Source organism: Homo sapiens, chromosome 8 (assembly GCF_000001405.40).
Source record: "Homo sapiens chromosome 8, GRCh38.p14 Primary Assembly".
NCBI lineage: Eukaryota > Metazoa > Chordata > Mammalia > Primates > Hominidae > Homo > Homo sapiens.
This window is the reverse complement of record NC_000008.11, coordinates 44,742,330-44,814,418: the sequence shown is the minus strand read 5'-3', so window position 1 is coordinate 44,814,418 and position 72,089 is coordinate 44,742,330. Positions and strand designations below refer to the sequence as shown.

The 72,089-nt window shown below is 39.1% G+C and overlaps 1 annotated feature.

The window, feature by feature from the left end:
- Positions 1–72,089: part of a centromere (Linear centromere model derived predominantly from reads generated in PMID: 17803354. This region does not represent an actual centromere sequence, as long-range ordering of repeats and unmapped WGS contigs is not provided by the model. For details of model production, see http://arxiv.org/abs/1307.0035.) that runs on past both edges of the window.

Below are 72,089 nucleotides of genomic sequence, written 5' to 3'. Positions count from 1 at the left end.
ATCCCTAAGATGTTTCTTAGAATGCTTCTGGCTAGATTTGATTGGAAGATATTCCCGTTTCCAACGAAATCCTCAAAGCTTTCCAAATATCCACTTCCAGATTCTATAAAAAGAATGTTTCAGAACAGTTCTGTCAAAAGAAAGGTTCAACTCTGTTAGTGGAGAACACACATCACAATCAAGGTTCTGAGAATGCTTCTGTCTAAATTTTCTATGAAGACATTCCCGTTTCCAACGAAATCCTCACAGCTATCCAAATATCCACTTGCAGATTCTACAAAAAGTGTGGTTCAAAACTGCTGTATCAAAAGAATGGATCAACACTGTTAGTTGAGTACCCACATCACAAACGTGATTCTCAGAATGCTTCTGTCTAGTTTCTATAGGTAGATATTTCCTTTTTCAGCATAGGCCTGAAAGCGCTCCAAATGCCCGCTTCCAGACACTATAAAAAGAGGGTTTCAAACCTACTCTATGAAAGGGAATGTTCAACTCTGAGAGCTGGATGCAAACATCACAAAGAAGTTTCTGAGAATGCTGCTGTCTACTTTTTGTATATAATCCCGTTGCCAACGAAATCCTCAAATCTATCCAAATATCCACTTGCAGATTCCAAAAGAAGAGTGTCTCAAAACTGCTCTATCAATAGAAATGTTCAGCACAGTTAGTTGAGTAGATACAGCATAAACATGTTTCTGAGATTACTTCTATCTCGCATTCATGGGAAGATATTTCCTTTTTCCAGATAGGCTACAAAGCCCTCCAAATGTCCACTTCCAGATACTACAAATAGAGTGCTGCACAACTGCTCTATGTGAGGGGATGTTCAATTCTGTGACTTGAATGCAGACACCACAAAGAAGTTTCTGAGAATGCTGCTGTCTAATTTTTACATGTAAGCCCGTTTCCAACGAAATCCTCAAAGCTATCCAAATATCCGCATGCAGAATCTTCAAAAAGAGTGTTCCAGAAGTACTGCATGAAACGAAAGGTTCAAGTCCGTTTGTTGAGGACACACATCACAAATAAGTTTCTCAGAATGCTTCTGTCTTGTTTTCATTGGAAGATATTTCCTTTTTCACCATAGTTCAGAAAGCGCTCCAAATGTCCACTTCCAGATACTCCAAAAAGAGTGTTTCAAACCTGCTCTATGAATGGGAATGTTCCACTCTGTGACTTGAATGGAAATATGGCAAAGTATTTTCTGAGTATGCTGCTGTGTACGTTTTATATTGCATCCCGTTTCCAACGAAATCCTCAAAGCGATCCAAATATCCACTTGCAGATTCCAAAAAAAGAGTGTTTCAAACTGCTCTGTCAGTACAAAGGTTCAACACTTTTAGTTGATTAGATGCATCATAAACAAGTTCCTGAGATAGCTTCTATGTCGTTTTTATGGGAAGATATTTCCTTTTTCACCATAGGCCTGAAAGCACTCCAAATGTCCACTTCCAGATACTACAAAAAGAGTGTTTCCAACCTGCTCTATGAAACGGAAGGTTCAACTCTGTGACTTGATTGCAAACATCACGAAGGTGTTTCTGAGAATGCTTCTGTCTAGATTTTCTTTGAAGACATTACCGTTTCCAACGAAATCCTCAAAGCTAGCCAAATATCCACCTGCAGATTCTACAAAAAGAGTGTTTCAAGAGTGCTCTCTCCAAACCAAGGTTCAATTCTGACAGTTGAGTGCACACATCACAAACGTGATTCTGCGAATGCTTCTGTCTAGTTTTTGTCGGAAGATATTTCCTTTTTCAGCATAGGCCCCAAGGAGCTCAAAATGTCCACTGCCAGATAGTACGAGAAGATTGTTTCAAACCTGCTCTGTGAAAGGGAATGTTCAACTCTGTGACTTGAATGTAAACATCCCTAAGATGTTTCTTAGAATGCTTCTGGCTAGATTTGATTTGAAGATATTCCCGTTTACAATGAAATCCTCAAAGCTTTCCAAATATCCACTTCCAGATTCTATAAAAAGAATGTTTCAAAACAGTTCTGTCAAAAGAAAGGTTCAACCCTGTTAGTGGAGAACACACATCACAATCAAGGTTCTGAGAATGCTTCTGTCTAAATTTTCTATGAAGACATTCCCGTTTCCAACGAAATCCTCACAGCTATCCAAATATCCACTTGCAGATTCCACAAAAAGTGTGGTTCAAAACTGCTGTATCAAAAGAATGGATCAACACTGTTAGTTGAGTACCCACATCACAAACGTGATTCTCAGAATGCTTCTGTCTAGTTTCTGTAGGTAGATATTTCCTATTTTAAGCATAGGCCTGAAAGCGCTCCAAATGCCCGCTTCCAGACTCTATAAAAAGAGGGTTTCAAACCTACTCTATGAAAGGGAATGTTCAACTCTGAGAGCTGGATGCAAACATCACAAAGAAGTTTCTGAGAATGCTGCTGTCTACTTTTGATATATAATCCCGTTTCCAACGAAATCCTCAAATCTATCCAAATATCCACTTGCAGATTCCAAAAGAAGAGTGTCTCAAAACTGCTCTATCAATAGAAATGTTCAGCACAGTTAGTTGAGTAGATACAGCATAAACATGTTTCTGAGATTACTTCTATCTCGCATTCATGGGAAGATATTTCCTTTTTCCAGATAGGCTACAAAGCCCTCCAAATGTCCACTTCCAGATACTACAAATAGAGTGCTGCACAACTGCTCTATGTGAGGGGAAGTTCAATTCTGTGACTTGAATGCAGACACCACAAAGAAGTTTCTGAGAATGCTGCTGTCTAATTTTTACATGTAAGCCCGTTTCCAACGAAATCCTCAAAGCTATCCAAATATCCGCATGCAGAATCTTCAAAAAGAGTGTTCCAGAAGTACTGCATGAAACGAAAGGTTCAAGTCCGTTTGTTGAGGACACACATCACAAATAAGTTTCTCAGAATGCTTCTGTCTTGTTTTCATTGGAAGATATTTCCTTTTTCACCATAGTTCAGAAAGCGCTCCAAATGTCCACTTCCAGATACTCCAAAAAGAGTGTTTCCAACCTGCTCTATGAATGGGAATGTTCCACTCTGTGACTTGAATGGAAATATGGCAAAGTATTTTCTGAGTATGCTGCTGTGTACGTTTTATATTGCATCCCGTTTCCAACGAAATCCTCAAAGCGATCCAAATATCCACTTGCAGATTCCAAAAAAAGAGTGTTTCAAAGTGCTCTGTCAGTACAAAGGTTCAACACTGTTAGTTGATTAGATGCATCATAAACAAGTTCCTGAGATAGCTTCTATGTCGTTTTTATGGGAAGATATTTCCTTTTTCACCATAGGCCTGAAAGCGCTCCAAATGTCCACTTCCAGATACTACAATAAGAGTGTTTCCAACCTGCTCTATGAAACGGAAGGTTCAACTCTGTGACTTGATTGCAAACATCACGAAGGTGTTTCTGAGAATGCTTCTGTCTAGATTTTCTTTGAAGACATTCCCGTTTCCAACGAAATCCTCACAGCTATCCAAATATCCTCTTGCAGATTCTACAAAAAGTGTGGTTCAAAACTGCTGTATCAAAAGAATGGATCAACACTGTTAGTTGAGTACCCACATCACAAACGTGATTCTCAGAATGCTTCTGTCTAGTTTCTGTAGGTAGATATTTCCTATTTTAAGCATAGGCCTGAAAGCGCTCCAAATGCCCGCTTCCAGACACTATAAAAAGAGGGTTTCAAACCTACTCTATGAAAGGGAATGTTCAACTCTGAGAGCTGGATGCAAACATCACAAAGAAGTTTCTGAGAATGCTGCTGTCTACTTTTTATATATAATCCCGTTTCCAACGAAATCCTCAAATCTATCCAAATATCCACTTGCAGATTCCAAAAGAAGAGTGTCTCGAAACTGCTCTTTCAATAGAAATGTTCAGCACAGTTAGTTGAGTAGATACAGCATAAACATGTTTCTGAGATTACTTCTATCCCGCATTCATGGGAAGATATTTCCTTTTTCCAGATAGGCTACAAAGCCCTCCAAATGTCCACTTCCAGATACTACAAATAGAGTGCTGCACAACTGCTCTATGTGAGGGGAAGTTCAATTCTGTGACTTGAATGCAGACACCACAAAGAAGTTTCTGAGAATGCTGCTGTCTAATTTTTACATGTAAGCCCGTTTCCAACGAAATCCTCAAAGCTATCCAAATATCCGCATGCAGAATCTTCAAAAAGAGTGTTCCAGAAGTACTGCATGAAACGAAAGGTTCAAGTCCGTTTGTTGAGGACACACATCACAAATAAGTTTCTCAGAATGCTTCTGTCTTGTTTTCATTGGAAGATATTTCCTTTTTCACCATAGTTCAGAAAGCGCTCCAAATGTCCACTTCCAGATACTCCAAAAAGAGTGTTTCAAACCTGCTCTATGAATGGGAATGTTCCACTCTGTGACTTGAATGGAAATATGGCAAAGTATTTTCTGAGTATGCTGCTGTGTACGTTTTATATTGCATCCCGTTTCCAACGAAATCCTCAAAGCGATCCAAATATCCACTTGCAGATTCCAAAAAAAGAGTGTTTCAAACTGCTCTGTCAGTACAAAGGTTCAACACTGTTAGTTGATTAGATGCATCATAAACAAGTTCCTGAGATAGCTTCTATGTCGTTTTTATGGGAAGATATTTCCTTTTTCACCATAGGCCTGAAAGCGCTCCAAATGTCCACTTCCAGATACTACAATAAGAGTGTTTCCAACCTGCTCTATGAAACGGAAGGTTCAACTCTGTGACTTGATTGCAAACATCACGAAGGTGTTTCTGAGAATGCTTCTGTCTAGATTTTCTTTGAAGACATTCCCGTTTCCAACGAAATCCTCACAGCTATCCAAATATCCTCTTGCAGATTCTACAAAAAGTGTGGTTCAAAACTGCTGTATCAAAAGAATGGATCAACACTGTTAGTTGAGTACCCACATCACAAACGTGATTCTCAGAATGCTTCTGTCTAGTTTCTGTAGGTAGATATTTCCTATTTTAAGCATAGGCCTGAAAGCGCTCCAAATGCCCGCTTCCAGACACTATAAAAAGAGGGTTTCAAACCTACTCTATGAAAGGGAATGCTCAACTCTGAGAGCTGGATGCAAACATCACAAAGAAGTTTCTGAGAATGCTGCTGTCTACTTTTTATATATAATCCCATTTCCAACGAAATCCTCAAATCTATCCAAATATCCACTTGCAGATTCCAAAAGAAGAGTGTCTCAAAACTGCTCTATCAATAGAAATGTTCAGCACAGTTAGTTGAGTAGATAGAGCATAAACATGTTTCTGAGATTACTTCTATCTCGCATTCATGGGAAGATATTTCCTTTTTCCAGATAGGCTACAAAGCCCTCCAAATGTCCACTTCCAGATACTACAAATAGAGTGCTGCACAACTGCTCTATGTGAGGGGAAGTTCAATTCTGTGACTTGAATGCAGACACCACAAAGAAGTTTCTGAGAATGCTGCTGTCTAATTTTTACATGTAAGCCCGTTTCCAACGAAATCCTCAAAGCTATCCAAATATCCGCATGCAGAATCTTCAAAAAGAGTGTTCCAGAAGTACTGCATGAAACGAAAGGTTCAAGTCCGTTTGTTGAGGACACACATCACAAATAAGTTTCTCAGAATGCTTCTGTCTTGTTTTCATTGGAAGATATTTCCTTTTTCACCATAGTTCAGAAAGCGCTCCAAATGTCCACTTCCAGATACTCCAAAAAGAGTGTTTCCAACCTGCTCTATGAATGGGAATGTTCCACTCTGTGACTTGAATGGAAATATGGCAAAGTATTTTCTGAGTATGCTGCTGTGTACGTTTTATATTGCATCCCGTTTCCAACGAAATCCTCAAAGCGATCCAAATATCCACTTGCAGATTCCAAAAAAAGAGTGTTTCAAACTGCTCTGTCAGTACAAAGGTTCAACACTGTTAGTTGATTAGATGCATCATAAACAAGTTCCTGAGATAGCTTCTATGTCGTTTTTATGGGAAGATATTTCCTTTTTCACCATAGGCCTGAAAGCGCTCCAAATGTCCACTTCCAGATACTACAAAAAGAGTGTTTCCAACCTGCTCTATGAAACGGAAGGTTCAACTCTGTGACTTGATTGCAAACATCACGAAGGTGTTTCTGAGAATGCTTCTGTCTAGATTTTCTTTGAAGACATTACCGTTTCCAACGAAATCCTCAAAGCTAGCCAAATATCCACCTGCAGATTCTACAAAAAGAGTGTTTCAAAAGTGCTCTGTCCAAACCAAGGTTCAATTCTGACAGTTGAGTGCACACATCACAAACGTGATTCTGCGAATGCTTCTGTCTAGTTTTTGTCGGAAGATATTTCCTTTTTCAGCATAGGCCCCAAGGAGCTCAAAATGTCCACTGCCAGATAGTACGAGAAGATTGTTTCAAACCTGCTCTGTGAAAGGGAATGTTCAACTCTGTGACTTGAATGTAAACATCCCTAAGATGTTTCTTAGAATGCTTCTGGCTAGATTTTATTTGAAGATATTCCCGTTTCCAACGAAATCCTCAAAGCTTTCCAAATATCCACTTCCAGATTCTATAAAAAGAATGTTTCAGAACAGTTCTGTCAAAAGAAAGGTTCAACTCTGTTAGTGGAGAACACACATCACAATCAAGGTTCTGAGAATGCTTCTGTCTAAATTTTCTATGAAGACATTCCCGTTTCCAACGAAATCCTCACAGCTATCCAAATATCCACTTGCAGATTCTACAAAAAGTGTGGTTCAAAACTGCTGTATCAAAAGAATGGATCAACACTGTTAGTTGAGTACCCACATCACAAACGTGATTCTCAGAATGCTTCTGTCTAGTTTCTATAGGTAGATATTTCCTTTTTCAGCATAGGCCTGAAAGCGCTCCAAATGCCCGCTTCCAGACACTATAAAAAGAGGGTTTCAAACCTACTCTATGAAAGGGAATGTTCAACTCTGAGAGCTGGATGCAAACATCACAAAGAAGTTTCTGAGAATGCTGCTGTCTACTTTTGATATATAATCCCGTTTCCAACGAAAATCCTCAAATCTATCCAAATATCCACTTGCAGATTCCAAAAGAAGAGTGTCTCAAAACTGCTCTATCAATAGAAATGTTCAGCACAGTTAGTTGAGTAGATACAGCATAAACATGTTTCTGAGATTACTTCTATCTCGCATTCATGGGAATATATTTCCTTTTTCCAGATAGGCTACAAAGCCCTCCAAATGTCCACTTCCAGATACTACAAAAAGAGTGTTTCCAACCTGCTCTATGAAACGGAAGGTTCAACTCTGTGACTTGATTGCAAACATCATGAAGGTGTTTCTGAGAATGCTTCTGTCTAGATTTTCTTTGAAGACATTACCGTTTCCAACGAAATCCTCAAAGCTAGCCAAATATCCACCTGCAGATTCTACAAAAAGAGTGTTTCAAAAGTGCTCTGTCCAAACCAAGGTTCAATTCTGACAGTTGAGTGCACACATCACAAACGTGATTCTGCGAATGCTTCTGTCTAGTTTTTGTCGGAAGATATTTCCTTTTTCAGCATAGGCCCCAAGGAGCTCAAAATGTCCACTGCCAGATAGTACGAGAAGATTGTTTCAAACCTGCTCTGTGAAAGGGAATGTTCAACTCTGTGACTTGAATGTAAACATCCCTAAGATGTTTCTTATAATGCTCTGGCGTAGATTTGATTTGAAGATATTCCCGTTTCCAACGAAATCCTCAAAGCTTTCCAAATATCCACTTCCAGATTCTATAAAAAGAATGTTTCAGAACAGTTCTGTCAAAAGAAAGGTTCAACTCTGTTAGTGGAGAACACACATCACAATCAAGGTTCTGAGAATGCTTCTGTCTAAATTTTCTATGAAGACATTCCCGTTTCCAACGAAATCCTCACAGCTATCCAAATATCCACTTGCAGATTCTACAAAAAGTGTGGTTCAAAACTGCTGTATCAAAAGAATGGATCAACACTGTTAGTTGAGTACCCACATCACAAACGTGATTCTCAGAATGCTTCTGTCTAGTTTCTATAGGTAGATATTTCCTTTTTCAGCATAGGCCTGAAAGCGCTCCAAATGCCCGCTTCCAGACACTATAAAAAGAGGGTTTCAAACCTACTCTATGAAAGGGAATGTTCAACTCTGAGAGCTGGATGCAAACATCACAAAGAAGTTTCTGAGAATGCTGCTGTCTACTTTTTATATATAATCCCGTTTCCAACGAAATCCTCAAATCTATCCAAATATCCACTTGCAGATTCCAAAAGAAGAGTGTCTCAAAACTGCTCTATCAATAGAAATGTTCAGCACAGTTAGTTGAGTACATACAGCATAAACATGTTTCTGAGATTACTTCTATCTCGCATTCATGGGAAGATATTTCCTTTTTCCAGATAGGCTACAAAGCCCTCCAAATGTCCACTTCCAGATACTACAAATAGAGTGCTGCACAACTGCTCTATGTGAGGGGATGTTCAATTCTGTGACTTGAATGCAGACACCACAAAGAAGTTTCTGAGAATGCTGCTGTCTAATTTTTATATGTAAGCCCGTTTCCAAAGAAATCCTCAAAGCTATCCAAATATCCGCATGCAGAATCTTCAAAAAGAGTGTTCCAGAAGTACTGCATGAAACGAAAGTTTCAAGTCCGTTAGTGGAGGACACACATCACAAATAAGTTTCTCAGAATGCTTCTGTCTTGTTTTCATTGGAAGATATTTCCTTTTTCACCATAGTTCAGAAAGCGCTCCAAATGTCCACTTCCAGATACTACAAAAGGAGTGTTTCCAAACTGCTTTATGAATGGGAATGTTCCACTCTGTGACTTGAATGGAAATATGGCAAAGTATTTTCTGAGTATGCTGCTGTGTACGTTTTATATTGCATCCCGTTTCCAACGAAATCCTCAAAGCGATCCAAATATCCACTTGCAGATTCCAAAAAAAAGAGTGTTTCACACTGCTCTGTCAGTACAAAGGTTCAACACTGTTAGTTGATTGGATGCATCATAAACAAGTTCCTGAGATAGCTTCTATGTCGTTTTTATGGGAAGATATTTCCTTTTTCACCATAGGCCTGAAAGCGCTCCAAATGTCCACTTCCAGATACTACAAAAAGAGTGTTTCCAACCTGCTCTATGAAACGGAAGGTTCAACTCTGTGACTTGATTGCAAACATCACGAAGGTGTTTCTGAGAATGTTTCTGTCTAGATTTTCTTTGAAGACATTACCGTTTCCAACGAAATCCTCAAAGCTAGCCAAATATCCACCTGCAGATTCTACAAAAAGAGTGTTTCAAAAGTGCTCTGTCCAAACAAAGGTTCAATTCCGACAGTTGAGTGCACACATCACAAACGTGATTCTGCGAATGCTTCTGTCTAGTTTTTGTCGGAAGATATTTCCTTTTTCAGCATAGGCCCCAAGGAGCTCAAAATGTCCACTTCCAGATACTACGAGAAGATTGTTTCAAACCTGCTCTGTGAAAGGGAATGTTCAACTCTGTGACTTGAATGTAAACATCCCTAAGATGTTTCTTAGAATGCTTCTGGCTAGATTTGATTTGAAGATATTCCCGTTTCCAACGAAATCCTCAAAGCTTTCCAAATATCCACTTCCAGATTCTATACAAAGAATGTTTCAGAACAGTTCTGTCAAAAGAAAGGTTCATCCCTGTTAGTGGAGAACACACATCACAATCAAGGTTCTGAGAATGCTTCTGTCTAGATTTTCTTTGAAGACATTCCCGTTTCCAACGAAATCCTCACAGCTATCCAAATATCCTCTTGCAGATTCTACAAAAAGTGTGGTTCAAAACTGCTGTATCAAAAGAATGGATCAACACTGTTAGTTGAGTACCCACATCACAAACGAGATTCTCATAATGCTTCTGTCTAGTTTCTGTAGGTAGATATTTCCTATTTTAAGCATAGGTCTGAAAGCACTCCAAATGCCCGCTTCCAGACACTATAAAAAGAGGGTTTCAAACCTACTCTATGAAAGGGAATGTTCAACTCTGAGAGCTGGATGCAAACATCACAAAGAAGTTTCTGAGAATGCTGCTGTCTACTTTTTATATATAATCCCGTTTCCAACGAAATCCTCAAATCTCTCCAAATATCCACTTGCAGATTCCAAAAGAAGAGTGTCTCAAAACTGCTCTATCAATAGAAATGTTCAGCACAGTTAGTTGAGTAGATACAGCATAAACATGTTTCTGAGATTACTTCTATCTCGCATTCATGGGAAGATATTTCCTTTTTCCAGATAGGCTACAAAGCCCTCCAAATGTCCACTTCCAGATACTACAAAAAGAGTGTTTCCAACCTGCTCTATGAAACGGAAGGTTCAACTCTGTGACTTGATTGCAAACATCACGAAGGTGTTTCTGAGAATGCTTCTGTCTAGATTTTCTTTGAAGACATTACCGTTTCCAACGAAATCCTCAAAGCTAGCCAAATATCCACCTGCAGATTCTACAAAAAGAGTGTTTCAAAAGTGCTCTGTCCAAACCAAGGTTCAATTCTGACAGTTGAGTGCACACATCACAAACGTGATTCTGCGAATGCTTCTGTCTAGTTTTTGTCGGAAGATATTTCCTTTTTCAGCATAGGCCCCAAGGAGCTCAAAATGTCCACTGCCAGATAGTACGAGAAGATTGTTTCAAACCTGCTCTGTGAAAGGGAATGTTCAACTCTGTGACTTGAATGTAAACATCCCTAAGATGTTTCTTAGAATGCTTCTGGCTAGATTTGATTTGAAGATATTCCCGTTTCCAACGAAATCCTCAAAGCTTTCCAAATATCCACTTCCAGATTCTACAAAAAGAATGTTTCAGAACAGTTCTGTCAAAAGAAAGGTTCAACTCTGTTAGTGGAGAACACACATCACAATCAAAGTTCTGAAAATGCTTCTGTCTAAATTTTCTATGAAGACATTCCCGTTTCCAACGAAATCCTCACAGCTATCCAAATATCCACTTGCAGATTCTACAAAAAATGTGGTTCAAAACTGCTGTATCAAAAGAATGGATCAACACTGTTAGTTGAGTACCCACATCAAAAACGTCATTCTCAGAATGCTTCTGTCTAGTTTCTGTAGGTAGATATTTCCTATTTTAAGCATAGGCCTGAAGCGCTCCAAATGCCCGCTTCCAGACACTATAAAAAGAGGGTTTCAAACCTACTCTATGAAAGGGAATGTTCAACTCTGAGAGCTGGATGCAAACATCACAAAGAAGTTTCTGAGAATGCTGCTGTCTACTTTTTATATATAATCCCGTTTCCAATGAAATCCTCAAATCTATCCAAATATCCACTTGCAGATTCCAAAAGAAGAGTGTCTCAAAACTGCTCTATCAATAGAAATGTTCAGCACAGTTAGTTGAGTAGATACAGCATAAACATGTTTCTCAGATTACTTCTATCTCGCATTCATGGGAAGATATTTCCTTTTTCCAGATAGGCTACAAAGCCCTCCAAATGTCCACTTCCAGATACTACAAATAGAGTGCTGCACAACTGCTCTATGTGAGGGGAAGTTCAATTCTGTGACTTGAATGCAGACACCACAAAGAAGTTTCTGAGAATGCTGCTGTCTAATTTTTACATGTAAGCCCGTTTCCAACGAAATCCTCAAAGCTATCCAAATATCCGCATGCAGAATCTTCAAAAAGAGTGTTCCAGAAGTACTGCATGAAACGAAAGGTTCAAGTCCGTTTGTTGAGGACACACATCACAAATAAGTTTCTCAGAATGCTTCTGTCTTGTTTTCATTGGAAGATATTTCCTTTTTCACCATAGTTCAGAAAGCGCTCCAAATGTCCACTTCCAGATACTCCAAAAAGAGTGTTTCCAACCTGCTCTATGAATGGGAATGTTCCACTCTGTGACTTGAATGGAAATATGGCAAAGTATTTTCTGAGTATGCTGCTGTGTACGTTTTATATTGCATCCCGTTTCCAACGAAATCCTCATAGCGATCCAAATATCCACTTGCAGATTCCAAAAAAAGAGTGTTTCAAACTGCTCTGTCAGTGCAAAGGTTCAACACTGTTAGTTGATTAGATGCATCATAAACAAGTTCCTGAGATAGCTTCTATGTCGTTTTTATGGGAACATATTTCCTTTTTCACCATAGGCCTGAAAGCGCTCCAAATGTCCACTTCCAGATACTACAATAAGAGTGTTTCCAACCTGCTCTATGAAACGGAAGGTTCAACTCTGTGACTTGATTGCAAACATCACGAAGGTGTTTCTGAGAATGCTTCTGTCTAGATTTTCTTTGAAGACATTCCCGTTTCCAACGAAATCCTCACAGCTATCCAAATATCCTCTTGCAGATTCTACAAAAAGTGTGGTTCAAAACTGCTGTATCAAAAGAATGGATCAACTCTGTTAGTTGAGTACCCACATCACAAACGTGATTCTCAGAATGCTTCTGTCTAGTTTCTGTAGGTAGATATTTCCTATTTTAAGCATAGGCCTGAAAGCGCTCCAAATGCCCGCTTCCAGACACTATAAAAAGAGGGTTTCAAACCTACTCTATGAAAGGGAATGCTCAACTCTGAGAGCTGGATGCAAACATCACAAAGAAGTTTCTGAGAATGCTGCTGTCTACTTTTTATATATAATCCCGTTTCCAACGAAATCCTCAAATCTATCCAAATATCCACTTGCAGATTCCAAAAGAAGAGTGTCTCAAAACTGCTCTATCAATAGAAATGTTCAGCACAGTTAGTTGAGTAGATACAGCATAAACATGTTTCTGAGATTACTTCTATCTCGCATTCATGGGAAGATATTTCCTTTTTCCAGATAGGCTACAAAGCCCTCCAAATGTCCACTTCCAGATACTACAAAAAGAGTGTTTCCAACCTGCTCTATGAAACGGAAGGTTCAACTCTGTGACTTGATTGCAAACATCACGAAGGTGTTTCTGAGAATGCTTCTGTCTAGATTTTCTTTGAAGACATTACCGTTTCCAACGAAATCCTCAAAGCTAGCCAATATCCACCTGCAGATTCTACAAAAAGAGTGTTTCAAAAGTGCTCTGTGCAAACCAAGGTTCAATTCTGACAGTTGAGTGCACACATCACAAACGTGATTCTGCGAATGCTTCTGTCTAGTTTTTGTCGGAAGATATTTCCTTTTTCAGCATAGGCCCCAAGGAGCTCAAAATGTCCACTGCCAGATAGTACGAGAAGATTGTTTCAAACCTGCTCTGTGAAAGGGAATGTTCAACTCTGTGACTTGAATGTAAACATCCCTAAGATGTTTCTTAGAATGCTTCTGGCTAGATTTGATTTGAAGATATTCCCGTTTCCAACGAAATCCTCAAAGCTTTCCAAATATCCACTTCCAGATTCTATAAAAAGAATGTTTCAGAACAGTTCTGTCAAAAGAAAGGTTCAACTCTGTTAGTGGAGAACACACTTCACAATCAAGGTTCTGAGAATGCTTCTGTCTAAATTTTCTATGAAGACATTCCCGTTTCCAACGAAATCCTCAGAGCTATCCAAACATCCACTTGCAGATTCTACAAAAAGTGTGGTTCAAAACTGCTGTATCAAAAGAATGGATCAACACTGTTAGTTGAGTACCCACATCACAAACGTGATTCTCAGAATGCTTCTGTCTAGTTTCTATAGGTAGATATTTCCTTTTTCAGCATAGGCCTGAAAGCGCTCCAAATGCCCACTTCCAGACACTATAAAAAGAGGGTTTCAAACCTACTCTATGAAAGGGAATGTTCAACTCTGAGAGCTGGATGCAAACATCACAAAGAAGTTTCTGAGAATGCTGCTGTCTACTTTTGATATATAATCCCGTTTCCAACGAAATCCTCAAATCTATCCAAATATCCACTTGCAGATTCCAAAAGAAGAGTGTCTCAAAACTGCTCTATCAATAGAAATGTTCAGCACAGTTAGTTGAGTAGATACAGCATAAACATGTTTCTGAGATTACTTCTATCTCGCATTCATGGGAAGATATTTCCTTTTTCCAGATAGGCTACAAAGCCCTCCAAATGTCCACTTCCAGATACTACAAATAGAGTGCTGCACAACTGCTCTATGTGAGGGGATGTTCAATTCTGTGACTTGAATGCAGACACCACAAAGAAGTTTCTGAGAATGCTGCTGTCTAATTTTTACATGTAAGCCCGTTTCCAACGAAATCCTCAAAGCTATCCAAATATCCGCATGCAGAATCTTCAAAAAGAGTGTTCCAGAAGTACTGCATGAAACGAAAGGTTCAAGTCCGTTTGTTGAGGACACACATCACAAATAAGTTTCTCAGAATGCTTCTGTCTTGTTTTCATTGGAAGATATTTCCTTTTTCACCATAGTTCAGAAAGCGCTCCAAATGTCCACTTCCAGATACTCCAAAAAGAGTGTTTCCAACCTGCTCTATGAATGGGAATGTTCCACTCTGTGACTTGAATGGAAATATGGCAAAGTATTTTCTGAGTATGCTGCTGTGTACGTTTTATATTGCATCCCGTTTCCAACGAAATCCTCAAAGCGATCCAAATATCCACTTGCAGATTCCAAAAAAAGAGTGTTTCAAACTGCTCTGTCAGTACAAAGGTTCAACACTGTTAGTTGATTAGATGCCTCATAAACAAGTTCCTGAGATAGCTTCTATGTCGTTTTTATGGGAAGATATTTCCTTTTTCACCATAGGCCTGAAAGCGCTCCAAATGTCCACTTCCAGATACTACAATAAGAGTGTTTCCAACCTGCTCTATGAAACGGAAGGTTCAACTCTGTGACTTGATTGCAAACATCACGAAGGTGTTTCTGAGAATGTTTCTGTCTAGATTTTCTTTGAAGACATTCCCGTTTCCAACGAAATCCTCACAGCTATCCAAATATCCTCTTGCAGATTCTACAAAAAGTGTGGTTCAAAACTGCTGTATCAAAAGAATGGATCAACACTGTTAGTTGAGTACCCACATCACAAACGAGATTCTCAGAATGCTTCTGTCTAGTTTCTGTAGGTAGATATTTCCTATTTTAAGCATAGGCCTGAAAGCGCTCCAAATGCCCGCTTCCAGACACTATAAAAAGAGGGTTTCAAACCTACTCTATGAAAGGGAATGTTCAACTCTGAGAGCTGGATGCAAACATCACAAAGAAGTTTCTGAGAATGCTGCTGTCTACTTTTTATATATAATCCCGTTTCCAACGAAATCCTCAAATCTCTCCAAATATCCACTTGCAGATTCCAAAAGAAGAGTGTCTCAAAACTGCTCTATCAATAGAAATGTTCAGCACAGTTAGTTGAGTAGATACAGCATAAACATGTTTCTGAGATTACTTCTATCTCGCATTCATGGGAAGATATTTCCTTTTTCCACATAGGCTACAAAGCCCTCCAAATGTCCACTTCCAGATACTACAAAAAGAGTGTTTCCAACCTGCTCTATGAAACGGAAGGTTCAACTCTGTGACTTGATTGCAAACATCACGAAGGTGTTTCTGAGAATGCTTCTGTCTAGATTTTCTTTGAAGACATTACCGTTTCCAACGAAATCCTCAAAGCTAGCCAAATATCCACCTGCAGATTCTACAAAAAGAGTGTTTCAAAAGTGCTCTGTCCAAACCAAGGTTCAATTCTGACAGTTGAGTGCACACATCACAAACGTGATTCTGCGAATGCTTCTGTCTAGTTTTTGTCGGAAGATATTTCCTTTTTCAGCATAGGCCCCAAGGAGCTCAAAATGTCCACTGCCAGATAGTACGAGAAGATTGTTTCAAACCTGCTCTGTGAAAGGGAATGTTCAACTCTGTGACTTGAATGTAAACATCCCTAAGATGTTTCTTAGAATGCTTCTGGCTAGATTTGATTTGAAGATATTCCCGTTTCCAACGAAATCCTCAAAGCTTTCCAAATATCCACTTCCAGATTCTATAAAAAGAATGTTTCAGAACAGTTCTGTCAAAAGAAAGGTTCAACTCTGTTAGTGGAGAACACACATCACAATCAAGGTTCTGAGAATGCTTCTGTCTAAATTTTCTATGAAGACATTCCCGTTTCCAACGAAATCCTCACAGCTATCCAAATATCCACTTGCAGATTCTACAAAAAGTGTGGTTCAAAACTGCTGTATCAAAAGAATGGATCAACACTGTTAGTTGAGTACCCACATCACAAACGTGATTCTCAGAATGCTTCTGTCTAGTTTCTATAGGTAGATATTTCCTTTTTCAGCATAGGCCTGAAAGCGCTCCAAATGCCCGCTTCCAGACACTATAAAAAGAGGGTTTCAAACCTACTCTATGAAAGGGAATGTTCAACTCTGAGAGCTGGATGCAAACATCACAAAGAAGTTTCTGAGAATGCTGCTGTCTACTTTTTATATATAATCCCGTTTCCAACGAAATCCTCAAATCTATCCAAATATCCACTTGCAGATTCCAAAAGAAGAGTGTCTCAAAACTGCTCTATCAATAGAAATGTTCAGCACAGTTAGTTGAGTAGATACAGCATAAACATGTTTCTGAGATTACTTCTATCTCGCATTCATGGGAAGATATTTCCTTTTTCCAGATAGGCTACAAAGCCCTCCAAATGTCCACTTCCAGATACTACAAAAAGAGTGTTTCCAACCTGCTCTATGAAACGGAAGGTTCAACTCTGTGACTTGATTGCAAACATCACGAAGGTGTTTCTGAGAATGCTTCTGTCTAGATTTTCTTTGAAGACATTACCGTTTCCAACGAAATCCTCAAAGCTAGCCAAATATCCACCTGCAGATTCTACAAAAAGAGTGTTTCAAAAGTGCTCTGTCCAAACCAAGGTTCAATTCTGACAGTTGAGTGCACACATCACAAACGTGATTCTGCGAATGCTTCTGTCTAGTTTTTGTCGGAAGATATTTCCTTTTTCAGCATAGGCCCCAAGGAGCTCAAAATGTCCACTGCCAGATAGTACGAGAAGATTGTTTCAAACCTGCTCTGTGAAAGGGAATGTTCAACTCTGTGACTTGAATGTAAACATCCCTAAGATATTTCTTAGAATGCTTCTGGCTAGATTTGATTTGAAGATATTCCCGTTTCCAACGAAATCCTCAAAGCTTTCCAAATATCCACTTCCAGATTCTATAAAAAGAATGTTTCAGAACAGTTCTGTCAAAAGAAAGGTTCAACTCTGTTAGTGGAGAACACACATCACAATCAAGGTTCTGAGAATGCTTCTGTCTAAATTTTCTATGAAGCACATTCCCGTTTCCAACGAAATCCTCACAGCTATCCAAATATCCACTTGCAGATTCTACAAAAAGTGTGGTTCAAAACTGCTGTATCAAAAGAATGGATCAACACTGTTAGTTGAGTACCCACATCACAAACGTGATTCTCAGAATGCTTCTGTCTAGTTTCTATAGGTAGATATTTCCTTTTTCAGCATAGGCCTGAAAGCGCTCCAAATGCCCGCTTCCAGACACTATAAAAAGAGGGTTTCAAACCTACTCTATGAAAGGGAATGTTCAACTCTGAGAGCTGGATGCAAACATCACAAAGAAGTTTCTGAGAATGCTGCTGTCTACTTTTTATATATAATCCCGTTTCCAACGAAATCCTCAAATCTATCCAAATATCCACTTGCAGATTCCAAAAGAAGAGTGTCTGAAAACTGCTCTATCAATAGAAATGTTCAGCACAGTTAGTTGAGTAGATACAGCATAAACATGTTTCTGAGATTACTTCTATCTCGCATTCATGGGAAGATATTTCCTTTTTCCAGATAGGCTACAAAGCCCTCCAAATGTCCACTTCCAGATACTACAAAGAGTGTTTCCAACCTGCTCTATGAAACGGAAGGTTCAACTCTGTGACTTGATTGCAAACATCACGAAGGTGTTTCTGAGAATGCTTCTGTCTAGATTTTCTTTGAAGACATTACCGTTTCCAACGAAATCCTCAAAGCTAGCCAAATATCCACCTGCAGATTCTACAAAAAGAGTGTTTCAAAAGTGCTCTGTCCAAACCAAGGTTCAATTCTGACAGTTGAGTGCACACATCACAAACGTGATTCTGCGAATGCTTCTGTCTAGTTTTTGTCGGAAGATATTTCCTTTTTCAGCATAGGCCCCAAGGAGCTCAAAATGTCCACTGCCAGATAGTACGAGAAGATTGTTTCAAACCTGCTCTGTGAAAGGGAATGTTCAACTCTGTGACTTGAATGTAAACATCCCTAAGATGTTTCTTAGAATGCTTCTGGCTAGATTTCATTTGAAGATATTCCCGTTTCCAACGAAATCCTCAAAGCTTTCCAAATATCCACTTCCAGATTCTATAAAAAGAATGTTTCAGAACAGTTCTGTCAAAAGAAAGGTTCAACTCTGTTAGTGGAGAACACACATCACAATCAAGGTTCTGAGAATGCTTCTGTCTAAATTTTCTATGAAGACATTCCCGTTTCCAACGAAATCCTCACAGCTATCCAAATATCCACTTGCAGATTCTACAAAAAGTGTGGTTCAAAACTGCTGTATCAAAAGAATGGATCAACACTGTTAGTTGAGTACCCACATCACAAACGTGATTCTCAGAATGCTTCTGTCTAGTTTCTATAGGTAGATATTTCCTTTTTCAGCATAGGCCTGAAAGCGCTCCAAATGCCCGCTTCCAGACACTATAAAAAGAGGGTTTCAAACCTACTCTATGAAAGGGAATGTTCAACTCTGAGAGCTGGATGCAAACATCACAAAGAAGTTTCTGAGAATGCTGCTGTCTACTTTTTATATATAATCCCGTTTCCAACGAAATCCTCAAATCTATCCAAATATCCACTTGCAGATTCCAAAAGAAGAGTGTCTCAAAACTGCTCTATCAATAGAAATGTTCAGCACAGTTAGTTGAGTAGGTACAGCATAAACATGTTTCTGAGATTACTTCTATCTCGCATTCATGGGAAGATATTTCCTTTTTCCACATAGGCTACAAAGCCCTCCAAATGTCCACTTCCAGATACTACAAATAGAGTGCTGCACAACTGCTCTATGTGAGGGGATGTTCAATTCTGTGACTTGAATGCAGACACCACAAAGAAGTTTCTGAGAATGCTGCTGTCTAATTTTTACATGTAAGCCCGTTTCCAACGAAATCCTCAAAGCTATCCAAATATCCGCATGCAGAATCTTCAAAAAGAGTGTTCCAGAAGTACTGCATGAAACGAAAGGTGCAAGTCCGTTTGTTGAGGACACACATCACAAATAAGTTTCTCAGAATGTTTCTGTCTTGTTTTCATTGGAAGATATTTCCTTTTTCACCATAGTTCAGAAAGCGCTCCAAATGTCCACTTCCAGATACTCCAAAAAGAGTGTTTCCAACCTGCTCTATGAATGGGAATGTTCCACTCTGTGACTTGAATGGAAATATGGCAAAGAATTTTCTGAGTATGCTGCTGTGTACGTTTGATATTCATCCCGTTTCCAACGAAATCCTCAAAGCGATCCAAATATCCACTTGCAGATTCCAAAAAAAGAGTGTTTCAAACTGCTCTGTCAGTACAAAGGTTCAACACTGTTAGTTGATTAGATGCATCATAAACAAGTTCCTGAGATAGCTTCTATGTCGCTTTTATGGGAAGATATTTCCTTTTACACCATAGGCCTGAAAGCGCTCCAAATGTCCACTTCCAGATACTACAAAATGAGTGTTTCCAACCTGCTCTATGAAACGGAAGGTTCAACTCTGTGACTTGATTGCAAACATCACGAAGGTGTTTCAGAGGATGTTTCTGTCTAGATTTTCTTTGAAGACATTACCGTTTCCAACGAAATCCTCAAAGCTAGCCAAATATCCACCTGCAGATTCTACAAAAAGAGTGTTTCAAAAGTGCTCTGTCCAAACCAAGGTTCAATTCTGACAGTTGAGTGCACACATCACAAACGTGATTCTGCGAATGCCTCTCTCTAGTTTTTGTCGGAATATATTTCCTTTTTCAGCATAGGCCCCAAGGAGCTCAAAATGTCCACTGCCAGATAGTACGAGAAGATTGTTTCAAACCTGCTCTGAGAAAGGGGAATGTTCAACTCTGTGACTTGAATGTACACATCCCTAAGATGTTTCTTAGAATGCTTCTGGCTAGATTTGATTTGAAGATATTCCCGTTTCCAACGAAATCCTCAAAGCTTTCCAAATATCCACTTCCAGATTCTATAAAAAGAATGTTTCAAAACAGTTCTGTCCAAAGGAAGGTTCAACTCTGTTAGTGGAGAACACACATCACAATCCAGGTTCTGAGAATGCTTCTGTCTAAATTTTCTATGAAGACATTCCCGTTTCCAACGAAATCCTCACAGCTATCCAAATATCCACTTGCAGATTCTACAAAAAGTGTGGTTCAAAACTGCTGTATCAAAAGAATGGATCAACACTGTTAGTTGAGTACCCACATCACAAACGTGATTCTCAGAATGCTTCTGTCTAGTTTCTATAGGTAGATATTTCCTTTTTCAGCATAGGCCTGAAAGCGCTCCAAATGCCCGCTTCCAGACACTATAAAAAGAGGGTTTCAAACCTACTCTATGAAAGGGAATGTTCAACTCTGAGAGCTGGATGCAAACATCACAAAGAAGTTTCTGAGAATGCTGCTGTCTACTTTTTATATATAATCCCGTTTCCAACGAAATCCTCAAATCTATCCAAATATCCACTTGCAGATTCCAAAAGAAGAGTGTCTCAAAACTGCTCTATCAATAGAAATGTTCAGCACAGTTAGTTGAGTAGATACAGCATAAACATGTTTCTGAGATTACTTCTATCTCGCATTCATGGGAAGATATTTCCTTTTTCCAGATAGGCTACAAAGCCCTCCAAATGTCCACTTCCAGATACTACAAAAAGTGTGTTTCCAACCTGCTCTATGAAACGGAAGGTTCAACTCTGTGACTTGATTGCAAACATCACGAAGGTGTTTCTGAGAATGCTTCTGTCTAGATTTTCTTTGAAGACATTACCGTTTCCAACGAAATCCTCAAAGCTAGCCAAATATCCACCTGCAGATTCTACAAAAAGAGTGTTTCAAAAGTGCTCTCTCCAAACCAAGGTTCAATTCTGACAGTTGAGTGCACACATCACAAACGTGATTCTGCGAATGCTTCTGTCTACTTTTTGTCGGAAGATATTTCCTTTTTCAGCATAGCCCCAAGGAGCTCAAAATGTCCACTTCCAGATAGTACGAGAAGATTGTTTCAAACCTGCTCTGAGAAAGGGGAATTTTCAACTCTGTGACTTGAATGTACACATCCCTAAGATGTTTCTTAGAATGCTTCTGGCTAGATTTTATTTGAAGATATTCCCGTTTCCAACGAAATCCTCAAAGCTTTCCAAATATACACTTCCAGATTCTATAAAAAGAAAGTTTCAAAACAGTTCTGTCAAAAGAAAGGTTCAACTCTGTTAGTGGAGAACACACATCACAATCCAGGTTCTGAGAATGCTTCTGTCTAATTTTCTATGAAGACATTCCCGTTTCCAACGAAATCCTCACAGCTATCCAAATATCCACTTGCAGATTCTACAAAAAGTGTGGTTCAAAACTGCTGTATCAAAAGAATGGATCAACACTGTTAGTTGAGTACCCACATCACAAACGTGATTCTCAGAATGCTTCTGTCTAGTTTCTATAGGTAGATATTTCCTTTTTCAGCATAGGCCTGAAAGCGCTCCAAATGCCCGCTTCCAGACACTATAAAAAGAGGGTTTCAAACCTACTCTATGAAAGGGAATGTTCAACTCTGAGAGCTGGATGCAAACATCACAAAGAAGTTTCTGAGAATGCTGCTGTCTACTTTTTATATATAATCCCGTTTCCAACGAAATCCTCAAATCTATCCAAATATCCACTTGCAGATTCCAAAAGAAGAGTGTCTCAAAACTGCTCTATCAATAGAAATGTTCAGCACAGTTAGTTGAGTAGATACAGCATAAACATGTTTCTGAGATTACTTCTATCTCGCATTCATGGGAAGATATTTCCTTTTTCCAGATAGGCTACAAAGCCCTCCAAATGTCCACTTCGAGATACTACAAATAGAGTGCTGCACAACTGCTCTATGTGAGGGGATGTTCAATTCTGTGACTTGAATGCAGACACCACAAAGAAGTTTCTGAGAATGCTGCTGTCTAATTTTTATATGTAAGCTCGTTTCCAACGAAATCCTCACAGCTAACCAAATATCCGCATGCAGAATCTTCAAAAAGAGTGTTCCAGAAGTACTGCATGAAACGAAAGGTTCGAGTCCTTTAGTTGAGGACACGCATCACAAATAAGTTTCTCAGAATGCTTCTGTCTTGTTTTCATTGGAAGATATTTCCTTTTTCACCATAGTTCAGAAAGCTCTCCAAATGCCCACTTCCAGATACTCCAAAAAGAGTGTTTCAAACCTGCTCTATGAATGGGAATGTTCCACTCTGTGACTTGAATGGAAATATGGCAAAGTATTTTCTGAGTGTGCTGCTGTGTACGTTTTATATTGCATCCCGTTTCCAACGAAATCCTCAAAGCGATCCAAATATCCACTTGCAGATTCCAAAAAAAGAGTGTTTCAAACTGCTCTGTCAGTACAAAGGTTCAACACTGTTAGTTGATTAGATGCATCATAAACAAGTTCCTGAGATAGCTTCTATGTCGCTTTTATGGGAAGATATTTCCTTTTACACCATAGGCCTGAAAGCGCTCCAAATGTCCACTTCCAGATACTACAAAATGAGTGTTTCCAACCTGCACTATGAAACGGAAGGTTCAACTCTGTGACTTGATTGCAAACATCACGAAGGTGTTTCTGAGGATGTTTCTGTCTAGATTTTCTTTGAAGACATTACCGTTTCCAACGAAATCCTCAAAGCTAGCCAAATATCCACCTGCAGATTCTACAAAAAGAGTGTTTCAAAAGTGCTCTGTCCAAACCAAGGTTCAATTCTGACAGTTGAGTGCACACATCACAAACGTGATTCTGCGAATGCTTCTGTCTAGTTTTTGTCGGAAGATATTTCCTTTTTCAGCATAGGCCCCAAGGAGCTCAAAATGTCCACTGCCAGATAGTACGAGAAGATTGTTTCAAACCTGCTCTGAGAAAGGGGAATGTTCAACTCTGTGACTTGAATGTAAACATCCCTAAGATGTTTCTTAGAATGCTTCTGGCTAGATTTTATTTGAAGATATTCCCGTTTCCAACGAAATCCTCAAAGCTTTCCAAATATCCACTTCCAGATTCTATAAAAAGAATGTTTCAAAACAGTTCTGTCCAAAGAAAGGTTCAACTCTGTTAGTGGAGAACTCACATCACAATCCAGGTTCTGAGAATGCTTCTGTCTAAATTTTCTATGAAGACATTCCCGTTTCCAACGAAATCCTCACAGCTATCCAAATATCCACTTGCAGATTCTACAAAAAGAGTGGTTCAAAACCGCTGTATCAAAAGAATGGATCAACACTGTTAGTTGAGTACCCACATCACAAACGTGATTCTCAGAATGCTTCTGTCTAGTTTCTATAGGTAGATATTTCCTTTTTCAGCATAGGCCTGAAAGCGCTCCAAATGCCCGCTTCCAGACACTATAAAAAGAGGGTTTCAAACCTACTCTATGAAAGGGAATGTTCAACTCTGAGAGCTGGATGCAAACATCACAAAGAAGTTTCTGAGAATGCTGCTGTCTACTTTTTATATATAATCCCGTTTCCAACGAAATCCTCAAATCTATCCAAATATCCACTTGCAGATTCCAAAAGAAGAGTGTCTCAAAACTGCTCTATCAATAGAAATGTTCAGCACAGTTAGTTGAGTAGATACAGCATAAACATGTTTCTGAGATTACTTCTATCTCGCATTCATGGGAAGATATTTCCTTTTTCCAGATAGGCTACAAAGCCCTCCAAATGTCCACTTCCAGATACTACAAATAGAGTGCTGCACAACTGCTCTATGTGAGGGGAAGTTCAATTCTGTGACTTGAATGCAGACACCACAAAGAAGTTTCTGAGAATGCTGCTGTCTAATTTTTACATGTAAGCCCGTTTCCAACGAAATCCTCAAAGCTATCCAAATATCCGCATGCAGAATCTTCAAAAAGAGTGTTCCAGAAGTACTGCATGAAACGAAAGGTTCAAGTCCGTTTGTTGAGGACACACATCACAAATAAGTTTCTCAGAATGCTTCTGTCTTGTTTTCATTGGAAGATATTTCCTTTTTCACCATAGTTCAGAAAGCGCTCCAAATGTCCACTTCCAGATACTCCAAAAAGAGTGTTTCCAACCTGCTCTATGAATGGGAATGTTCCACTCTGTGACTTGAATGGAAATATGGCAAAGTATTTTCTGAGTATGCTGCTGTGTACGTTTTATATTGCATCCCGTTTCCAACGAAATCCTCAAAGCGATCCAAATATCCACTTGCAGATTCCAAAAAAAGAGTGTTTCAAACTGCTCTGTCAGTACAAAGGTTCAACACTGTTAGTTGATTAGATGCATCATAAACAAGTTCCTGAGATAGCTTCCATGTCGTTTTTATGGGAAGATATTTCCTTTTTCACCATAGGCCTGAAAGCGCTCCAAATGTCCACTTCCAGATACTACAAAAAGAGTGTTTCCAACCTGCTCTATGAAACGGAAGGTTCAACTCTGTGACTTGATTGCAAACATCACGAAGGTGTTTCTGAGAATGCTTCTGTCTAGATTTTCTTTGAAGACATTACCGTTTCCAACGAAATCCTCAAAGCTAGCCAAATATCCACCTGCAGATTCTACAAAAAGAGTGTTTCAAAAGTGCTCTGTCCAAACCAAGGTTCAATTGCTGACAGTTGAGTGCACACATCACAAACGTGATTCTGCGAATGCTTCTGTCTAGTTTTTGTCGGAAGATATTTCCTTTTTCAGCATAGGCCCCAAGGAGCTCAAAATGTCCACTGCCAGATAGTACGAGAAGATTGTTTCAAACCTGCTCTGTGAAAGGGAATGTTCAACTCTGTGACTTGAATGTAAACATCCCTAAGATGTTTCTTAGAATGCTTCTGGCTAGATTTTATTTGAAGATATTCCCGTTTCCAACGAAATCCTCAAAGCTTTCCAAATATCCACTTCCAGATTCTATAAAAAGAATGTTTCAGAACAGTTCTGTCAAAAGAAAGGTTCAACTCTGTTAGTGGAGAACACACATCACAATCAAGGTTCTGAGAATGCTTCTGTCTAAATTTTCTATGAAGGCATTCCCGTTTCCAAGGAAATCCTCACAGCTATCCAAATATCCACTTGCAGATTCTACAAAAACTGTGGTTGAAAACTGCTGTATCAAAAGAATGGATCAACACTGTTAGTTGAGTACCCACATCACAAACGTGATTCTCAGAATGCTTCTGTCTAGTTTCTATAGGTAGATATTTCCTTTTTCAGCATAGGCCTGAAAGCGCTCCAAATGCCCGCTTCCAGACACTATAAAAAGAGGGTTTCAAACCTACTCTACGAAAGGGAATGTTCAACTCTGAGAGCTGGATGCAAACATCACAAAGAAGTTTCTGAGAATGCGGCTGTCTACTTTTGATATATAATCCCGTTTCCAACGAAAATCCTCAAATCTATCCAAATATCCACTTGCAGATTCCAAAAGAAGAGTGTCTCAAAACTGCTCTATCAATAGAAATGTTCAGCACAGTTAGTTGAGTAGATACAGCATAAACATGTTTCTGAGATTACTTCTATCTCGCATTCATGGGAAGATATTTCCTTTTTCCAGATAGGCTACAAAGCCCTCCAAATGTCCACTTCGAGATACTACAAATAGAGTGCTGCACAACTGCTCTATGTGAGGGGAAGTTCAATTCTGTGACTTGAATGCAGACACCACAAAGAAGTTTCTGAGAATGCTGCTGTCTAATTTTTACATGTAAGCCCGTTTCCAACGAAATCCTCAAAGCTATCCAAATATCCGCATGCAGAATCTTCAAAAAGAGTGTTCCAGAAGTACTGCATGAAACGAAAGGTTCAAGTCCGTTTGTTGAGGACACACATCACAAATAAGTTTCTCAGAATGCTTCTGTCTTGTTTTCATTGGAAGATATTTCCTTTTTCACCATAGTTCAGAAAGCGCTCCAAATGTCCACTTCCAGATACTCCAAAAAGAGTGTTTCCAACCTGCTCTATGAATGGGAATGTTCCACTCTGTGACTTGAATGGAAATATGGCAAAGTATTTTCTGAGTAAGCTGCTGTGTACGTTTTATATTGCATCCCGTTTCCAACGAAATCCTCAAAGCGATCCAAATATCCACTTGCAGATTCCAAAAAAAGAGTGTTTCAAACTGCTCTGTCAGTACAAAGGTTCAACACTGTTAGTTGATTAGATGCATCATAAACAAGTTCCTGAGATAGCTTCTATGTCGTTTTTATGGGAAGATATTTCCTTTTTCACCATAGGCCTGAAAGCGCTCCAAATGTCCACTTCCAGATACTACAATAAGAGTGTTTCCAACCTACTCTATGAAACGGAAGGTTCAACTCTGTGACTTGATTGCAAACATCACGAAGGTGTTTCTGAGAATGCTTCTGTCTAGATTTTCTTTGAAGACATTCCCGTTTCCAACGAAATCCTCACAGCTATCCAAATATCCTCTTGCAGATTCTACAAAAAGTGTGGTTCAAAACTGCTGTATCAAAAGAATGGATCAACACTGTTAGTTGAGTACCCACATCACAAACGTGATTCTCAGAATGCTTCTGTCTAGTTTCTGTAGGTAGATATTTCCTATTTTAAGCATAGGCCTGAAAGCGCTCCAAATGCCCACTTCCAGACACTATAAAAAGAGGGTTTCAAACCTACTCTATGAAAGGGAATGTTCAACTCTGAGAGCTGGATGCAAACATCACAAAGAAGTTTCTGAGAATGCTGCTGTCTACTTTTTATATATAATCCCGTTTCCAACGAAATCCTCAAATCTATCCAAATATCCACTTGCAGATTCCAAAAGAAGAGTGTCTCAAAACTGCTCTATCAATAGAAATGTTCAGCACAGTTAGTTGAGTAGATACAGCATAAACATGTTTCTGAGATTACTTCTATCTCGCATTCATGGGAAGATATTTCCTTTTTCCAGATAGGCTACAAAGCCCTCCAAATGTCCACTTCCAGATACTACAAAAAGAGTGTTTCCAACCTGCTCTATGAAACGGAAGGTTCAACTCTGTGACTTGATTGCAAACATCACGAAGGTGTTTCTGAGAATGCTTCTGTCTAGATTTTCTTTGAAGACATTACCGTTTCCAACGAAATCCTCAAAGCTAGCCAAATATCCACCTGCAGATTCTACAAAAAGAGTGTTTCAAAAGTGCTCTGTCCAAACCAAGGTTCAATTGTGACAGTTGAGTGCACACATCACAAACGTGATTCTGCGAATGCTTCTGTCTAGTTTTTGTCGGAAGATATTTCCTTTTTCAGCATAGGCCCCAAGGAGCTCAAAATGTCCACTTCCAGATAGTACGAGAAGATTGTTTCAAACCTGCTCTGTGAAAGGGAATGTTCAACTCTGTGACTTGAATGTAAACATCCCTAAGATGTTTCTTAGAATGCTTCTGGCTAGATTTGATTTGAAGATATTCCCGTTTCCAACGAAATCCTCAAAGCTTTCCAAATATCCACTTCCAGATTCTATAAAAAGAATGTTTCAGAACAGTTCTGTCAAAAGAAAGGTTCAACTCTGTTAGTGGAGAACACACATCACAATCAAGGTTCTGAGAATGCTTCTGTCTAAGTTTTCTAAGAAGACATTCCCGTTTCCAACGAAATCCTCACAGCTATCCAAATATCCACTTGCAGATTCTACAAAAAGTGTGGTTCAAAACTGCTGTATCAAAAGAATGGATCAACACTGTTAGTTGAGTACCCACATCAGAAACGTGATTCTCAGAATGCTTCTGTCTAGTTTCTATAGGTAGATATTTCCTTTTTCAGCATAGGCCTGAAAGCGCTCCAAATGCCCGCTTCCAGACACTATAAAAAGAGGGTTTCAAACCTACTCTATGAAAGGGAATGTTCAACTCTGAGAGCTGGATGCAAACATCACAAAGAAGTTTCTGAGAATGCTGCTGTCTACTTTTTATATATAATCCCGTTTCCAACGAAATCCTCAAATCTATCCAAATATCCACTTGCAGATTCCAAAAGAAGAGTGTCTCAAAACTGCTCTATCAATAGAAATGTTCAGCACAGTTAGTTGAGTAGATACAGCATAAACATGTTTCTGAGATTACTTCTATCTCGCATTCATGGGAAGATATTTCCTTTTTCCAGATAGGCTACAAAGCCCTCCAAATGTCCACTTCCAGATACTACAAATAGAGTGCTGCACAACTGCTCTATGTGAGGGGAAGTTCAATTCTGTGACTTGAATGCAGACACCACAAAGAAGTTTCTGAGAATGCTGCTGTCTAATTTTTACATGTAAGCCCGTTTCCAACGAAATCCTCAAAGCTATCCAAATATCCGCATGCAGAATCTTCAAAAAGAGTGTTCCAGAAGTACTGCATGAAACGAAAGGTTCAAGTCCGTTTGTTGAGGACACACATCACAAATAAGTTTCTCAGAATGCTTCTGTCTTGTTTTCATTGGAAGATATTTCCTTTTTCACCATAGTTCAGAAAGCGCTCCAAATGTCCACTTCCAGATACTCCAAAAAGAGTGTTTCCAACCTGCTCTATGAATGGGAATGTTCCACTCTGTGACTTGAATGGAAACATGGCAAAGTATTTTCTGAGTATGCTGCTGTGTACGTTTTATATTGCATCCCGTTTCCAACGAAATCCTCAAAGCGATCCAAATATCCACTTGCAGATTCCAAAAAAAGAGTGTTTCAAAGTGCTCTGTCAGTACAAAGGTTCAACACTGTTAGTTGATTAGATGCATCATAAACAAGTTCCTGAGATAGCTTCTATCTCGTATTCATGGGAAGATATTTCCTTTTTCCAGAAAGGCTACAAAGCCCTCCCAATGTCCACTTCCAGATACTACAAAAAGAGTGTTTCCAACCTGCTCTATGAAACGGAAGGTTCAACTCTGTGACTTGATTGCAAACATCACGAAGGTGTTTCTGAGAATGCTTCTGTCTAGATTTTCTTTGAAGACATTACCGTTTCCAACGAAATCCTCAAAGCTAGCCAAATATCCACCTGCAGATTCTACAAAAAGAGTGTTTCAAAAGTGCTCTGTCCAAACCAAGGTTCAATTCTGAGAGTTGAGTGCACACATCACAAACGTGATTCTGCGAATGCTTCTGTCTAGTTTTTGTCGGAAGATATTTCCTTTTTCAGCATAGGCCCCAAAGAGCTCAAAATGTCCACTGCCAGATAGTACGAGAAGATTGTTTCAAACCTGCTCTGTGAAAGGGAATGTTCAACTCTGTGACTTGAATGTAAACATCCCTGAGATGTTTCTTAGAATGCTTCTGGCTAGATTTTATTTGAAGATATTCCCGTTTCCAACGAAATCCTCAAAGCTTTCCAAATATCCACTTCCAGATTCTATAAAAAGAATGTTTCAGAACAGTTCTGTCAAAAGAAAGGTTCAACTCTGTTAGTGGAGAACACACATCACAATCAAGGTTCTGAGAATGCTTCTGTCTAAATTTTCTATGAAGACATTCCCGTTTCCAACGAAATCTTCACAGCTATCCAAATATCTACTTGCAGATTCTACAAAAAGTGTGGTTCAAAACTGCTGTATCAAAAGAATGGATCAACACTGTTAGTTGAGTACCCACATCACAAACGTGATTCTCAGAATGCTTCTGTCTAGTTTCTATAGGTAGATATTTCCTTTTTCAGCATAGGCCTGAAAGCGCTCCAAATGCCCGCTTCCAGACACTATAAAAAGAAGGTTTCAAACCTACTCTATGAAAGGGAATGTTCAACTCTGAGAGCTGGATGCAAACATCACAAAGAAGTTTCTGAGAATGCTTGCTGTCTACTTTTTATATATAATCCCGTTTCCAACGAAATCCTCAAATCTATCCAAATATCCACTTGCAGATTCCAAAAGAAGAGTGTCTCAAAACTGCTCTATCAATAGAAATGTTCAGCACAGTTAGTTGAGTAGATACAGCATAAACATGTTTCTGAGATTACTTCTATCTCGCATTCATGGGAAGATATTTCCTTTTTCCAGATAGGCTACAAAGCCCTCCAAATGTCCACTTCCAGATACTACAAAAAGAGTGTTTCCAACCTGCTCTATGAAACGGAAGGTTCAACTCTGTGACTTGATTGCAAACATCACGAAGGTGTTTCTGAGAATGCTTCTGTCTAGATTTTCTTTGAAGACATTACCGTTTCCAACGAAATCCTCAAAGCTAGCCAAATATCCACCTGCAGATTCTACAAAAAGAGTGTTTCAAAAGTGCTCTGTCCAAACCAAGGTTCAATTCTGACAGTTGAGTGCACACATCACAAACGTGATTCTGCGAATGCTTCTGTCTAGTTTTTGTCGGAAGATATTTCCTTTTTCAGCATAGGCCCCAAGGAGCTCAAAATGTCCACTGCCAGATAGTACGAGAAGATTGTTTCAAACCTGCTCTGTGAAAGGGAATGTTCAACTCTGTGACTTGAATGTAAACATCCCTAAGATGTTTCTTAGAATGCTTCTGGCTAGATTTTATTTGAAGATATTCCCGTTTCCAACGAAATCCTCAAAGCTTTCCAAATATCCACTTCCAGATTCTATAAAAAGAATGTTTCAGAACAGTTCTGTCAAAAGAAAGGTTCAACTCTGTTAGTGGAGAACACACATCACAATCAAGGTTCTGAGAATGCTTCTGTCTAAATTTTCTATGAAGACATTCCCGTTTCCAACAAAATCCTCACAGCTATCCAAATATCCACTTGCAGATTCTACAAAAAGTGTGGTTCAAAACTGCTGTATCAAAAGAATGGATCAACACTGTTAGTTGAGTACCCACATCACAAACGTGATTCTCAGAATGCTTCTGTCTAGTTTCTATAGGTAGATATTTCCTATTTTAAGCATAGGCCTGAAAGCGCTCCAAATGCCCGCTTCCAGACACTATAAAAAGAGGGTTTCAAACCTACTCTATGAAAGGGAATGTTCAACTCTGAGAGCTGGATGCAAACATCACAAAGAAGTTTCTGAGAATGCTGCTGTCTACTTTTTATATATAATCCCGTTTCCAACGAAATCCTCAAATCTATCCAAATATCCACTTGCAGATTCCAAAAGAAGAGTGTCTCAAAACTGCTCTATCAATAGAAATGTTCAGCACAGTTAGTTGAGTAGATACAGCATAAACATGTTTCTGAGATTACTTCTATCTCGCATTCATGGGAAGATATTTCCTTTTTCCAGATAGGCTACAAAGCCCTCCAAATGTCCACTTCGAGATACTACAAATAGAGTGCTGCACAACTGCTCTATGTGAGGGGAAGTTCAATTCTGTGACTTGAATGCAGACACCACAAAGTAGTTTCTGAGAATGCTGCTGTCTAATTTTTACATGTAAGCCCGTTTCCAACGAAATCCTCAAAGCTATCCAAATATCCGCATGCAGAATCTTCAAAAAGAGTGTTCCAGAAGTACTGCATGAAACGAAAGGTTCAAGTCCGTTTGTTGAGGACACACATCACAAATAAGTTTCTCAGAATGCTTCTGTCTTGTTTTCATTGGAAGATATTTCCTTTTTCACCATAGTTCAGAAAGCGCTCCAAATGTCCACTTCCAGATACTCCAAAAAGAGTGTTTCCAACCTGCTCTATGAATGGGAATGTTCCACTCTGTGACTTGAATGGAAATATGGCAAAGTATTTTCTGAGTATGCTGCTGTGTACGATTTATATTGCATCCCGTTTCCAACGAAATCCTCAAAGCGATCCAAATATCCACTTGCAGATTCCAAAAAAAAGAGTGTTTCACACTGCTCTGTCAGTACAAAAGTTCAACACTGTTAGTTGATTGGATGCATCATAAACAAGTTCCTGAGATAGCTTCTATGTCGTTTTTATGGGAAGATATTTCCTTCTTCACCATAGGACTGAAAGCGCTCCAAATGTCCACTTCCAGATATTACAAAAAGAGTGTTTCCAATCTGCTCTATGAAACGGAAGGTTCAACTCTGTGACTTGATTGCAAACATCACGAAGGTGTTTCTGAGAATGTTTCTGTCTAGATTTTCTTTGAAGACATTACCGTTTCCAACGAAATCCTCAAAGCTAGTCAAATATCCACCTGCAGATTCTACAAAAAGAGTGTTTCAAAAGTGCTCTGTCCAAACAAAGGTTCAATTCCGACAGTTGAGTGCACACATCACAAACGTGATTCTGCGAATGCTTCTGTCTAGTTTTTGTCGGAAGATATTTCCTTTTTCAGCATAGGCCCCAAGGAGCTCAAAATGTCCACTTCCAGATACTACGAGAAGATTGTTTCAAACCTGCTCTGTGAAAGGGAATGTTCAACTCTGTGACTTGAATGTAAACATCCCTAAGATGTTTCTTAGAATGCTTCTGGCTAGATTTGATTTGAAGATATTCCCGTTTCAAACGAAATCCTCAAAGCTTTCCAAATATCCACTTCCAGATTCTATACAAAGAATGTTTCAGAACAGTTCTGTCAAAAGAAAGGTTCAACCCTGTTAGTGGAGAACACACATCACAATCAAGGTTCTGAGAATGCTTCTGTCTAAATTTTCTATGAAGACATTCCCGTTTCCAAGGAAATCCTCACAGCTATCCAAATATCCACTTGCAGATTCTACAAAAAGTGTGGTTCAAAACTGCTGTATCAAAAGAATGGATCAACACTGTTAGTTGAGTACCCACATCACAAACGTGATTCTCAGAATGCTTCTGTCTAGTTTCTATAGGTAGATATTTCCTTTTTCAGCATAGGCCTGAAAGCGCTCCAAATGCCCGCTTCCAGACACTATAAAAAGAGGGTTTCAAACCTACTCTACGAAAGGGAATGTTCAACTCTGAGAGCTGGATGCAAACATCACAAAGAAGTTTCTGAGAATGCGGCTGTCTACTATTTATATATAATCCCGTTGCCAACGAAATCCTCAAATCTATCCAAATATCCACTTGCAGATTCCAAAAGAAGAGTGTCTCAAAACTGCTCTATCAATAGAAATGTTGAGCACAGTTAGTTGAGTAGATACAGCATAAACATGTTTCTGAGATTACTTCTATCTCGCATTCATGGGAAGATATTTCCTTTTTCCAGATAGGCTACAAAGCCCTCCAAATGTCCAATTCGAGATACTACAAATAGAGTGCTGCACAACTGCTCTATGTGAGGGGATGTTCAATTCTGTGACTTGGATGCAGACACCACAGAGAAGTTTCTGAGAATGCTGCTGTCTAATTTTTATATGTAAGCCCGTTTCCAACGAAATCCTCAAAGCTATCCAAATATCCGCATGCAGAATCTTCAAAAAGAGTGTTCCAGAAGTACTGTATGAAACGAAAGGTTCAAGTCCGTTAGTTGAGGAAAAACATCACAAACAATTTTCTCAGAATGCTTCTGTCTTGTTTTCATTGGAAGATATTTCCTTTTTCACCATAGTTCAGAAAGCGCTCCAAATGTCCACTTCCAGATACTCCAAAAAGAGTGTTTCCAACCTGCTCTATGAATGGGAATGTTCCACTCTGTGACTTGAATGGAAATATGGCAAAGTATTTTCTGAGGATTCTGCTGTGTACGTTTTATATTGCATCCCGTTTCCAACGAAATACTCAAAGCGATCCAAATATCCACTTGCAGATTCTATAAAAAGAATGTTTCAGAACAGTTCTGTCAAAAGAAAGGTTCAACACTGTTAGTGGAGAACACACATCACAATCAAGGTTCTGAGAATGCTTCTGTCTAAATTTTCTATGAAGGCATTCCCGTTTCCAAGGAAATCCTCACAGCTATCCAAATATCCACTTGCAGATTCTACAAAAAGTGTGGTTCAAAACTGCTGTATCAAAAGAATGGATCAACACTGTTAGTTGAGTACCCACATCACAAACGTGATTCTCAGAATGCTTCTGTCTAGTTTCTATAGGTAGATATTTCCTTTTTCAGCATAGGCCTGAAAGCGCTCCAAATGCCCGCTTCCAGACACTATAAAAAGAGGGTTTCAAACCTACTCTACGAAAGGGAATGTTCAACTCTGAGAGCTGGATGCAAACATCACAAAGAAGTTTCTGAGAATGCGGCAGTCTACTTTTTATATATAATCCCGTTTCCAACGAAATCCTCAAATCTATCCAAATATCCACTTGCAGATTCCAAAAGAAGAGTGTCTCAAAACTGCTCTATCAATAGAAATGTTCAGCACAGTTAGTTGAGTAGATACAGCATAAACATGTTTCTGAGATTACTTCTATCTCGCATTCATGGGAAGATATTTCCTTTTTCCACATAGGCTACAAAGCCCTCCAAATGTCCACTTCCAGATACTACAAAAAGAGTGTTTCCAACCTGCTCTATGAAACGGAAGGTTCAACTCTGTGACTTGATTGCAAACATCACGAAGGTGTTTCTGAGAATGCTTCTGTCTAGATTTTCTTTGAAGACATTACCGTTTCCAACGAAATCCTCAAAGCTAGCCAAATATCCACCTGCAGATTCTACAAAAAGAGTGTTTCAAAAGTGCTCTGTCCAAACCAAGGTTCAATTCTGACAGTTGAGTGCACACATCACAAACGTGATTCTGCGAATGCTTCTGTCTAGTTTTTGTCGGAAGATATTTCCTTTTTCAGCATAGGCCCCAAGGAGCTCAAAATGTCCACTGCCAGATAGTACGAGAAGATTGTTTCAAACCTGCTCTGTGAAAGGGAATGTTCAACTCTGTGACTTGAATGTAAACATCCCTAAGATGTTTCTTAGAATGCTTCTGGCTAGATTTTATTTGAAGATATTCCCGTTTCCAACGAAATCCTCAAAGCTTTCCAAATATCCACTTCCAGATTCTATAAAAAGAATGTTTCAGAACAGTTCTGTCAAAAGAAAGGTTCAACTCTGTTAGTGGAGAACACACATCACAATCAAGGTTCTGAGAATGCTCTGTCTAAATTTTCTATGAAGACATTCCCGTTTCCAACGAAATCCTCACAGCTATCCAAATATCCACTTGCAGATTCTACAAAAAGGGTGGTTCAAAACTGCTGTATCAAAAGAATGGATCAACACTGTTAGTTGAGTACCCACATCACAAACGTGATTCTCAGAATGCTTTCTGTCTAGTTTCTATAGGTAGATATTTCCTTTTTCAGCATAGGCCTGAAAGCGCTCCAAATGCCCGCTTCCAGACACTATAAAAAGAGGGTTTCAAACCTACTCTATGAAAGGGAATGTTCAACTCTGAGAGCTGGATGCAAACATCACAAAGAAGTTTCTGAGAATGCTGCTGTCTACTTTTTATATATAATCCCGTTTCCAACGAAATCCTCAAATCTATCCAAATATCCACTTGCAGATTCCAAAAGAAGAGTGTCTCAAAACTGCTCTATCAATAGAAATGTTCAGCACAGTTAGTTGAGTAGATACAGCATAAACATGTTTCTGAGATTACTTCTATCTCGCATTCATGGGAAGATATTTCCTTTTTCCAGATAGGCTACAAAGCCCTCCAAATGTCCACTTCGAGATACTACAAATAGAGTGCTGCACAACTGCTCTATGTGAGGGGAAGTTCAATTCTGTGACTTGAATGCAGACACCACAAAGAAGTTTCTGAGAATGCTGCTGTCTAATTTTTACATGTAAGCCCGTTTCCAACGAAATCCTCAAAGCTATCCAAATATCCGCATGCAGAATCTTCAAAAAGAGTGTTCCAGAAGTACTGCATGAAACGAAAGGTTCAAGTCCGTTTGTTGAGGACACACATCACAAATAAGTTTCTCAGAATGCTTCTGTCTTGTTTTCATTGGAAGATATTTCCTTTTTCACCATAGTTCAGAAAGCGCTCCAAATGTCCACTTCCAGATACTCCAAAAAGAGTGTTTCCAACCTGCTCTATGAATGGGAATGTTCCACTCTGTGACTTGAATGGAAATATGGCAAAGTATTTTCTGAGTAAGCTGCTGTGTACGTTTGATATTCATCCCGTTTCCAACGAAATCCTCAAAGCGATCCAAATATCCACTTGCAGATTCCAAAAAAAGAGTGTTTCAAACTGCTCTGTCAGTACAAAGGTTCAACACTGTTAGTTGATTAGATGCATCATAAACAAGTTCCTGAGATAGCTTCTATGTCGCTTTTATGGGAAGATATTTCCTTTTACACCATAGGCCTGAAAGCGCTCCAAATGTCCACTTCCAGATACTACAAAATGAGTGTTTCCAACCTGCTCTATGAAACGGAAGGTTCAACTCTGTGACTTGATTGCAAACATCACGAAGGTGTTTCTGAGGATGTTTCTGTCTAGTATTTTCTTTGAAGACATTACCGTTTCCAACGAAATCCTCAAAGCTAGCCAAATATCCACCTGCAGATTCTACAAAAAGTGTGTTTCAAAAGTGCTCTCTCCAAACCAAGGTTCAATTCTGACAGTTGAGTGCACACATCACAAACGTGATTCTGCGAATGCTTCTGACTAGTTTTTGTCGGAAGATATTTCCTTTTTCAGCATAGGCCCCAAAGAGCTCAAAATGTCCACTGCCAGATAGTACGAGAAGATTGTTTCAAACCTGCTCTGTGAAAGGGAATGTTCAACTCTGTGACTTGAATGTAAACATCCCTAAGATGTTTCTTAGAATGCTTCTGGCTAGATTTTATTTGAAGATATTCCCGTTTCCAACGAAATCCTCAAAGCTTTCCAAATATCCACTTCCAGATTCTATAAAAAGAATGTTTCAGAACAGTTCTGTCAAAAGAAAGGTTCAACTCTGTTAGTGGAGAACACACATCACAATCAAGGTTCTGAGAATGCTTCTGTCTAAATTTTCTATGAAGACATTCCCGTTTCCAACGAAATCCTCACAGCTATCCAAATATCCACTTGCAGATTCTACAAAAAGTGTGGTTCAAAACTGCTGTATCAAAAGAATGGATCAACACTGTTAGTTGAGTACCCACATCACAAACTTGATTCTCAGAATGCTTCTGTCTAGTTTCTATAGGTAGATATTTCCTTTTTCAGCATAGGCCTGAAAGCGCTCCAAATGCCCGCTTCCAGACACTATAAAAAGAGGGTTTCAAACCTACTCTATGAAAGGGAATGTTCAACTCTGAGAGCTGGATGCAAACATCACAAAGAAGTTTCTGAGAATGCTGCTGTCTACTTTTTATATATAATCCCGTTTCCAACGAAATCCTCAAATCTATCCAAATATCCACTTGCAGATTCCAAAAGAAGAGGGTCTCAAAACTGCTCTATCAATAGAAATGTTCAGCACAGTTAGTTGAGTAGATACAGCATAAACATGTTTCTGAGATTACTTCTATCTCGCATTCATGGGAAGATATTTCCTTTTCCAGATAGGCTACAAAGCCCTCCAAATGTCCACTTCCAGATACTACAAATAGAGTGCTGCACAACTGCTCTATGTGAGGGGAAGTTCAATTCTGTGACTTGAATGCAGACACCACAAAGAAGTTTCTGAGAATGCTGCTGTCTAATTTTTACATGTAAGCCCGTTTCCAACGAAATCCTCAAAGCTATCCAAATATCCGCATGCAGAATCTTCAAAAAGAGTGTTCCAGAAGTACTGCATGAAACGAAAGGTTCAAGTCCGTTTGTTGAGGACACACATCACAAATAAGTTTCTCAGAATGCTTCTGTCTTGTTTTCATTGGAAGATATTTCCTTTTTCACCATAGTTCAGAAAGCGCTCCAAATGTCCACTTCCAGATACTCCAAAAAGAGTGTTTCAAACCTGCTCTATGAATGGGAATGTTCCACTCTGTGACTTGAATGGAAATATGGCAAAGTATTTTCTGAGTATGCTGCTGTGTACGTTTTATATTGCATCCCGTTTCCAACGAAATCCTCAAAGCGATCCAAATATCCACTTGCAGATTCCAAAAAAAGAGTGTTTCAAACTGCTCTGTCAGTACAAAGGTTCAACACTGTTAGTTGATTAGATGCATCATAAACAAGTTCCTGAGATAGCTTCTATGTCGTTTTTATGGGAAGATATTTCCTTTTTCACAATAGGACTGAAAGCGCTCCAAATGTCCACTTCCAGATACTACAATAAGAGTGTTTCCAACCTGCTCTATGAAACGGAAGGTTCAACTCTGTGACTTGATTGCAAACATCACGAAGGTGTTTCTGAGAATGCTTCTGTCTAGATTTTCTTTGAAGACATTCCCGTTTCCAACGAAATCCTCACAGCTATCCAAATATCCTCTTGCAGATTCTACAAAAAGTGTGGTTCAAAACTGCTGTATCAAAAGAATGGATCAACACTGTTAGTTGAGTACCCACATCACAAACGTGATTCTCAGAATGCTTCTGTCTAGTTTCTGTAGGTAGATATTTCCTATTTTAAGCATAGGCCTGAAAGCGCTCCAAATGCCCGCTTCCAGACACTATAAAAAGAGGGTTTCAAACCTACTCTATGAAAGGGAATGTTCAACTCTGAGAGCTGGATGCAAACATCACAAAGAAGTTTCTGAGAATGCTGCTGTCTACTTTTCATATATAATCCCGTTTCCAACGAAATCCTCAAATCTATCCAAATATCCACTTGCAGATTCCAAAAGAAGAGTGTCTCAAAACTGCTCTATCAATAGAAATCTTCAGCACAGTTAGTTGAGTAGATACAGCATAAACATGTTTCTGAGATTACTTCTATCTCGCATTCATGGGAAGATATTTCCTTTTTCCAGATAGGCTACAAAGCCCTCCAAATGTCCACATCGAGATACTACAAATAGAGTGCTGCACAACTGCTCTATGTGAGGGGATGTTCAATTCTGTGACTTGAATGCAGACACCACAAAGAAGTTTCTGAGAATGCTGCTGTCTAATTTTTCCATGTAAGCCCGTTTCCAACGAAATCCTCAAAGCTATCCAAATATCCGCATGCAGAATCTTCAAAAAGAGTGTTCCAGAAGTACTGCATGAAACGAAAGGTTCAAGTCCGTTTGTTGAGGACACACATCACAAATAAGTTTCTCAGAATGCTTCTGTCTTGTTTTCATTGGAAGATATTTCCTTTTTCACCATAGTTCAGAAAGCGCTCCAAATGTCCACTTCCAGATACTCCAAAAAGAGTGTTTCAAACCTGCTCTATGAATGGGAATGTTCCACTCTGTGACTTGAATGGAAATATGGCAAAGTATTTTCTGAGTATGCTGCTGTGTACGTTTTATATTGCATCCCGTTTCCAACGAAATCCTCAAAGCGATCCAAATATCCACTTGCAGATTCCAAAAAAAGAGTGTTTCAAACTGCTCTGTCAGTACAAAGGTTCAACACTGTTAGTTGATTAGATGCATCATAAACAAGTTCCTGAGATAGCTTCTATGTCGTTTTTATGGGAAGATATTTCCTTTTTCACCATAGGCCTGAAAGCGCTCCAAATGTCCACTTCCAGATACTACAATAAGAGTGTTTCCAACCTGCTCTATGAAACGGAAGGTTCAACTCTGTGACTTGATTGCAAACATCACGAAGGTGTTTCTGAGAATGCTTCTGTCTAGATTTTCTTTGAAGACATTCCCGTTTCCAACGAAATCCTCACAGCTATCCAAATATCCTCTTGCAGATTCTACAAAAAGTGTGGTTCAAAACTGCTGTATCAAAAGAATGGATCAACACTGTTAGTTGAGTACCCACATCACAAACGTGATTCTCAGAATGCTTCTGTCTAGTTTCTGTAGGTAGATATTTCCTATTTTAAGCATAGGCCTGAAAGCGCTCCAAATGCCCGCTTCCAGACACTATAAAAAGAGGGTTTCAAACCTACTCTATGAAAGGGAATGTTCAACTCTGAGAGCTGGATGCAAACATCACAAAGAAGTTTCTGAGAATGCTGCTGTCTACTTTTTATATATAATCCCGTTTCCAACGAAATCCTCAAATCTATCCAAATATCCACTTGCAGATTCCAAAAGAAGAGTGTCTCAAAACTGCTCTATCAATAGAAATGTTCAGCACAGTTAGTTGAGTAGATACAGCATAAACATGTTTCTGAGATTACTTCTATCTCGCATTCATGGGAAGATATTTCCTTTTTCCAGATAGGCTACAAAGCCCTCCAAATGTCCACTTCCAGATACTACAAAAAGAGTGTTTCCAACCTGCTCTATGAAACGGAAGGTTCAACTCTGTGACTTGATTGCAAACATCACGAAGGTGTTTCTGAGAATGCTTCTGTCTAGATTTTCTTTGAAGACATTACCGTTTCCAACGAAATCCTCAAAGCTAGCCAAATATCCACCTGCAGATTCTACAAAAAGAGTGTTTCAAAAGTGCTCTGTCCAAACCAAGGTTCAATTCTGACAGTTGAGTGCACACATCACAAACGTGATTCTGCGAATGCTTCTGTCTAGTTTTTGTCGGAAGATATTTCCTTTTTCAGCATAGGCCCCAAGGAGCTCAAAATGTCCACTGCCAGATAGTACGAGAAGATTGTTTCAAACCTGCTCTGTGAAAGGGAATGTTCAACTCTGTGACTTGAATGTAAACATCCCTAAGATGTTTCTTAGAATGCTTCTGGCTAGATTTGATTTGAAGATATTCCCGTTTCCAACGAAATCCTCAAAGCTTTCCAAATATCCACTTCCAGATTCTATAAAAAGAATGTTTCAGAACAGTTCTGTCAAAAGAAAGGTTCAACTCTGTTAGTGGAGAACACACATCACAATCAAGGTTCTGAGAATGCTTCTGTCTAAATTTTCTATGAAGACATTCCCGTTTCCAACGAAATCCTCACAGCTATCCAAATATCCACTTGCAGATTCTACAAAAAGTGTGGTTCAAAACTGCTGTATCAAAAGAATGGATCAACACTGTTAGTTGAGTACCCACATCACAAACGTGATTCTCAGAATGCTTCTGTCTAGTTTCTATAGGTAGATATTTCCTTTTTCAGCATAGGCCTGAAAGCGCTCCAAATGCCCGCTTCCAGACACTATAAAAAGAGGGTTTCAAACCTACTCTATGAAAGGGAATGTTCAACTCTGAGAGCTGGATGCAAACATCACAAAGAAGTTTCTGAGAATGCTGCTGTCTACTTTTTATATATAATCCCGTTTCCAACGAAATCCTCAAATCTATCCAAATATCCACTTGCAGATTCCAAAAGAAGAGTGTCTCAAAACTGCTCTATCAATAGAAATGTTCAGCACAGTTAGTTGAGTAGATACAGCATAAACATGTTTCTGAGATTACTTCTATCTCGCATTCATGGGAAGATATTTCCTTTTTCCAGATAGGCTACAAAGCCCTCCAAATGTCCACTTCCAGATACTACAAAAAGAGTGTTTCCAACCTGCTCTATGAAACGGAAGGTTCAACTCTGTGACTTGATTGCAAACATCACGAAGGTGTTTCTGAGAATGCTTCTGTCTAGATTTTCTTTGAAGACATTACCGTTTCCAACGAAATCCTCAAAGCTAGCCAAATATCCACCTGCAGATTCTACAAAAAGAGTGTTTCAAAAGTGCTCTGTCCAAACCAAGGTTCAATTCTGACAGTTGAGTGCACACATCACAAACGTGATTCTGCGAATGCTTCTGTCTAGTTTTTGTCGGAAGATATTTCCTTTTTCAGCATAGGCCCCAAGGAGCTCAAAATGTCCACTGCCAGATAGTACGAGAAGATTGTTTCAAACCTGCTCTGTGAAAGGGAATGTTCAACTCTGTGACTTGAATGTAAACATCCCTAAGATGTTTGCTTAGAATGCTTCTGGCTAGATTTGATTTGAAGATATTCCCGTTTCCAACGAAATCCTCAAAGCTTTCCAAATATCCACTTCCAGATTCTATAAAAAGAATGTTTCAGAACAGTTCTGTCAAAAGAAAGGTACAACTCTGTTAGTGGAGAACACACATCACAATCAAGGTTCTGAGAATGCTTCTGTCTAAATTTTCTATGAAGACATTCCCGTTTCCAACGAAATCCTCACAGCTATCCAAATATCCACTTGCAGATTCTACAAAAAGTGTGGTTCAAAACTGCTGTATCAAAAGAATGGATCAACACTGTTAGTTGAGTACCCACATCACAAACGTGATTCTCAGAATGCTTCTGTCTAGTTTCTATAGGTAGATATTTCCTTTTTCAGCATAGGCCTGAAAGCGCTCCAAATGCCCGCTTCCAGACACTATAAAAAGAGGGTTTCAAACCTACTCTATGAAAGGGAATGTTCAACTCTGAGAGCTGGATGCAAACATCACAAAGAAGTTTCTGAGAATGCTGCTGTCTACTTTTGATATATAATCCCGTTTCCAACGAAATCCTCAAATCTATCCAAATATCCACTTGCAGATTCCAAAAGAAGAGTGTCTCAAAACTGCTCTATCAATAGAAATGTTCAGCACAGTTAGTTGAGTAGATACAGCATAAACATGTTTCTGAGATTACTTCTATCTCGCATTCATGGGAAGATATTTCCTTTTTCCAGATAGGCTACAAAGCCCTCCAAATGTCCACTTCCAGATACTACAAAAAGAGTGTTTCCAACCTGCTCTATGAAACGGAAGGTTCAACTCTGTGACTTGATTGCAAACATCACGAAGGTGTTTCTGAGAATGCTTCTGTCTAGATTTTCTTTGAAGACATTCCCGTTTCCAACGAAATCCTCACAGCTATCCAAATATCCTCTTGCAGATTCTACAAAAAGTGTGGTTCAAAACTGCTGTATCAAAAGAATGGATCAACACTGTTAGTTGAGTACCCACATCACAAACGTGATTCTCAGAAGGCTTCTGTCTAGTTTCTGTAGGTAGATATTTCCTATTTTAAGCATAGGCCTGAAAGCGCTCCAAATGCCCGCTTCCAGACACTATAAAAAGAGGGTTTCAAACCTACTCTATGAAAGGGAATGTTCAACTCTGAGAGCTGGATGCAAACATCACAAAGAAGTTTCTGAGAATGCTGCTGTCTACTTTTTATATATAATCCCGTTTCCAACGAAATCCTCAAATCTATCCAAATATCCACTTGCAGATTCCAAAAGAAGAGTGTCTCAAAACTGCTCTATAAATAGAAATGTTCAGCACAGTTAGTTGAGTAGATACAGCATAAACATGTTTCTGAGATTACTTCTATCTCGCATTCATGGGAAGATATTTCCTTTTTCCAGATAGGCTACAAAGCCCTCCAAATGTCCACTTCCAGATACTACAAAAAGAGTGTTTCCAACCTGCTCTATGAAACGGAAGGTTCAACTCTGTGACTTGATTGCAAACATCACGAAGGTGTTTCTGAGAATGCTTCTGTCTAGATTTTCTTTGAAGACATTACCGTTTCCAACGAAATCCTCAAAGCTAGCTAAATATCCACCTGCAGATTCTACAAAAAGAGTGTTTCAAAAGTGCTCTGTCCAAACCAAGGTTCAATTCTGACAGTTGAGTGCACACATCACAAACGTGATTACTGCGAATGCTTCTGTCTAGTTTTTGTCGGAAGATATTTCCTTTTTCAGCATAGGTCCCAAGGAGCTCAAAATGTCCACTGCCAGATAGTACGAGAAGATTGTTTCAAACCTGCTCTGTGAAAGGGAATGTTCAACTCTGTGACTTGAATGTAAACATCCCTAAGATGTTTCTTAGAATGCTTCTGGCTAGATTTGATTTGAAGATATTCCCGTTTCCAACGAAATCCTCAAAGCTTTCCAAATATCCACTTCCAGATTCTATAAAAAGAATGTTTCAGAACAGTTCTGTCAAAAGAAAGGTTCAACTCTGTTAGTGGAGAACACACATCACAATCAAGGTTCTGAGAATGCTTCTGTCTAAATTTTCTATGAAGACATTCCCGTTTCCAACGAAATCCTCACAGCTATCCAAATATCCACTTGCAGATTCTACAAAAAGTGTGGTTCAAAACTGCTGTATCAAAAGAATGGATCAACACTGTTAGTTGAGTACCCACATCACAAACGTGATTCTCAGAATGCTTCTGTCTAGTTTCTATAGGTAGATATTTCCTTTTTCAGCATAGGCCTGAAAGCGCTCCAAATGCCCGCTTCCAGACACTATAAAAAGAGGGTTTCAAACCTACTCTATGAAAGGGAATGTTCAACTCTGAGAGCTGGATGCAAACATCACAAAGAAGTTTCTGAGAATGCTGCTGTCTACTTTTTATATATAATCCCGTTTCCAACGAAATCCTCAAATCTATCCAAATATCCACTTGCAGATTCCAAAAGAAGAGTGTCTGAAAACTGCTCTATCAATAGAAATGTTCAGCACAGTTAGTTGAGTAGATACAGCATAAACATGTTTCTGAGATTACTTCTATCTCGCATTCATGGGAAGATATTTCCTTTTTCCAGATAGGCTACAAAGCCCTCCAAATGTCCACTTCCAGATACTACAAAAAGAGTGTTTCCAACCTGCTCTATGAAACGGAAGGTTCAACTCTGTGACTTGATTGCAAACATCACGAAGGTGTTTCTGAGAATGCTTCTGTCTAGATTTTCTTTGAAGACATTACCGTTTCCAACGAAATCCTCAAAGCTAGCCAAATATCCACCTGCAGATTCTACAAAAAGAGTGTTTCAAAAGTGCTCTCTCCAAACCAAGGTTCAATTCTGACAGTTGAGTGCACACATCACAAACGTGATTCTGCGAATGCTTCTGTCTAGTTTTTGTCGGAAGATATTTCCTTTTTCAGCATAGGCCCCAAAGAGCTCAAAATGTCCACTGCCAGATAGTACGAGAAGATTGTTTCAAACCTGCTCTGTGAAAGGGAATGTTCAACTCTGTGACTTGAATGTAAACATCCCTAAGATGTTTCTTAGAATGCTTCTGGCTAGATTTTATTTGAAGATATTCCCGTTTCCAACGAAATCCTCAAAGCTTTCCAAATATCCACTTCCAGATTCTATAAAAAGAATGTTTCAGAACAGTTCTGTCAAAAGAAAGGTTCAACTCTGTTAGTGGAGAACACACATCACAATCAAGGTTCTGAGAATGCTTCTCTCTAAATTTTCTATGAAGACATTCCCGTTTCCAACGAAATCCTCACAGCTATCCAAATATCCACTTGCAGATTCTACAAAAAGTGTGGTTCAAAACTGCTGTATCAAAAGAATGGATCAACACTGTTAGTTGAGTACCCACATCACAAACGTGATTCTCAGAATGCTTCTGTCTAGTTTCTATAGGTAGATATTTCCTTTTTCAGCATAGGCCTGAAAGCGCTCCAAATGCCCGCTTCCAGACACTATAAAAAGAGGGTTTCAAACCTACTCTATGAAAGGGAATGTTCAACTCTGAGAGCTGGATGCAAACATCACAAAGAAGTTTCTGAGAATGCTGCTGTCTACTTTTTATATATAATCCCGTTTCCAACGAAATCCTCAAATCTATCCAAATATCCACTTGCAGATTCCAAAAGAAGAGTGTCTGAAAACTGCTCTATCAATAGAAATGTTCAGCACAGTTAGTTGAGTAGATACAGCATAAACATGTTTCTGAGATTACTTCTATCTCGCATTCATGGGAAGATATTTCCTTTTTCCAGATAGGCTACAAAGCCCTCCAAATGTCCACTTCCAGATACTACAAATAGAGTGCTGCACAACTGCTCTATGTGAGGGGATGTTCAATTCTGTGACTTGAATGCAGACACCACAAAGAAGTTTCTGAGAATGCTGCTGTCTAATTTTTACATGTAAGCCCGTTTCCAACGAAATCCTCAAAGCTATCCAAATATCCGCATGCAGAATCTTCAAAAAGAGTGTTCCAGAAGTACTGCATGAAACGAAAGGTTCAAGTCCGTTTGTTGAGGACACACATCACAAATAAGTTTCTCAGAATGCTTCTGTCTTGTTTTCATTGGAAGATATTTCCTTTTTCACCATAGTTCAGAAAGCGCTCCAAATGTCCACTTCCAGATACTCCAAAAAGAGTGTTTCCAACCTGCTCTATGAATGGGAATGTTCCACTCTGTGACTTGAATGGAAATATGGCAAAGTATTTTCTGAGTATGCTGCTGTGTACGTTTTATATTGCATCCCGTTTCCAACGAAATCCTCAAAGCGATCCAAATATCCACTTGCAGATTCCAAAAAAAGAGTGTTTCAAACTGCTCTGTCAGTACAAAGGTTCAACACTGTTAGTTGATTAGATGCATCATAAACAAGTTCCTGAGATAGCTTCTATATCGTTTTTATGGGAAGATATTTCCTTTTTCACCATAGGCCTGAAAGCGCTCCAAATGTCCACTTCCAGATACTACAATAAGAGTGTTTCCAACCTGCTCTATGAAACGGAAGGTTCAACTCTGTGACTTGATTGCAAACATCACGAAGGTATTTCTGAGAATGCTTCTGTCTAGATTTTCTTTGAAGACATTCCCGTTTCCAACGAAATCCTCACAGCTATCCAAATATCCTCTTGCAGATTCTACAAAAAGTGTGGTTCAAAACTGCTGTATCAAAAGAATGGATCAACACTGTTAGTTGAGTACCCACATCACAAACGAGATTCTCAGAATGCTTCTGTCTAGTTTCTGTAGGTAGATATTTCCTATTTTAAGCATAGGCCTGAAAGCGCTCCAAATGCCCGCTTCCAGACACTATAAAAAGAGGGTTTCAAACCTACTCTATGAAAGGGAATGTTCAACTCTGAGAGCTGGATGCAAACATCACAAAGAAGTTTCTGAGAATGCTGCTGTCTACTTTTTATATATAATCCCGTTTCCAACGAAATCCTCAAATCTCTCCAAATATCCACTTGCAGATTCCAAAAGAAGAGTGTCTCAAAACTGCTCTATCAATAGAAATGTTCAGCACAGTTAGTTGAGTAGATACAGCATAAACATGTTTCTGAGATTACTTCTATCTCGCATTCATGGGAAGATATTTCCTTTTTCCACATAGGCTACAAAGCCCTCCAAATGTCCACTTCCAGATACTACAAAAAGAGTGTTTCCAACCTGCTCTATGAAACGGAAGGTTCAACTCTGTGACTTGATTGCAAACATCACGAAGGTGTTTCTGAGAATGCTTCTGTCTAGATTTTCTTTGAAGACATTACCGTTTCCAACGAAATCCTCAAAGCTAGCCAAATATCCACCTGCAGATTCTACAAAAAGAGTGTTTCAAAAGTGCTCTGTCCAAACCAAGGTTCAATTCTGACAGTTGAGTGCACACATCACAAACGTGATTCTGCGAATGCTTCTGTCTAGTTTTTGTCGGAAGATATTTCCTTTTTCAGCATAGGCCCCAAGGAGCTCAAAATGTCCACTGCCAGATAGTACGAGAAGATTGTTTCAAACCTGCTCTGTGAAAGGGAATGTTCAACTCTGTGACTTGAATGTAAACATCCCTAAGATGTTTCTTAGAATGCTTCTGGCTAGATTTGATTTGAAGATATTCCCGTTTCCAACGAAATCCTCAAAGCTTTCCAAATATCCACTTCCAGATTCTATAAAAAGAATGTTTCAGAACAGTTCTGTCAAAAGAAAGGTTCAACTCTGTTAGTGGAGAACACACATCACAATCAAGGTTCTGAGAATGCTTCTGTCTAAATTTTCTATGAAGACATTCCCGTTTCCAACGAAATCCTCACAGCTATCCAAATATCCACTTGCAGATTCTACAAAAAGTGTGGTTCAAAACTGCTGTATCAAAAGAATGGATCAACACTGTTAGTTGAGTACCCACATCACAAACGTGATTCTCAGAATGCTTCTGTCTAGTTTCTGTAGGTAGATATTTCCTATTTTAAGCATAGGCCTGAAAGCGCTCCAAATGCCCGCTTCCAGACACTATAAAAAGAGGGTTTCAAACCTACTCTATGAAAGGGAATGCTCAACTCTGACAGCTGGATGCAAACATCACAAAGAAGTTTCTGAGAATGCTGCTGTCTACTTTTGATATATAATCCCGTTTCCAACGAAATCCTCAAATCTATCCAAATATCCACTTGCAGATTCCAAAAGAAGAGTGTCTCAAAACTGCTCTATCAATAGAAATGTTCAGCACAGTTAGTTGAGTAGATACAGCATAAACATGTTTGCTGAGATTACTTTCTATCTCGCATTCATGGGAAGATATTTCCTTTTTCCACATAGGCTACAAAGCCCTCCAAATGTCCACTTCCAGATACTACAAATAGAGTGCTGCACAACTGCTCTATGTGAGGGGATGTTCAATTCTGTGACTTGAATGCAGACACCACAAAGAAGTTTCTGAGAATGCTGCTGTCTAATTTTTACATGTAAGCCCGTTTCCAACGAAATCCTCAAAGCTATCCAAATATCCGCATGCAGAATCTTCAAAAAGAGTGTTCCAGAAGTACTGCATGAAACGAAAGGTTCAAGTCCGTTTGTTGAGGACACACATCACAAATAAGTTTCTCAGAATGCTTCTGTCTTGTTTTCATTGGAAGATATTTCCTTTTTCACCATAGTTCAGAAAGCGCTCCAAATGTCCACTTCCAGATACTCCAAAAAGAGTGTTTCCAACCTGCTCTATGAATGGGAATGTTCCACTCTGTGACTTGAATGGAAATATGGCAAAGAATTTTCTGAGTATGCTGCTGTGTACGTTTTATATTGCATCCCGTTTCCAACGAAATCCTCAAAGCGATCCAAATATCCACTTGCAGATTCCAAAAAAAGAGTGTTTCAAACTGCTCTGTCAGTACAAAGGTTCAACACTGTTAGTTGATTAGATGCCTCATAAACAAGTTCCTGAGATAGCTTCTATGTCGTTTTTATGGGAAGATATTTCCTTTTTCACCATAGGCCTGAAAGCGCTCCAAATGTCCACTTCCAGATACTACAATAAGAGTGTTTCCAACCTGCTCTATGAAACGGAAGGTTCAACTCTGTGACTTGATTGCAAACATCACGAAGGTGTTTCTGAGAATGCTTCTGTCTAGATTTTCTTTGAAGACATTCCCGTTTCCAACGAAATCCTCACAGCTATCCAAATATCCTCTTGCAGATTCTACAAAAAGTGTGGTTCAAAACTGCTGTATCAAAAGAATGGATCAACACTGTTAGTTGAGTACCCACATCACAAACGTGATTCTCAGAATGCTTCTGTCTAGTTTCTGTAGGTAGATATTTCCTATTTTAAGCATAGGCCTGAAAGCGCTCCAAATGCCCGCTTCCAGACACTATAAAAAGAGGGTTTCAAACCTACTCTATGAAAGGGAATGTTCAACTCTGAGAGCTGGATGCAAACATCACAAAGAAGTTTCTGAGAATGCTGCTGTCTACTTTTTATATATAATCCCGTTTCCAACGAAATCCTCAAATCTATCCAAATATCCACTTGCAGATTCCAAAAGAAGAGTGTCTCAAAACTGCTCTATCAATAGAAATGTTCAGCACAGTTAGTTGAGTAGATACAGCATAAACATGTTTCTGAGATTACTTCTATCTCGCATTCATGGGAAGATATTTCCTTTTTCCAGATAGGCTACAAAGCCCTCCAAATGTCCACTTCCAGATACTACAAATAGAGTGCTGCACAACTGCTCTATGTGAGGGGAAGTTCAATTCTGTGACTTGAATGCAGACACCACAAAGAAGTTTCTGAGAATTCTGCTGTCTAATTTTTACATGTAAGCCCGTTTCCAACGAAATCCTCAAAGCTATCCAAATATCCGCATGCAGAATCTTCAAAAAGAGTGTTCCAGAAGTACTGCATGAAACGAAAGGTTCAAGTCCGTTTGTTGAGGACACACATCACAAATAAGTTTCTCAGAATGCTTCTGTCTTGTTTTCATTGGAAGATATTTCCTTTTTCACCATAGTTCAGAAAGCGCTCCAAATGTCCACTTCCAGATACTCCAAAAAGAGTGTTTCAAACCTGCTCTATGAATGGGAATGTTCCACTCTGTGACTTGAATGGAAATATGGCAAAGTATTTTCTGAGTATGCTGCTGTGTACGTTTTATATTGCATCCCGTTTCCAACGAAATCCTCAAAGCGATCCAAATATCCACTTGCAGATTCCAAAAAAAGAGTGTTTCAAACTGCTCTGTCAGTACAAAGGTTCAACACTGTTAGTTGATTAGATGCATCATAAACAAGTTCCTGAGATAGTTTCTATGTCGTTTTTATGGGAAGATATTTCCTTTTTCACCATAGGCCTGAAAGCGCTCCAAATGTCCACTTCCAGATACTACAATAAGAGTGTTTCCAACCTGCTCTATGAAACGGAAGGTTCAACTCTGTGACTTGATTGCAAACATCACGAAGGTGTTTCTGAGAATGCTTCTGTCTAGATTTTCTTTGAAGACATTCCCGTTTCCAACGAAATCCTCACAGCTATCCAAATATCCTCTTGCAGATTCTACAAAAAGTGTGGTTCAAAACTGCTGTATCAAAAGAATGGATCAACACTGTTAGTTGAGTACCCACATCACAAACGTGATTCTCAGAATGCTTCTGTCTAGTTTCTGTAGGTAGATATTTCCTATTTTAAGCATAGGCCTGAAAGCGCTCCAAATGCCCGCTTCCAGACACTATAAAAAGAGGGTTTCAAACCTACTCTATGAAAGGGAATGTTCAACTCTGAGAGCTGGATGCAAACATCACAAAGAAGTTTCTGAGAATGCTGCTGTCTACTTTTTATATATAATCCCGTTTCCAACGAAATCCTCAAATCTCTCCAAATATCCACTTGCAGATTCCAAAAGAAGAGTGTCTCAAAACTGCTCTATCAATAGAAATGTTCAGCACAGTTAGTTGAGTAGATACAGCATAAACATGTTTCTGAGATTACTTCTATCTCGCATTCATGGGAAGATATTTCCTTTTTCCACATAGGCTACAAAGCCCTCCAAATGTCCACTTCCAGATACTACAAAAAGAGTGTTTCCAACCTGCTCTATGAAACGGAAGGTTCAACTCTGTGACTTGATTGCAAACATCACGAAGGTGTTTCTGAGAATGCTTCTGTCTAGATTTACTTTGAAGACATTACCGTTTCCAACGAAATCCTCAAAGCTAGCCAAATATCCACCTGCAGATTCTACAAAAAGAGTGTTTCAAAAGTGCTCTGTCCAAACCAAGGTTCAATTCTGACAGTTGAGTGCACACATCACAAACGTGATTCTGCGAATGCTTCTGTCTAGTTTTTGTCGGAAGATATTTCCTTTTTCAGCATAGGCCCCAAGGAGCTCAAAATGTCCACTGCCAGATAGTACGAGAAGATTGTTTCAAACCTGCTCTGTGAAAGGGAATGTTCAACTCTGTGACTTGAATGTAAACATCCCTAAGATGTTTCTTAGAATGCTTCTGGCTAGATTTGATTTGAAGATATTCCCGTTTCCAACGAAATCCTCAAAGCTTTCCAAATATCCACTTCCAGATTCTATAAAAAGAATGTTTCAGAACAGTTCTGTCAAAAGAAAGGTTCAACTGCTGTTAGTGGAGAACACACATCACAATCAAGGTTCTGAGAATGCTTCTGTCTAAATTTTCTATGAAGACATTCCCGTTTCCAACGAAATCCTCACAGCTATCCAAATATCCACTTGCAGATTCTACAAAAAGTGTGGTTCAAAACTGCTGTATCAAAAGAATGGATCAACACTGTTAGTTGAGTACCCACATCACAAACGTGATTCTCAGAATGCTTCTGTCTAGTTTCTATAGGTAGATATTTCCTTTTTCAGCATAGGCCTGAAAGCGCTCCAAATGCCCGCTTCCAGACACTATAAAAAGAGGGTTTCAAAACTACTCTATGAAAGGGAATGTTCAACTCTGGGAGCTAGATGCAAACATCACAAAGAAGTTTCTGAGAATGCTGCTGTCTACTTTTTATATATAATCCCGTTTCCAACGAAATCCTCAAATCTATCCAAATATCCACTTGCAGATTCCAAAAGAAGAGTGTCTCAAAACTGCTCTATCAATAGAAATGTTCAGCACAGTTAGTTGAGTAGATACAGCATAAACATGTTTCTGAGATTACTCTATCTCGCATTCATGGGAAGATATTTCCTTTTTCCAGATAGGCTACAAAGCCCTCCAAATGTCCACTTCCAGATACTACAAATAGAGTGCTGCACAACTGCTCTATGTGAGGGGAAGTTCAATTCTGTGACTTGAATGCAGACACCACAAAGAAGTTTCTGAGAATGCTGGCTGTCTATTTTTACATGTAAGCCCGTTTCCAACGAAATCCTCAAAGCTATCCAAATATCCGCATGCAGAATCTTCAAAAAGAGTGTTCCAGAAGTACTGCATGAAACGAAAGGTTCAAGTCCGTTTGTTGAGGACACACATCACAAATAAGTTTCTCAGAATGCTTCTGTCTTGTTTTCATTGGAAGATATTTCCTTTTTCACCATAGTTCAGAAAGCGCTCCAAATGTCCACTTCCAGATACTCCAAAAAGTGTGTTTCAAACCTGCTCTATGAATGGGAATGTTCCACTCTGTGACTTGAATGGAAATATGGCAAAGTATTTTCTGAGTATGCTGCTGTGTACGTTTTATATTGCATCCCGTTTCCAACGAAATCCTCAAAGCGATCCAAATATCCACTTGCAGATTCCAAAAAAAGAGTGTTTCAAACTGCTCTGTCAGTACAAAGGTTCAACACTGTTAGTTGATTAGATGCATCATAAACAAGTTCCTGAGATAGCTTCTATGTCGTTTTTATGGGAAGATATTTCCTTTTTCACCATAGGCCTGAAAGCGCTCCAAATGTCCACTTCCAGATACTACAATAAGAGTGTTTCCAACCTGCTCTATGAAACGGAAGGTTCAACTCTGTGACTTGATTGCAAACATCACGAAGGTGTTTCTGAGAATGCTTCTGTCTAGATTTTCTTTGAAGACATTCCCGTTTCCAACGAAATCCTCACAGCTATCCAAATATCCTCTTGCAGATTCTACAAAAAGTGTGGTTCAAAACTGCTGTATCAAAAGAATGGATCAACACTGTTAGTTGAGTACCCACATCACAAACGTGATTCTCAGAATGCTTCTGTCTAGTTTCTGTAGGTAGATATTTCCTATTTTAAGCATAGGCCTGAAAGCGCTCCAAATGCCCGCTTCCAGACACTATAAAAAGAGGGTTTCAAACCTACTCTATGAAAGGGAATGTTCAACTCTGAGAGCTGGATGCAAACATCACAAAGAAGTTTCTGAGAATGCTGCTGTCTACTTTTGATATATAATCCCGTTTCCAACGAAATCCTCAAATCTATCCAAATATCCACTTGCAGATTCCAAAAGAAGAGTGTCTCAAAACTGCTCTATCAATAGAAATGTTCAGCACAGTTAGTTGAGTAGATACAGCATAAACATGTTTCTGAGATTACTTCTATCTCGCATTCATGGGAAGATATTTCCTTTTTCCAGATAGGCTACAAAGCCCTCCAAATGTCCACTTCCAGATACTACAAATAGAGTGCTGCACAACTGCTCTATGTGAGGGGAAGTTCAATTCTGTGACTTGAATGCAGACACCACAAAGAAGTTTCTGAGAATGCTGCTGTCTAATTTTTACATGTAAGCCCGTTTCCAACGAAATCCTCAAAGCTATCCAAATATCCGCATGCAGAATCTTCAAAAAGAGTGTTCCAGAAGTACTGCATGAAACGAAAGGTTCAAGTCCGTTTGTTGAGGACACACATCACAAATAAGTTTCTCAGAATGCTTCTGTCTTGTTTTCATTGGAAGATATTTCCTTTTTCACCATAGTTCAGAAAGCGCTCCAAATGTCCACTTCCAGATACTCCAAAAAGAGTGTTTCAAACCTGCTCTATGAATGGGAATGTTCCACTCTGTGACTTGAATGGAAATATGGCAAAGTATTTTCTGAGTATGCTGCTGTGTACGTTTTATATTGCATCCCGTTTCCAACGAAATCCTCAAAGCGATCCAAATATCCACTTGCAGATTCCAAAAAAAGAGTGTTTCAAACTGCTCTGTCAGTACAAAGGTTCAACACTGTTAGTTGATTAGATGCATCATAAACAAGTTCCTGAGATAGCTTCTATGTCGTTTTTATGGGAAGATATTTCCTTTTTCACCATAGGCCTGAAAGCGCTCCAAATGTCCACTTCCAGATACTACAAAAAGAGTGTTTCCAACCTGCTCTATGAAACGGAAGGTTCAACTCTGTGACTTGATTGCAAACATCACGAAGGTGTTTCTGAGAATGCTTCTGTCTAGATTTTCTTTGAAGACATTACCGTTTCCAACGAAATCCTCAAAGCTAGCCAAATATCCACCTGCAGATTCTACAAAAAGAGTGTTTCAAAATTGCTCTGTCCAAACCAAGGTTCAATTCTGACAGTTGAGTGCACACATCACAAACGTGATTCTGCGAATGCTTCTGTCTAGTTTTTGTCGGAAGATATTTCCTTTTTCAGCATAGGCCCCAAGGAGCTCAAAATGTCCACTGCCAGATAGTACGAGAAGATTGTTTCAAACCTGCTCTGTGAAAGGGAATGTTCAACTCTGTGACTTGAATGTAAACATCCCTAAGATGTTTCTTAGAATGCTTCTGGCTAGATTTTATTTGAAGATATTCCCGTTTCCAACGAAATCCTCAAAGCTTTCCAAATATCCACTTCCAGATTCTATAAAAAGAATGTTTCAGAACAGTTGCTGTTAAAAGAAAGGTTCAACTCTGTTAGTGGAGAACAGCACATCACAATCAAGGTTCTGAGAATGCTTCTGTCTAAATTTTCTATGAAGACATTCCCGTTTCCAAGGAAATCCTCACAGCTATCCAAATATCCACTTGCAGATTCTACAAAAAGTGTGGTTCAAAACTGCTGTATCAAAAGAATGGATCAACACTGTTAGTTGAGAACCCACATCACCAACGTGATTCTCAGAATGCTTCTGTCTAGTTTCTATAGGTAGATATTTCCTTTTTCAGCACAGGCCTGAAAGCGCTCCAAATGCCCGCTTCCAGACACTATAAAAAGAGGGTTTCAAACCTACTCTATGAAAGGGAATGTTCAACTCTGAGAGCTGGATGCAAACATCACAAAGAAGTTTCTGAGAATGCTGCTGTCTACTTTTGATATATAATCCCGTTTCCAACGAAATCCTCAAATCTATCCAAATATCCACTTGCAGATTCCAAAAGAAGAGTGTCTCAAAACTGCTCTATCAATAGAAATGTTCAGCACAGTTAGTTGAGTAGATACAGCATAAACATGTTTCTGAGATTACTTCTATCTCGCATTCATGGGAAGATATTTCCTTTTTCCACATAGGCTACAAAGCCCTCCAAATGTCCACTTCCAGATACTACAAAAAGAGTGTTTCCAACCTGCTCTATGAAACGGAAGGTTCAACTCTGTGACTTGATTGCAAACATCACGAAGGTGTTTCTGAGAATGCTTCTGTCTAGATTTTCTTTGAAGACATTACCGTTTCCAACGAAATCCTCAAAGCTAGCCAAATATCCACCTGCAGATTCTACAAAAAGAGTGTTTCAAAAGTGCTCTGTCCAAACCAAGGTTCAATTCTGACAGTTGAGTGCACACATCACAAACGTGATTCTGCGAATGCTTCTGTCTAGTTTTTGTCGGAAGATATTTCCTTTTTCAGCATAGGCCCCAAGGAGCTCAAAATGTCCACTGCCAGATAGTACGAGAAGATTGTTTCAAACCTGCTCTGTGAAAGGGAATGTTCAACTCTGTGACTTGAATGTAAACATCCCTAAGATGTTTCTTAGAATGCTTCTGGCTAGATTTGATTTGAAGATATTCCCGTTTCCAACGAAATCCTCAAAGCTTTCCAAATATCCACTTCCAGATTCTATAAAAAGAATGTTTCAGAACAGTTCTGTCAAAAGAAAGGTTCAACTCTGTTAGTGGAGAACACACATCACAATCAAGGTTCTGAGAATGCTTCTGTCTAAATTTTCTATGAAGACATTCCCGTTTCCAACGAAATCCTCACAGCTATCCAAATATCCACTTGCAGATTCTACAAAAAGTGTGGTTCAAAACTGCTGTATCAAAAGAATGGATCAACACTGTTAGTTGAGTACCCACATCACAAACGTGATTCTCAGAATGCTTCTGTCTAGTTTCTATAGGTAGATATTTCCTTTTTCAGCATAGGCCTGAAAGCGCTCCAAATGCCCGCTTCCAGACACTATAAAAAGAGGGTTTCAAACCTACTCTATGAAAGGGAATGTTCAACTCTGAGAGCTGGATGCAAACATCACAAAGAAGTTTCTGAGAATGCTGCTGTCTACTTTTTATATATAATCCCGTTTCCAACGAAATCCTCAAATCTATCCAAATATCCACTTGCAGATTCCAAAAGAAGAGTGTCTCAAAACTGCTCTATCAATAGAAATGTTCAGCACAGTTAGTTGAGTAGATACAGCATAAACATGTTTCTGAGATTACTTCTATCTCGCATTCATGGGAAGATATTTCCTTTTTCCAGATAGGCTACAAAGCCCTCCAAATGTCCACTTCCAGATACTACAAAAAGAGTGTTTCCAACCTGCTCTATGAAACGGAAGGTTCAACTCTGTGACTTGATTGCAAACATCACGAAGTTGTTTCTGAGAATGCTTCTGTCTAGATTTTCTTTGAAGACATTACCGTTTCCAACGAAATCCTCAAAGCTAGCCAAATATCCACCTGCAGATTCTACAAAAAGAGTGTTTCAAAAGTGCTCTGTCCAAACCAAGGTTCAATTCTGACAGTTGAGTGCACACATCACAAACGTGATTCTGCGAATGCTTCTGTCTAGTTTTTGTCAGAAGATATTTCCTTTTTCAGCATAGGCCCCAAGGAGCTCAAAATGTCCACTTCCAGATAGTACGAGAAGATTGTTTCAAACCTGCTCTGTGAAAGGGAATGTTCAACTCTGTGACTTGAATGTAAACATCCCTAAGATGTTTCTTAGAATGCTTCTGGCTAGATTTGATTTCAAGATATTCCCGTTTCCAACGAAATCCTCAAAGCTTTCCAAATATCCACTTCCAGATTCTATACAAAGAATGTTTCAGAACAGTTCTGTCAAAAGAAAGGTTCAACCCTGTTAGTGGAGAACACACATCACAATCAAGGTTCTGAGAATGCTTCTGTCTAAATTTTCTATGAAGACATTCCCGTTTCCAACGAAATCCTCACAGCTATCCAAATATCCACTTGCAGATTCTACAAAAAGTGTGGTTCAAAACTGCTGTATCAAAAGAATGGATCAACACTGTTAGTTGAGTACCCACATCACAAACGTGATTCTCAGAATGCTTCTGTCTAGTTTCTGTAGGTAGATATTTCCTATTTTAAGCATAGGCCTGAAAGCGCTCCAAATGCCCGCTTCCAGACACTATAAAAAGAGGGTTTCAAACCTACTCTATGAAAGGGAATGTTCAACTCTGAGAGCTGGATGCAAACATCACAAAGAAGTTTCTGAGAATGCTGCTGTCTACTTTTTATATATAATCCCGTTTCCAACGAAATCCTCAAATCTATCCAAATATCCACTTGCAGATTCCAAAAGAAGAGTGTCTCAAAACTGCTCTATCAATAGAAATGTTCAGCACAGTTAGTTGAGTAGATACAGCATAAACATGTTTCTGAGATTACTTCTATCTCGCATTCATGGGAAGATATTTCCTTTTTCCAGATAGGCTACAAAGCCCTCCAAATGTCCACTTCCAGATACTACAAAAAGAGTGTTTCCAACCTGCTCTATGAGACGGAAGGTTCAACTCTGTGACTTGATTGCAAACATCACGAAGGTGTTTCTGAGAATGCTTCTGTCTAGATTTTCTTTGAAGACATTACCGTTTCCAACGAAATCCTCAAAGCTAGCCAAATATCCACCTGCAGATTCTACAAAAAGAGTGTTTCAAAAGTGCTCTGTCCAAACCAAGGTTCAATTCTGACAGTTGAGTGCACACATCACAAACGTGATTCTGCGAATGCTTCTGTCTAGTTTTTGTCGGAAGATATTTCCTTTTTCAGCATAGGCCCCAAGGAGCTCAAAATGTCCACTGCCAGATAGTACGAGAAGATTGTTTCAAACCTGCTCTGTGAAAGGGAATGTTCAACTCTGTGACTTGAATGTAAACATCCCTAAGATGTTTCTTAGAATGCTTCTGGCTAGATTTGATTTGAAGATATTCCCGTTTCCAACGAAATCCTCAAAGCTTTCCAAATATCCACTTCCAGATTCTATAACAAGAATGTTTCAGAACAGTTCTGTCAAAAGAAAGGTTCAACTCTGTTAGTGGAGAACACACATCACAATCAAGGTTCTGAGAATGCTTCTGTCTAAATTTTCTATGAAGACATTCCCGTTTCCAACGAAATCCTCACAGCTATCCAAATATCCACTTGCAGATTCTACAAAAAGTGTGGTTCAAAACTGCTGTATCAAAAGAATGGATCAACACTGTTAGTTGAGTACCCACATCACAAACGTGATTCTCAGAATGCTTCTGTCTAGTTTCCATAGGTAGATATTTCCTTTTTCAGCATAGGCCTGAAAGCGCTCCAAATGCCCGCTTCCAGACACTATAAAAAGAGGGTTTCAAACCTACTCTATGAAAGGGAATGTTCAACTCTGAGAGCTGGATGCAAACATCACAAAGAAGTTTCTGAGAATGCTGCTGTCTACTTTTGATATATAATCCCGTTTCCAACGAAATCCTCAAATCTATCCAAATATCCACTTGCAGATTCCAAAAGAAGAGTGTCTCAAAACTGCTCTATCAATAGAAATGTTCAGCACAGTTAGTTGAGTAGATACAGCATAAACATGTTTCTGAGATTACTTCTATCTCGCATTCATGGGAAGATATTTCCTTTTTCCAGATAGGCTACAAAGCCCTCCAAATGTCCACTTCCAGATACTACAAAAAGAGTGTTTCCAACCTGCTCTATGAAACGGAAGGTTCAACTCTGTGACTTGATTGCAAACATCACGAAGGTGTTTCTGAGAATGCTTCTGTCTAGATTTTCTTTGAAGACATTACCGTTTCCAACGAAATCCTCAAAGTAGCCAAATATCCACCTGCAGATTCTACAAAAAGAGTGTTTCAAAAGTGCTCTGTCCAAACCAAGGTTCAATTCTGACAGTTGAGTGCACACATCACAAACGTGATTCTGCGAATGCTTCTGTCTAGTTTTTGTCGGAAGATATTTCCTTTTTCAGCATAGGCCCCAAGGAGCTCAAAATGTCCACTGCCAGATAGTACGAGAAGATTGTTTCAAACCTGCTCTGTGAAAGGGAATGTTCAACTCTGTGACTTGAATGTAAACATCCCTAAGATGTTTCTTAGAATGCTTCTGGCTAGATTTTATTTGAAGATATTCCCGTTTCCAACGAAATCCTCAAAGCTTTCCAAATATCCACTTCCAGATTCTATAAAAAGAATGTTTCAAAACAGTTCTGTCCAAAGAAAGGTTCAACCCTGTTGGTTGAGAACACACATCACAATCAAGGTTCTGAGAATGCTTCTGTGTAGATTTTCTTTGAAGACATTCCCGTTTCCAACGAAATCCTCACAGCTATCCAAATATCCTCTTGCAGATTCTACAAAAAGTGTGGTTCAAAACTGCTGTATCAAAAGAATGGATCAACACTGTTAGTTGAGTACCCACATCACAAACGTGATTCTCAGAATGCTTCTGTCTAGTTTCTGTAGGTAGATATTTCCTATTTTAAGCATAGGCCTGAAAGCGCTCCAAATGCCCGCTTCCAGACACTATAAAAAGAGGGTTTCAAACCTACTCTATGAAAGGGAATGTTCAACTCTGAGAGCTGGATGCAAACATCACAAAGAAGTTTCTGAGAATGCTGCTGTCTACTTTTGATATATAATCCCGTTTCCAACGAAAATCCTCAAATCTATCCAAATATCCACTTGCAGATTCCAAAAGAAGAGTGTCTCAAAACTGCTCTATCAATAGAAATGTTCAGCACAGTTAGTTGAGTAGATACAGCATAAACATGTTTCTGAGATTACTTCTATCTCGCATTCATGGGAAGATATTTCCTTTTTCCAGATAGGCTACAAAGCCCTCCAAATGTCCACTTCCAGATACTACAAAAAGAGTGTTTCCAACCTGCTCTATGAAACGGAAGGTTCAACTCTGTGACTTGATTGCAAACATCACGAAGGTGTTTCTGAGAATGCTTCTGTCTAGATTTTCTTTGAAGACATTACCGTTTCCAACGAAATCCTCAAAGCTAGCCAAATATCCACCTGCAGATTCTACAAAAAGAGTGTTTCAAAAGTGCTCTGTCCAAACCAAGGTTCAATTCTGACAGTTGAGTGCACACATCACAAACGTGATTCTGCGAATGCTTCTGTCTAGTTTTTGTCGGAAGATATTTCCTTTTTCAGCATAGGCCCCAAGGAGCTCAAAATGTCCACTGCCAGATAGTACGAGAAGATTGTTTCAAACCTGCTCTGTGAAAGGGAATGTTCAACTCTGTGACTTGAATGTAAACATCCCTAAGATGTTTCTTAGAATGCTTCTGGCTAGATTTGATTTGAAGATATTCCCGTTTCCAACGAAATCCTCAAAGCTTTCCAAATATCCACTTCCAGATTCTATAAAAAGAATGTTTCAGAACAGTTCTGTCAAAAGAAAGGTTCAACTCTGTTAGTGGAGAACACACTTCACAATCAAGGTTCTGAGAATGCTTCTGTCTAAATTTTCTATGAAGACATTCCCGTTTCCAACGAAATCCTCACAGCTATCCAAATATCCACTTGCAGATTCTACAAAAAGTGTGGTTCAAAACTGCTGTATCAAAAGAATGGATCAACACTGTTAGTTGAGTACCCACATCACAAACGTGATTCTCAGAATGCTTCTGTCTAGTTTCTATAGGTAGATATTTCCTTTTTCAGCATAGGCCCGAAAGCGCTCCAAATGCCCGCTTCCAGACACTATAAAAAGAGGGTTTCAAACCTACTCTATGAAAGGGAATGTTCAACTCTGAGAGCTGGATGCAAACATCACAAAGAAGTTTCTGAGAATGCTGCTGTCTACTTTTGATATATAATCCCGTTTCCAACGAAATCCTCAAATCTATCCAAATATCCACTTGCAGATTCCAAAAGAAGAGTGTCTCAAAACTGCTCTATCAATAGAAATGTTCAGCACAGTTAGTTGAGTAGATACAGCATAAACATGTTTCTGAGATTACTTCTATCTCGCATTCATGGGAAGATATTTCCTTTTTCCAGATAGGCTACAAAGCCCTCCAAATGTCCACTTCCAGATACTACAAAAAGAGTGTTTCCAACCTGCTCTATGAAACGGAAGGTTCAACTCTGTGACTTGATTGCAAACATCACGAAGGTGTTTCTGAGAATGCTTCTGTCTAGATTTTCTTTGAAGACATTACCGTTTCCAACGAAATCCTCAAAGCTAGCCAAATATCCACCTGCAGATTCTACAAAAAGAGTGTTTCAAAAGTGCTCTCTCCAAACCAAGGTTCAATTGCTGACAGTTGAGTGCACACATCACAAACGTGATTCTGCGAATGCTTCTGTCTAGTTTTTGTCGGAAGATATTTCCTTTTTCAGCATAGGCCCCAAGGAGCTCAAAATGTCCACTGCCAGATAGTACGAGAAGATTGTTTCAAACCTGCTCTGTGAAAGGGAATGTTCAACTCTGTGACTTGAATGTAAACATCCCTAAGATGTTTCTTAGAATGCTTCTGGCTAGATTTGATTTGAAGATATTCCCGTTTCCAACGAAATCCTCAAAGCTTTCCAAATATCCACTTCCAGATTCTACAAAAAGAATGTTTCAGAACAGTTCTGTCAAAAGAAAGGTTCAACTCTGTTAGTGGAGAACACACATCACAATCAAGGTTCTGAGAATGCTTCTGTCTAAATTTTCTATGAAGACATTCCCGTTTCCAACGAAATCCTCACAGCTATCCAAATATCCACTTGCAGATTCTACAAAAAGTGTGGTTCAAAACTGCTGTATCAAAAGAATGGATCAACACTGTTAGTTGAGTACCCACATCACAAACGTGATTCTCAGAATGCTTCTGTCTAGTTTCTATAGGTAGATATTTCCTTTTTCAGCATAGGCCTGAAAGCGCTCCAAATGCCCGCTTCCAGACACTATAAAAAGAGGGTTTCAAACCTACTCTATGAAAGGGAATGTTCAACTCTGAGAGCTGGATGCAAACATCACAAAGAAGTTTCTGAGAATGCTGCTGTCTACTTTTTATATATAATCCCGTTTCCAACGAAATCCTCAAATCTATCCAAATATCCACTTGCAGATTCCAAAAGAAGAGTGTCTCAAAACTGCTCTATCAATAGAAATGTTCAGCACAGTTAGTTGAGTAGATACAGCATAAACATGTTTCTGAGATTACTTCTATCTCGCATTCATGGGAAGATATTTCCTTTTTCCAGATAGGCTACAAAGCCCTCCAAATGTCCACTTCCAGATACTACAAATAGAGTGCTGCACAACTGCTCTATGTGAGGGGAAGTTCAATTCTGTGACTTGAATGCAGACACCACAAAGAAGTTTCTGAGAATGCTGCTGTCTAATTTTTACATGTAAGCCCGTTTCCAACGAAATCCTCAAAGCTATCCAAATATCCGCATGCAGAATCTTCAAAAAGAGTGTTCCAGAAGTACTGCATGAAACGAAAGGTTCAAGTCCGTTTGTTGAGGACACACATCACAAATAAGTTTCTCAGAATGCTTCTGTCTTGTTTTCATTGGAAGATATTTCCTTTTTCACCATAGTTCATAAAGCGCTCCAAATGTCCACTTCCAGATACTCCAAAAAGAGTGTTTCCAACCTGCTCTATGAATGGGAATGTTCCACTCTGTGACTTGAATGGAAATATGGCAAAGTATTTTCTGAGTATGCTGCTGTGTACGTTTTATATTGCATCCCGTTTCCAACGAAATCCTCAAAGCGATCCAAATATCCACTTGCAGATTCCAAAAAAAGAGTGTTTCAAAGTGCTCTGTCAGTACAAAGGTTCAACACTGTTAGTTGATTAGATGCATCATAAACAAGTTCCTGAGATAGCTTCTATGTCGTTTTTATGGAAGATATTTCCTTTTTCACCATAGGCCTGAAAGCGCTCCAAATGTCCACTTCCAGATACTACAATAAGAGTGTTTCCAACCTGCTCTATGAAACGGAAGGTTCAACTCTGTGACTTGATTGCAAACATCACGAAGGTGTTTCTGAGAATGCTTCTGTCTAGATTTTCTTTGAAGACATTCCCGTTTCCAACGAAATCCTCACAGCTATCCAAATATCCTCTTGCAGATTCTACAAAAAGTGTGGTTCAAAACTGCTGTATCAAAAGAATGGATCAACACTGTTAGTTGAGTACCCACATCACAAACGTGATTCTCAGAATGCTTCTGTCTAGTTTCTGTAGGTAGATATTTCCTATTTTAAGCATAGGCCTGAAAGCGCTCCAAATGCCCGCTTCCAGACACTATAAAAAGAGGGTTTCAAACCTACTCTATGAAAGGGAATGTTCAATTCTGAGAGCTGGATGCAAACATCACAAAGAAGTTTCTGAGAATGCTGCTGTCTACTTTTTATATATAATCCCGTTTCCAACGAAATCCTCAAATCTATCCAAATATCCACTTGCAGATTCCAAAAGAAGAGTGTCTCAAAACTGCTCTATCAATAGAAATGTTCAGCACAGTTAGTTGAGTAGATACAGCATAAACATGTTTCTGAGATTACTTCTATCTCGCATTCATGGGAAGATATTTCCTTTTTCCAGATAGGCTACAAAGCCCTCCAAATGTCCACTTCCAGATACTACAAAAAGAGTGTTTCCAACCTGCTCTATGAAACGGAAGGTTCAACTCTGTGACTTGATTGCAAACATCACGAAGGTGTTTCTGAGAATGCTTCTGTCTAGATTTTCTTTGAAGACATTACCGTTTCCAACGAAATCCTCAAAGCTAGCCAAATATCCACCTGCAGATTCTACAAAAAGAGTGTTTCAAAAGTGCTCTGTCCAAACCAAGGTTCAATTCTGACAGTTGAGTGCACACATCACAAACGTGATTCTGCGAATGCTTCTGTCTAGTTTTTGTCGGAAGATATTTCCTTTTTCAGCATAGGCCCCAAGGAGCTCAAAATGTCCCCTGCCAGATAGTACGAGAAGATTGTTTCAAACCTGCTCTGTGAAAGGGAATGTTCAACTCTGTGACTTGAATGTAAACATCCCTAAGATGTTTCTTAGAATGCTTCTGGCTAGATTTTATTTGAAGATATTCCCGTTTCCAACGAAATCCTCAAAGCTTTCCAAATATCCACTTCCAGATTCTATAAAAAGAATGTTTCAGAACAGTTCTGTCAAAAGAAAGGTTCAACTCTGTTAGTGGAGAACACACATCACAATCAAGGTTCTGAGAATGCTTCTGTCTAAATTTTCTATGAAGACATTCCCGTTTCCAACGAAATCCTCACAGCTATCCAAATATCCACTTGCAGATTCTACAAAAAGTGTGGTTCAAAACTGCTGTATCAAAAGAATGGATCAACACTGTTAGTTGAGTACCCACATCACAAACGTGATTCTCAGAATGCTTCTGTCTAGTTTCTATAGGTAGATATTTCCTTTTTCAGCATAGGCCTGAAAGCGCTCCAAATGCCCGCTTCCAGACACTATAAAAAGAGGGTTTCAAACCTACTCTATGAAAGGGAATGTTCAACTCTGAGAGCTTAATGCAAACATCACAAAGAAGTTTCTGAGAATGCTGCTGTCTACTTTTGATATATAATCCCGTTTCCAACGAAATCCTCAAATCTATCCAAATATCCACTTGCAGATTCCAAAAGAAGAGTGTCTCAAAACTGCTCTATCAATAGAAATGTTCAGCACAGTTAGTTGAGTAGATACAGCATAAACATGTTTCTGAGATTACTTCTATCTCGCATTCATGGGAAGATATTTCCTTTTTCCAGATAGGCTACAAAGCCCTCCAAATGTCCACTTCGAGATACTACAAATAGAGTGCTGCACAACTGCTCTATGTGAGGGGAAGTTCAATTCTGTGACTTGAATGCAGACACCACAAAGAAGTTTGTGAGAATGCTGCTGTCTAATTTTTACATGTAAGCCCGTTTCCAACGAAATCCTCAAAGCTATCCAAATATCCGCATGCAGAATCTTCAAAAAGAGTGTTCCAGAAGTACTGCATGAAACGAAAGGTTCAAGTCCGTTTGTTGAGGACACACATCACAAATAAGTTTCTCAGAATGCTTCTGTCTTGTTTTCATTGGAAGATATTTCCTTTTTCACCATAGTTCAGAAAGCGCTCCAAATGTCCACTTCCAGATACTCCAAAAAGTGTGTTTCAAACCTGCTCTATGAATGGGAATGTTCCACTCTGTGACTTGAATGGAAATATGGCAAAGTATTTTCTGAGTATGCTGCTGTGTACGTTTTATATTGCATCCCGTTTCCAACGAAATCCTCAAAGCGATCCAAATATCCACTTGCAGATTCCAAAAAAAGAGTGTTTCAAACTGCTCTGTCAGTACAAAGGTTCAACACTGTTAGTTGATTAGATGCATCATAAACAAGTTCCTGAGATAGCTTCTATGTCGTTTTTATGGGAAGATATTTCCTTTTTCACCATAGGCCTGAAAGCGCTCCAAATGTCCACTTCCAGATACTACAATAAGAGTGTTTCCAACCTGCTCTATGAAACGGAAGGTTCAACTCTGTGACTTGATTGCAAACATCACGAAGGTGTTTCTGAGAATGCTTCTGTCTAGATTTTCTTTGAAGACATTCCCGTTTCCAACGAAATCCTCACAGCTATCCAAATATCCTCTTGCAGATTCTACAAAAAGTGTGGTTCAAAACTGCTGTATCAAAAGAATGGATCAACACTGTTAGTTGAGTACCCACATCACAAACGTGATTCTCAGAATGCTTCTGTCTAGTTTCTGTAGGTAGATATTTCCTATTGTAAGCATAGGCCTGAAAGCGCTCCAAATGCCCGCTTCCAGACACTATAAAAAGAGGGTTTCAAACCTACTCTATGAAAGGGAATGTTCAACTCTGAGAGCTGGATGCAAACATCACAAAGAAGTTTCTGAGAATGCTGCTGTCTACTTTTTATATATAATCCCGTTTCCAACGAAATCCTCAAATCTATCCAAATATCCACTTGCAGATTCCAAAAGAAGAGTGTCTCAAAACTGCTCTATCAATAGAAATGTTCAGCACAGTTAGTTGAGTAGATACAGCATAAACATGTTTCTGAGATTACTTCTATCTCGCATTCATGGGAAGATATTTCCTTTTTCCAGATAGGCTACAAAGCCCTCCAAATGTCCACTTCCAGATACTACAAAAAGAGTGTTTCCAACCTGCTCTATGAAACGGAAGGTTCAACTCTGTGACTTGATTGCAAACATCACGAAGGTGTTTCTGAGAATGCTTCTGTCTAGATTTTCTTTGAAGACATTACCGTTTCCAACGAAATCCTCAAAGCTAGCCAAATATCCACCTGCAGATTCTACAAAAAGAGTGTTTCAAAAGTGCTCTGTCCAAACCAAGGTTCAATTCTGACAGTTGAGTGCACACATCACAAACGTGATTCTGCGAATGCTTCTGTCTAGTTTTTGTCGGAAGATATTTCCTTTTTCAGCATAGGCCCCAAGGAGCTCAAAATGTCCACTTCCAGATAGTACGAGAAGATTGTTTCAAACCTGCTCTGTGAAAGGGAATGTTCAACTCTGTGACTTGAATGTAAACATCCCTAAGATGTTTCTTAGAATGCTTCTGGCTAGATTTGATTTGAAGATATTCCCGTTTCCAACGAAATCCTCAAAGCTTTCCAAATATCCACTTTCAGATTCTATAAAAAGAATGTTTCAGAACAGTTCTGTCAAAAGAAAGGTTCAACTCTGTTAGTGGAGAACACACATCACAATCAAGGTTCTGAGAATGCTTCTGTCTAAATTTTCTATGAAGACATTCCCGTTTCCAACGAAATCCTCACAGCTATCCAAATATCCACTTGCAGATTCTACAAAAAGTGTGGTTCAAAACTGCTGTATCAAAAGAATGGATCAACACTGTTAGTTGAGTACCCACATCACAAACGTGATTCTCAGAATGCTTCTGTCTAGTTTCTGTAGGTGGATATTTCCTATTTTAAGCATAGGCCTGTAAGCGCTCCAAATGCCCGCTTCTAGACACTATAAAAAGAGGGTTTCAAACCTACTCTATGAAAGGGAATGTTCAACTCTGAGAGCTGGATGCAAACATCACAAAGAAGTTTCTGAGAATGCTGCTGTCTACTTTTTATATATAATCCCGTTTCCAACGAAATCCTCAAATCTATCCAAATATCCACTTGCAGATTCCAAAAGAAGAGTGTCTGAAAACTGCTCTATCAATAGAAATGTTCAGCACAGTTAGTTGAGTAGATACAGCATAAACATGTTTCTGAGATTACTTCTATCTCGCATTCATGGGAAGATATTTCCTTTTTCCAGATAGGCTACAAAGCCCTCCAAATGTCCACTTCCAGATACTACAAAAAGAGTGTTTCCAACCTGCTCTATGAAACGGAAGGTTCAACTCTGTGACTTGATTGCAAACATCACGAAGGTGTTTCTGAGAATGCTTCTGTCTAGATTTTCTTTGAAGACATTCCCGTTTCCAACGAAATCCTCACAGCTATCCAAATATCCTCTTGCAGATTCTACAAAAAGTGTGGTTCAAAACTGCTGTATCAAAAGAATGGATCAACACTGTTAGTTGAGTACCCACATCACAAACGTGATTCTCAGAATGCTTCTGTCTAGTTTCTGTAGGTAGATATTTCCTATTTTAAGCATAGGCCTGAAAGCGCTCCAAATGCCCGCTTCCAGACACTATAAAAAGAGGGTTTCAAACCTACTCTATGAAAGGGAATGCTCAACTCTGAGAGCTGGATGCAAACATCACAAAGAAGTTTCTGAGAATGCTGCTGTCTACTTTTGATATATAATCCCGTTTCCAACGAAATCCTCAAATCTATCCAAATATCCACTTGCAGATTCCAAAAGAAGAGTGTCTCAAAACTGCTCTATCAATAGAAATGTTCAGCACAGTTAGTTGAGTAGATACAGCATAAACATGTTTCTGAGATTACTTCTATCTCGCATTCATGGGAAGATATTTCCTTTTTCCAGATAGGCTACAAAGCCCTCCAAATGTCCACTTCCAGATACTACAAAAAGAGTGTTTCCAACCTGCTCTATGAAACGGAAGGTTCAACTCTGTGACTTGATTGCAAACATCACGAAGGTGTTTCTGAGAATGCTTCTGTCTAGATTTTCTTTGAAGACATTACCGTTTCCAACGAAATCCTCAAAGCTAGCCAAATATCCACCTGCAGATTCTACAAAAAGAGTGTTTCAAAAGTGCTCTGTCCAAACCAAGGTTCAATTCTGACAGTTGAGTGCACACATCACAAACGTGATTCTGCGAATGCTTCTGTCTAGTTTTTGTCGGAAGATATTTCCTTTTTCAGCATAGGCCCCAAGGAGCTCAAAATGTCCACTGCCAGATAGTACGAGAAGATTGTTTCAAACCTGCTCTGTGAAAGGGAATGTTCAACTCTGTGACTTGAATGTAAACATCCCTAAGATGTTTCTTAGAATGCTTCTGGCTAGATTTGATTTGAAGATATTCCCGTTTCCAACGAAATCCTCAAAGCTTTCCAAATATCCACTTCCAGATTCTATAAAAAGAATGTTTCAGAACAGTTCTGTCAAAAGAAAGGTTCAACTCTGTTAGTGGAGAACACACATCACAATCAAGGTTCTGAGAATGCTTCTGTCTAAATTTTCTATGAAGACATTCCCGTTTCCAACGAAATCCTCACAGCTATCCAAATATCCACTTGCAGATTCTACAAAAAGTGTGGTTCAAAACTGCTGTATCAAAAGAATGGATCAACACTGTTAGTTGAGTACCCACATCACAAACGTGATTCTCAGAATGCTTCTGTCTAGTTTCTGTAGGTAGATATTTCCTTTTTCAGCATAGGCCTGAAAGCGCTCCAAATGCCCGCTTCCAGACACTATAAAAAGAGGGTTTCAAACCTACTCTATGAAAGGGAATGTTCAACTCTGAGAGCTGGATGCAAACATCACAAAGAAGTTTCTGAGAATGCTGCTGTCTACTTTTGATATATAATCCCGTTTCCAACGAAATCCTCAAATCTATCCAAATATCCACTTGCAGATTCCAAAAGAAGAGTGTCTCAAAACTGCTCTATCAATAGAAATGTTCAGCACAGTTAGTTGAGTAGATACAGCATAAACATGTTTCTGAGATTACTTCTATCTCGCATTCATGGGAAGATATTTCCTTTTTCCAGATAGGCTACAAAGCCCTCCAAATGTCCACTTCCAGATACTACAAATAGAGTGCTGCACAACTGCTCTATGTGAGGGGATGTTCAATTCTGTGACTTGAATGCAGACACCACAAAGAAGTTTCTGAGAATGCTGCTGTCTAATTTTTACATGTAAGCCCGTTTCCAACGAAATCCTCAAAGCTATCCAAATATCCGCATGCAGAATCTTCAAAAAGAGTGTTCCAGAAGTACTGCATGAAACGAAAGGTTCAAGTCCGTTTGTTGAGGACACACATCACAAATAAGTTTCTCAGAATGCTTCTGTCTTGTTTTCATTGGAAGATATTTCCTTTTTCACCATAGTTCAGAAAGCGCTCCAAATGTCCACTTCCAGATACTCCAAAAAGAGTGTTTCAAACCTGCTCTATGAATGGGAATGTTCCACTCTGTGACTTGAATGGAAATATGGCAAAGTATTTTCTGAGTATGCTGCTGTGTACGTTTTTTATTGAATCCCGTTTCCAACGAAATCCTCAAAGCGATCCAAATATCCACTTGCAGATTCCAAAAAAAGAGTGTTTCAAACTGCTCTGTCAGTACAAAGGTTCAACACTGTTAGTTGATTAGATGCATCATAAACAAGTTCCTGAGATAGCTTCTATGTCGTTTTTATGGGAAGATATTTCCTTTTTCACCATAGGCCTGAAAGCGCTCCAAATGTCCACTTCCAGATACTACAAAAAGAGTGTTTCCAACCTGCTCTATGAAACGGAAGGTTCAACTCTGTGACTTGATTGCAAACATCACGAAGGTGTTTCTGAGAATGCTTCTGTCTAGATTTTCTTTGAAGACATTCCCGTTTCCAACGAAATCCTCACAGCTATCCAAATATCCTCTTGCAGATTCTACAAAAAGTGTGGTTCAAAACTGCTGTATCAAAAGAATGGATCAACACTGTTAGTTGAGTACCCACATCACAAACGTGATTCTCAGAATGCTTCTGTCTAGTTTCTGTAGGTAGATATTTCCTATTTTAAGCATAGGCCTGAAAGCGCTCCAAATGCCCGCTTCCAGACACTATAAAAAGAGGGTTTCAAACCTACTCTATGAAAGGGAATGTTCAACTCTGAGAGCTGGATGCAAACATCACAAAGAAGTTTCTGAGAATGCTGCTGTCTACTTTTTATATATAATCCCGTTTCCAACGAAATCCTCAAATCTATCCAAATATCCACTTGCAGATTCCAAAAGAAGAGTGTCTCAAAACTGCTCTATCAATAGAAATGTTCAGCACAGTTAGTTGAGTAGATACAGCATAAACATGTTTCTGAGATTACTTCTATCTCGCATTCATGGGAAGATATTTCCTTTTTCCAGATAGGCTACAAAGCCCTCCAAATGTCCACTTCCAGATACTACAAAAAGAGTGTTTCCAACCTGCTCTATGAAACGGAAGGTTCAACTCTGTGACTTGATTGCAAACATCACGAAGTTGTTTCTGAGAATGCTTCTGTCTAGATTTTCTTTGAAGACATTACCGTTTCCAACGAAATCCTCAAAGCTAGCCAAATATCCACCTGCAGATTCTACAAAAAGAGTGTTTCAAAAGTGCTCTGTCCAAACCAAGGTTCAATTCTGACAGTTGAGTGCACACATCACAAACGTGATTCTGCGAATGCTTCTGTCTAGTTTTTGTCGGAAGATATTTCCTTTTTCAGCATAGGCCCCAAGGAGCTCAAAATGTCCACTGCCAGATAGTACGAGAAGATTGTTTCAAACCTGCTCTGTGAAAGGGAATGTTCAACTCTGTGACTTGAATGTAAACATCCCTAAGATGTTTCTTAGAATGCTTCTGGCTAGATTTTATTTGAAGATATTCCCGTTTCCAACGAAATCCTCAAAGCTTTCCAAATATCCACTTCCAGATTCTATAAAAAGAATGTTTCAGAACAGTTCTGTCAAAAGAAAGGTTCAACTCTGTTAGTGGAGAACACACTTCACAATCAAGGTTCTGAGAATGCTTCTGTCTAAATTTTCTATGAAGACATTCCCGTTTCCAACGAAATCCTCACAGCTATCCAAATATCCACTTGCAGATTCTACAAAAAGTGTGGTTCAAAACTGCTGTATCAAAAGAATGGATCAACACTGTTAGTTGAGTACCCACATCACAAACGTGATTCTCAGAATGCTTCTGTCTAGTTTCTATAGGTAGATATTTCCTTTTTCAGCATAGGCCTGAAAGCGCTCCAAATGCCCGCTTCCAGACACTATAAAAAGAGGGTTTCAAACCTACTCTATGAAAGGGAATGTTCAACTCTGAGAGCTGGATGCAAACATCACAAAGAAGTTTCTGAGAATGCTGCTGTCTACTTTTGATATATAATCCCGTTTCCAACGAAATCCTCAAATCTATCCAAATATCCACTTGCAGATTCCAAAAGAAGAGTGTCTCAAAACTGCTCTATCAATAGAAATGTTCAGCACAGTTAGTTGAGTAGATACAGCATAAACATGTTTCTGAGATTACTTCTATCTCGCATTCATGGGAAGATATTTCCTTTTTCCAGATAGGCTACAAAGCCCTCCAAATGTCCACTTCCAGATACTACAAAAAGAGTGTTTCCAACCTGCTCTATGAAACGGAAGGTTCAACTCTGTGACTTGAT